At 38.0% G+C, this 72,089-nt stretch overlaps 2 protein-coding genes and 1 gene segment (V, D, J or C); 1 reads left to right on the top strand and 2 right to left on the bottom strand.

The window, feature by feature from the left end:
* The first annotated feature begins 1,544 nt into the window (after window positions 1-1,544).
* On the top strand, window positions 1,545-3,233 carry LOC311288585 (uncharacterized protein). Its single transcript, XM_084406083.1, has 4 exons — window positions 1,545-1,644; window positions 1,742-2,086; window positions 2,681-3,025; window positions 3,111-3,233. Exons 1-3 carry the CDS (start codon window positions 1,608-1,610, stop codon window positions 2,965-2,967), a joined length of 669 nt encoding a protein of 222 aa, XP_084262209.1. The 5' UTR covers window positions 1,545-1,607; the 3' UTR covers window positions 2,968-3,025; window positions 3,111-3,233.
* A 29,735-nt stretch (window positions 3,234-32,968) lies between these two features.
* Window positions 32,969-35,173, bottom strand: LOC311288569 (uncharacterized protein). Its single transcript, XM_084406058.1, has 6 exons — window positions 35,081-35,173; window positions 34,592-34,945; window positions 34,124-34,495; window positions 33,918-34,046; window positions 33,588-33,634; window positions 32,969-33,510 (listed from the first exon to the last, which is right to left on the bottom strand). Exons 1-6 carry the CDS (start codon window positions 35,148-35,150, stop codon window positions 33,382-33,384), a joined length of 1,101 nt encoding a protein of 366 aa, XP_084262184.1. The 5' UTR covers window positions 35,151-35,173; the 3' UTR covers window positions 32,969-33,381.
* A 6,014-nt stretch (window positions 35,174-41,187) lies between these two features.
* LOC311288578 (Ig kappa chain V-VI region NQ2-6.1-like) lies at window positions 41,188-43,775 on the bottom strand. The segment is given in 6 exons: window positions 43,600-43,775; window positions 43,090-43,440; window positions 42,896-43,012; window positions 42,583-42,611; window positions 42,408-42,442; window positions 41,188-41,806 (listed from the first exon to the last, which is right to left on the bottom strand).
* Window positions 43,776-72,089: the final 28,314 nt, after the last annotated feature.

The following is a 72,089-nucleotide window of genomic DNA, read 5'->3' as shown; positions in this document are numbered from 1 at the left end:
CATTTTTGGGTGAACTAACCCTTTAACTACTGTTTACTACAAGTAGCTTCATGTCTGTTCTGATGGCAAAAGGATTTTTCTTTTTCAGTTATTTTATATTTCAGCATTATGGTAATAATTTTCACAGCATATATATATATATATATACATATATATATATATATAAATTTTTTTTTTTTAATCAAACCATTGTATTATAAATGTAGATTCAAGTTAAAGCGTCTAATTAGCAAGTCTGAGTAGATTTGCCATCCCTCACTGTAGCCCCCTAGTGGTTTTCAAAATAATAGCCAGCACCCTCCTTTTGTCTACAAAAACTACAATTCTTTTTTTTTTTTTGAATATCACAGTATTTAAATGGTTTATCCATGCACATAAAAAATAAATAAAATAATGTGTAAATAAATAAAATAATGTGTCCTCATAATCTTTGATTAAAATAACTTGCCGCTTCACTTGCAGCAACATCTCTGATGATGTGTTTTTTGGTTCAAGGGCAGGACAACCTGTCACTCACATGAGATTGACCAATAGCAAACCACAACCATCCAATCAATTCCCCACGTACAAAATCAAGTATGTCTAAATGGGGAAGAAAAGATTACTGCAACTTCTGTTTCAAGCATTCTGACTTTAAAGATTGCAAAGATACAAAAAGTACAAAAGAAAACAGAAAAATCCTTTTGCCATCAGAACAGACATGAAGCTACTTGTAGTAAATGGTAGTTTAAAACAAGGAATTCAAACTTTTACAGGACATAACTTTCACAGTTATTGCTATGAATCTGTCAGACATCGGACCAGTGAGGTATCATGCAGAAATTTGAATTACTCAAGTTATGATGTTTCAGGCTATTCGAAAAGATAAAAGGAATTTTGGCAAGACAGTGTCTGTTTGATATTTACTGTAAAGTCAGTTCACTCAAAGAAACTGCACTGCACAGGTGTTTATGGCAGATGCCACACTCGTGGTCTTGTGATGCACGTGTGCGTGTGAAGCCACAAGGCTATCGGTCTCTAGTGCATGTGAGTGATTTTTGTTGTGGTCATTATAGATCTGAGCAGTGTAATTCAGTTCTTCATTGATGTTTTAATGTAGCTTCTTAAAAGGAGCTCGATTAATATCAGACCCACCTGACAATATTGCCGAGAGATGCTTGACATTCACACATTTACACGCTGTCAGATCGCAGTTTTGATGTTGGTGGGATCAAGAAATACTTACTTAGAACTTAAGAAGGTCAAGTTACCGCATGACCAGCTGTGGTAGTGAAAGTGTATTGTCTTTTACATTTTCTAGAAGTACTTTTACAGAAACAGATTTTTTTTCAAACCTATTTAAATTGCACATGTAAACAGTCTTTACTGACGGCGGCAACTGGTTTTACTCATAAGCAATTATGTCTCAGAAGTAAAACAAATATATAATATGCAAACAAGTCTGTAGGAAAAGGTCAGTAAAAAAAAAATAAAAAAAACCCCATCTGGTTCAGCACTTTTTTGACAAAAACAGCACATCCGCTCACATCGTTCATTGCTTTGATGTTCATTTAGTCATCACTCACCTGTTTTGTACTCGTTTAGAAATAAGATAAATCCATCCAGATATGATCAACTTTGGAGTTTTCCTTCTCTTTCTAATTGGTGAGTTGAACTGTCTTTAATGTCAAAACTTAAATGTTTTTACATTAGCTATTTAAGCTAAACAATTTTTGCTTGTTATTTTTCATGTTTCTTTTAGGTCTTACTGCAACACACCTGAATAACCCACCAGTGTTTGCTAAACCGGGAGAAACAATTAATTTACCTTGCGTTTACCAGAGCCAAATAGCCATGCACTTCTCATGGTACCAGCATGAACCTGGACAGAATCCCAGGCTCATCTCCACCAGTTACAAGTATGATCATAATGCCAGGTTTTACCATGATTTCGAGAATAATTCACGCTTCTCTGTGCTGAATGAAAAGGGTGTGCATCATTTGGTGATAAGAAACATACAGATCTCAGATTCTGCAACATACTACTGTGGAAGCGCTTATTCCAACGTAATGGAATTCGTCGAAGGCACAGAGTTGATAGTTGAAAGTAATTATAGTTTTGATTACCTTTAATTAAATTGTTTTTAATATGAGTATTTATAATAGTTTAGTTATTGAATATATTAACTGAATACCATGTGTGAATGCAATTTATACACGAGTAGTCCATGATGTCTTACATAAAACTTGCTCAAAAATGAAATATATTTTGTTTACTATGTGTGATAGATTTAATTAATAAAATAGTAAACTGTATATCAAACTTTTTGTAACTCTAACATCTAACATTCGAACAGAATGTATTGTTCAAAACCAAGGGAAAACTTGTGACTGAGAGTGTGTGTGTGTTTAAATAACAAATAGGGGAAATGAAACTGGACAGATCTCAAACCTTGTGATAAGTAATCACAAAAACAGAGTTTGCTTGTGCCAGTGACAGAGGGAAAAGGCTGGGGCTTTTGAACCAATTGGGTGTCGATTTGGAGACGCCCTAGATAAAGGTATTGGGTGTAGATTTGGAGACGCCCCCAGTTAATAAGATCAATTGGGTGTCGATTGGAGACGCCCCAGATAGTTAGGTTTAGGGAAAAATCTACCAGATATGCGTTCTTCATGAATATATAACCTTTTTTTCATACAGGATTGAAAAGCTACACTGTTGTAAAACAACACGCTTTCATTGAATCACAATCTGGAGATTCAGTGAACCTAATGTGCACAGTTTTAAATCAGAACTGTGTAGGAAACCACAGCGTGTACTGGCTCATACATCAATCAGAAGAATCTCATCCAAGAGTTATTTGGGCACATGGAATGACTATTGATCAGTGTGATTGGATCTCTGAAGCCGGTTTTACAGCACGTAGATGCGTCTACAGCGTCTCTAAGAAGGAGCTCAGTCTGTCTGATGCTGGGACTTACTACTGAGCTGTTGCTGCATGTGGGGAGATGCTGCTCGGGAATGGAACCAAACTGGACATTATAGGTGTGTTTTTCAAGAATAAATTAGGGGGGAAAAGTGGCACTTTTACTATGTGTTAATACTTTACCTACAATTTTTCCTATTTCAGGTGCCGATTCCACAGAACAGATGATGACTTTTGTTCTTCTTTCCATTGTTAGAACAGTCCTTCTTTTAATCACTGTTGCCACAGTTACTGTTTGGTACTGCATGAATTCAAAAAGAATGTCGAAAGAGGGCTGTTCTCCGTCTGCCATGGCTTTCCGAGTCAACGATCCCGACCAGAGGGAAGACCAGGGCCCAGTTGTTCAAAAGTAATCTGATCAGATTTCGGCTGTTGGATTGAATCAAATCTTGAAAATGGGTTGGTCAAAAAAAAAAAAAAGTCTTGATTTTGATCTGGATCAAATCGTCAGTTTGTAGTGAGACTTTTAGTAAGATTTTTGATCCAAAAAAAAAAAAAAAACCAAAACATTTTTTTTCTGGATTATCCTGATCCCAGCTGATTGGTGGAATTCAGGACCAAAAATGTATTAAAGCTTTAAACCTGGTAAAAAAAACACACAACATTTGTCCTGTAGTATATACACACACATTTATATTTTTAATTTTGCTCTTGACTAGTTTAACCGTTAAAGTAATAAGTAAACATTATACCTATTGAGCCTTTCAGTGTACAGTAAAGTATATCCATAAAATAATCTCCCAAACAGCTGTCAATATCAAACAGAAATAATATATTTAAGTGTTTTTTTTTTGTTTAGTTTTTTTTGTTACTAGTTACTAACATTTGCATCCCTTATTACATATTTGTTTTTGTTGTGGGTCACATGAGGAGCACCTGAATCCCTAAAGGGACATGGTTATGGGAAGTGATTTTAATGTTTTAGCTTTCTCTTGCAAATGTTTCGTGTTTCCTTAAGAAACTTTGCATTCACTCTTTCTTTGCAATTAAATGCAAAGTCTCTACCAAGAGAATGAAAAATATAAAAAAATAATAATTTTCCTCCTATTTCATAAATTGTTCCATCACCATGTCCCTTTAGTGCCTCCGTAGGGGTCTGACTGTTTGAAGGAAATTGAAAATGAAAAAATCTCTTCAAATAAAGCAAAGTGACCCCACATTGACTCTTCTACCTGTTGTTTTTTACATAGCTAGCAGCCTTTATTGTGAAATCTAACCGTAATTGGAGCACTGCTAATCCAGATTTGGGAATCTGAAAAAGTGTTTATCTGGATCAGGTGATTCAATCCTATTTTAGCCGGCACAAAAGTAAGATGCATTACCTGATCCTGGTGGATAGCAAACCATAAATCTACATAATTCTGATCCAGATAAAATTTTTTGAACAACTGGGCCCGGTCTGTTGATGAAATCAGCCTCTGATCATCCGTATTATTCAACATGCTGTATCACTGTAAATTCATGGTTTTAATCAATTTGACAAGCCATTTAATGCTTGGGTAGTCTGTCTTATTAATATCTGCTAACACTTTTTTGATGGTCCCATGCACTGTCATTCTACTGGCTATAAGTAACTGCAACTTATTCTACTAACCTGGGCCCTAATCTAACAGTCTACTGATACTTAACTCTTGACATGTAGGACCAGCATTACTTATTGTCAACAGAATGTCTAATAAGGAAACCATTAAAATAAAGTGTAACAAATGTTTGTAATGTCTCCTTGTTAGAAATAAACTGTCCAATATCAAACTATGTCTGTTTTTGGTTCATGGGAGCAAGACTACCCTTTCATCCTTTAATTTCATGCATGATCTCATGCCTTGCAAATTAAGTTGAAGTTCTTAATTATGCAAAAATGAGAAATGCATACACACTCCACAGAGATTAAAATGTTCGTAAATTTGTAATTTATTCCAATACAGAGTAGGGTTTGACACAAACATTTTAAAACATTGCAACCTAAAAGATTAAACAGGCTATATTTGACAACACAGTTCTAATAGACACGCTATGATAACATTAATAGAAAGCGTATTTCAGGCCCAGAACAGGTTGAACCTCTGTTTGTAGGCTATTGTACAGGAAACATTATTTACTTATTTACTGAACATGCAAGCAAAATTTATAAGAGGAATTACAAATAACCATGAGAACATATGCATTACTGTATTACAGTGCTTAGAAGATCCAACAGGCCTATTACAGCATTTCACATACTTTAAGTAATCTGTTTAATATTGTATACAAATATTAAAAACATGACTGAAAAAGATCAATACAGTGTCTTACCCAGAACAGCTATTTAGGATAATTGTGATTTATCAGCTACGTATGTATAGCAATAGCGAATATAGTTAAGCAACAAAATGGCACTTGATGTTCTAGGGAAATTACTGATATCAAATTGTTCAGTTTAAAAATGAACTGGACTCAACTAGACTTACTTGAGGATGGGGAGGATGCTGAGTAGCGGTAGGGGAGGATGTCTCAATTCAGTCAGCCTTCAGGATAGAAGTGAAAGAAACTGCTTGTGATCAGACAGCTGCTTAATTTAACCCATAATAAATACAGGTAAAAATGCACGTACCTACAGAGTTTTTTTTGTTTTTATGCTGTTTGACCATGGCTATCGTAATTATTACCGCAAAAAAATAAAAAAAGTTTGAAGACTCCAAAATGTAAGTTCCTGAATTCATAATGTTCTGATCTTTCTTTCTTTCTTTCTTTCTTTCTTTCTTTCTTTCTTTCTTTCTTTCTTTCTTTCTTTCTTTCTTTCTTTCTTTCTTTCTTTCTTTCTTTCTTTCTTTATTATTTGTCTCAAACAATCAACATAGTTATACAACATACAAAACAATAATTAAAACCATGAAATAAAACAACCATCACAAAAACAAAAACAAAATAAAAGTAATAAATACATAAATAAAAGATAATAGTAATAATAATAATAATAATATCAAAATAAAAGATTTGTTTGAGAAGGAGCAGGCAGAAGCAATTAGCTTATTTAAACCTGCCCCTATTTAACAACATAACATTACAAAGCAAATTAATACACAATTAATACATTCATTTTTCATAGATCTTACATAACTCACAACAATACCATAACCACAACACTTTCACATTGCAGATTTAGACCGGTGTTTCAATCTTTGCTTATCTATATTGGTCCAATAATGATTTCTTTAATCTATTTTTGAACCGAATGATATTAAAACTCTGTTTGATGTCATTATCCAGTCCATTCCATAAGGTTACCCCACAAACTGATATACACATGTTTTTAATAGCAGTTCGTACAAGAGGTTGTTTGAACATACAATATCCTCTTAGATGATATCCCCCATCTCTTTCATTAAACATTGCACTTATGTTACCTGGTAAATTATTTTCTTTGACTTTAAACATAAATTGAGCAGTTTTAAATGTAACAATGTCCATAAATTTTAACAAATGTGAATTTAAAAACAGAAGATTAGTGTGCTCGTAATACCCAGTATGATTTATTATCCTGATTGCTCTTTTTTGTAGTGTGCAAATATTTTGTAAATTGCTTTTATAGGTATTTCCCCAAATTTCCACACAGTATAACATATATGGCAAAATAAGTGCGCAGTACATAATATGTAATGTATTTTTGTTCAATATGTATCTGGTTTTACTCAATATACCAATACTCCTAGCCATCTTCATGCACAAATTTTTGATGTGGGGCTTCCAGCACAATTTATGGTCAAGTACTACACCCAAAAATTTACATTCATAAACTCTTTCAATTATTTGGTTATCAGTTATCAAACTGACATCTGTATTTATAATACGATTCCCAAATACCATAAATTTTGTTTTGTTCAGATTGAGAGATAACTTATTAGAATCAAACCAAAGTTTTAATTTATTCATTTCAATTGTTACCTTTTCCATCATCTGTTGCAGATTGTCCCCGCAACAAAAAACATTTGTATCATCAGCAAAAACAGTAAATTTAAGTAAATTTGATACTTTGAAAATATCATTTAGATAAAGAATAAAGAGTTTGGGGCCTAAAACTGACCCCTGTGGGACACCACAGGTAATACTGAGGCTTACTGACCGATGAATACCCATTTGTACAAACTGACTCCTATTTTCCAAATAATTTTTTATCCAATTATAGCCCACACCTCTGATGCCATACCTTTCCAATTTTTTTAACATAATTTCATGATCAACGGTATCAAAGGCTTTTTTTAAATCAATGAAAATCCCTACTGCATATTTTTTATTTTCAATACAATTTGTTAATCGGTCTACTAACTCAATTAGTGCCATAGACGTTGATCTACCAGATCTAAATCCATACTGACTGTCCATTAATAAGTTGTTTTTATCAATAAAATTATCTAGCCTTTTAACAAATAATTTTTCAAGTATTTTTGAGAACTGAGAAAGCAAAGATATCGGTCTATAATTATTAAAAACATGTGAGTCACCAGCTTTATATAATGGGATAACTTTTGCCAACTTCATCTTTTCAGGAAATACTCCTGTTTTAAATGATAAATTATATATGTATATTAATGGCTCTACAATTCCATCAATTACTTTTTTTACTAGTGACATATCAATGTCATCACAATCTTTTGACGTTTTATTCATATATTTACTTACAATCTCTATAATTTCTTTGCCTTCTATAGTTCCCAAAACAAATGAGTGTGGATTTCTATCTACTTGATCCATCACAGAGTATTTCATCCCTGTGTACTTTATATCTTTGGCCAGTTGAGGGCCCACATTTACAAAAAAATTATTGAATTTGTCAACCACCACATTCATATTTGTCAGCTGTATGTCATTGTCCTTGAAATATTCTGGATAATTAAATTTATTAAGTCCTTTTGTAATAATAGTATTTATTGTACTCCATATTCCTTTCACATTATGTTTATTTTTCTCTAGTAAATTATTGTAATAATCCTTCTTACATACCCTCATTATGTTAGTTAATTTGTTTTTATATTTCTTATATTTTAACTCTGATTCTTTCGTTCTATATTTTATAAAATTCTTATAAAGAGTATTCTTTTTTTTACAAGCATTTTGAATTGATTTAGACATCCAAGGTTTTTCTGAATATTTACTTTTACTGCAATATTGTTTTATTGGACAGTTTTTATTATATAAAGTTATGAATATGTCTAAAAATAATTCATATGCAGTATTAAGGTCAGCTTCTTTAATTACTTCATTCCAATTGTACTTAATTAATTCCTTTCTAAATGCAAATATAGTTTCTTCAGTTCTCAATCTCCTATATTTAATTTCATTACACTCTCTCATTCCACTATAGTTACAGTCATAAGTCACAAAGATTGGCAGGTGGTCACTTATATCATTAATTAATATTCCACTTGTTGATGTACTTTCAACATTGTTTGTGAAAATATTATCTATCAGAGTGGCACCATTACCTGTTATTCTAGTTGGTTTAGTGATTGTTGGAAAAAAACTCAAACTATACAATGTTTCAATAAACTCTTCCGTCAATTTATGATTGTTGGGGTTTAATAAATCAATATTAAAATCCCCACAGATATAAATATTTTTATGCTTTACTTTATTAAACATTTTTTCCATTTTTTCCATAAATATATTAATATTGGATCCTGGTTTCCTATATACACAACTAACTAGGACATTCTTCGTTTTTTCCATACATAATTCTATTGTAATACACTCCATTATATCATCAATGACTACTGCCATGTTTTCAACAACTTTGTAAATGAAACCTTTGTCAACAAAAAGCGCCACTCCCCCACCACAACTACTCTCTCTATTCACGTAATTAAATTCATAACCCTGCAACTCAAAATCCATGCCCCTATCGGCATTAATCCACGTTTCAGAAATGGCTATAATATTAAAGGGTTTCTTGAACTGTCCTAAATATTCCCTTATACTCTGAAAATTAGAATACAGACTTCTGCTATTAAAATGAATGATAGATATACCGTGCTCGTGTTTAATATTATTGTTAAACTGTTGCTCTGTATAATAGCCACTGTTGTTATACAAGTTATCATAAAAATTATTTTCAGAATCGATATTCATATCAAAGTCAGTTATACGTTGGTCAGTATCAGAACATCTATTATATTGAAAATCAATCATATTGTTAGACATGACAAAAGCTGCTGAATCAACAATAGTAGAAGCAAAATAATATGAAAGTTACATGATCAAACTCCTAGGAGTTTGCTCTACTGACCAACGTTACTTTCAAACTTTTCGAGCTGCTCAATGCTTCTGATACTCATAACTTTAGCCTGCTCTGGAGTGCCATTCATTTTAACAAACACCTTGCAGTTTGCAGTCCAAGTAGCTTGAATGATCCCTTTCTTCTTCAAGAACCTTGCCTTTCTTGCAATTTCTGCATTTGTTTTAGTTAGGTGCTCATTAATATAAACATTTGAGCCCTTCAATTTACGGCCCTGTCTGAGCAGGTCAATTTTATGCTTTCGGTTAGGAAAGCGGACAATGACGACATGATTACTTTTCTGGTTCCTTGCTGGAATAATGTGGCATGCCTCAATATTGTGTCTATTTATAGATATATTTTTATCATGGAGGAAGGCTGTTACCTGAGCCTCAGTTGAATCGTCACGGTCCGCGCTCTCGTCTCGCCTCTCTCCATTCACAGCATGAGCGTAAGACCGTGGCTTAATCTTCAATCCAGTTATCAAGACATCGTTCATTCGAGTATACTGCTCCAGGTCTGATACACGAGCTTCCAAGAAGTTAACCTTGTTCTGCTGTTCCTCATTTTGCTTCTTAAGATCTGTGATTTCATTCATGAGATTCAAAATAGTACGTTGTTGCTTGGCTATAGTCGCCAGTTCCTCACCCATCATATTCATGGCTGCTTTTAACTCCTCTATGTCTTTTTTGATTTCTTTTGTGGCCATCTTGTTTGTTGTTACCTAAAACACAATCTGAGCGGCAACGCAGGACCGGCAGTCGCTCCGCCACGAGTCAGTGAGCCACTCCACAGTGACTAGGCTACCACACCGTCCCCAGCGAAGTTCACGCGAACCAAAGCCTCACCCGGCGTCCACAGCAGCAACTCCTGGTCTACCCCGACCAGCCTCTGGGTCACCTTGCGCCCGGGAATGCTCGCCTTCCTCGGCGACCACACCGTCGGAAGCGGCCTCCTCTCTGGTTCCCGCTGCTCCACGCGCACTCCCGTCGAGCCAGTCCCGGTCCAAACTTTCTCAAGCCAACTTGATATCAGTAGTACAAAGGCTCCACAATTGTTTCCATCTTTTTGTGATGAAGAGCAGAGACCACCATTTCTCCAGAATCCTCCCAATTCTTTCGTCTTTGTGTACCTCACCAAAAGCACATAGGCCTATTGCAATGTTATTAAAGTGTCAGCATAACATTCGTGAACATTCAATAAAGTCAGTGCACTCAATATCACCTGTGCCAGTGATAGTCAGTTTAGTTCCTTGTCCAAAGATTATTTCTCCATCTACATTCATCGCACATTCGCAAGTAGCAGTATCAGGCCCCGTCCACACTACTGCATTTTCGTTTAAAAACGGAGACCTTTTGCTACGTTTGCACCTCCCGTCCACACCAAAACGGCAAAAACGGAGACCCAAAACGGAGAAGTTTAGAAACGCTGCCGACCCGTTTTTCGTTTTGAATCTCCGGAGGGCGTTTTAGTCTGGGCGGGTCAAAACGGAGGACTTTAGAAACGATTACGTAGTAGAGGCTCACGCTCGGATCTATGATTGGGTGTCATCAGTCATGGCGTAGGCTATATCTTTTCTAGCAGCTGTTGTGCAAGTAAATTCTGCATTTTACAATGCTAACTGCCTACATGCGCCGGAGGCAAGCTATTATTCGAGCGATCTGTGTCAATTCCCGGTAAAATAGTGACAATGTGACAATTCCCGTGTGCAACTGACAATTCCCGATAAAATAGTTTACTTTTGACAATTCCCGGTATCGACCGTGTACATGGAGCGTCGGTTTTGGGTTAACCCGGGAAGAACCAGCGCATGGTGGGATAATTTTATCAATGAAGTTGTGTTTACACCGGCTCGCGCATGCCCAGTGTTGGTGAATGGTCACGTGATCCGCGTTTTCAGTCGTTTTAATGTGGACGCAGATCAATTCTAATACGCAGCTAAAACGCTGGTGTGGATTTCGTTTTAAATTCGTTTTAATTCGTTTTAATTAGGTAATTAAATTAGTACTCCCAAGTGCTATTCCGCCATACATTATAGTTATCCTTTTTAACCGCTTAGAAAAGCGCCACGTTTTATTTTGTGTCACCATACTTGGTCGTGTAACTACTCGTGTAACTGTATTTAAATAGGGAAAACGTGGAGGTGTTTGGTCGCTTCTAACTTCATCTCTGTTTGGTCCCTAATGAATGAACTGGGCTAAGCTAAGTGCTATCAAAGTGTCGCTGCGCGCCAGAGCGTTTGAGTGCACGCACTGAGACGAGAGAGGTATGTATCAACTCGTCTTAGTTAAGGGAAATAACATAGTTTAATATGAAAAAACAGTGGAGTGTTCCTTTAATGTGTTCCTTCAAAATAAATCCAAAATATAACAATCAATTTTTTAGACCACTGACTGAATGAGTTTTGCAGCATTGTAATAATACTACTTACCTGTTATCATCAGAAGTGTTCCAGGACTGAAATACAGCACAGTCAGAGAATGTCTAATATGGCGATAACTTTCACTCTCAGTACACTTCCGGCTTCTGAACTGGTTGCAGTTCCTCTCTGATTCCATATGAGGGCACTCACAGGACGAGTGCAGAATGAATGGAGGTCTATGGCGCTATACCAATAAAAATCCACTTTTCTCAGGATATAATTTTTTGTCTAGTAATTTGAATGTTGAATTCGAAAGGAGATGCAAAGAAATTACACATTGCTGGGTGATGGATTTTTTTGAGTCACTTATTTGCTTTAAAAAGTCTTTTAAAGTGTCAATGACGTCATACACATGTACGACCAGAGATACTGCTTCACGGCAATCCTTCACTCACTCTGGTGCGTTCGCGCTCTGCACTTTCTTTTCACTCAAGGCATCGACAACACAGCTGACACAGGTAAACACACGTGCTAGAAGAGTTTTTGTTTTGTTTGTTTCTGGTCCCGCTGCGGATGACACGATGCCATCAAGCGGTATCTCTGGTCGTATTCAGTCCTTCACTGACCAATCAGCGTTCATTAGCAGAATGCTAGCGTGTTATGGGCAACAACAACTCAACCTGTAAGAAATCGAAAGGACATCAGTACTCGTTCATTCAACTTTCGACCTAAAACCCATGTTGAACTTGCAAAATCTACAATCAGATCTGAGATTTCTCAACGGCAATCGGGTGAAAGAGACAAATTTAGCTGTCTAGCCCCATTGACTCCCATTCATTTTGCACTCATGGCGATCGCCCCCAGTGGAACTCTGGTGGTACTACAACCAAAATTCGGTACAATAGAGCTTAATAGGGAGTGGGCAGGCTCTCCGTAGACGGGCTCTGGCACACAGTCTTAATCACTCCATGATAATAAGTAGCTACATCCTCTTGTGTCATTTGGAAAATGTACAGATGATGAGTTCCATTTCCAACAGTCACACTGAGGCGGCCTTCATCAAATCCTTTCCTAATAGCTGCTTGTTTTTTTTTTTTTTTTTTTTTTTTTTGAGAAAATAACTTTCCATTGTTGCACTGTCTCCAATTTTTGCTTTTTGCACTGGTTTTGGCTGGATAATAACATGGGCTGTGAAGTAACCTGAAATTAAAGAAAAAAGTGAACAAAAAGTGTTCAAATTAAAGTCCATGTATTACATATATATTTTAAAAGAAGTTTATTTTTGCCTACCACAAAAAGCAAGGATGATTTCACTGACAGCATGCAGATTTTCTCTCCATTGGCTCATTTTGAAGAATAAGAGGCACAGAGCACCAAAAAGAAAAGTTGTTTGAGCTGAATGGTAGACGTTGTCAGATCAGATGGCAGAATTGCCTTTCATTGGTTTACCAACAGCCCAACCCCTCCACCCCCTCAAAGATACACCCCTGACTCCTATTAAGACACGGTTAATGTTATCAGTATGTACATACATACTGGATGAGAGAAGCTACATCAAGTTTACATTAGCTAATGACATCAGCTGTGCCTTTTTATTCTATTGTGATAATGCATGCTAAACTAATTTACATCATTAACCTTATATTGTACAAAAGAAAAAAGGCAAATGCTAAGAATGTAAATTCAATAACCCATAAGAATAAAAGCTAAAAGGATGTTAACATTTTAGGTTTTAGAACACATTTTACTTTACACACCATACATTTTTTAAAGGTGTCAAATAGGCTCTGATCAATATTTAATAAAACTGATATGTTCTTTTGAGTCCAGTCTCCTGGTACTGCGCATCTATATATACAAGTTCATGCTTTCATTTTCAGTGCTATTTATACGCAGAAATGACCTTTTACGTGCATCTGATAAGCACATTTTAGCATACATATGATACACAATTTTTTTGTCTGCATATGATAAGCACTATACTTACCCAACCAATTCTACCCAACTGGTAAATTTTGCATACCAGATGCATGTAAAAGATTACTTTTGCGTATAAAGAGCACGCCAAATAAAAGCATGAACTTGTGTTGGTTAAATAATTACAATATCTCAATGCTGAAGGGTTCAGAAATAATAATGATGATGATTGAAAGGTAACCAGTATTTCTGATGCTATATTTTCCATGTTTGCTTTCTTCTTTGTCTTGCAATGGGGTCAGAAGCAAAAATGCATATATATCTAATGAGCTGTATAGACCCTTGTACTTGCCCACAAGAACCAAATACTAAGACAGACACATATATGTGGTTTCGGAGACAGGATGGACAACTAAGTGGCCTATTTTTTAAAGTTTGCTCAAGTTTGTAGCTTATCAATAAAGAACAAAAAACAGGCCACCACAACTTTAAAACTAAATGTAAAAATGAAGAAGGCATTTGTCATGCAAAGTGTTATTATTCAGTTATCCTGTTAAGAATGTCTGGACTTTATATAAACTTTTGTTTTCCTTTTTGAATGATGATCATACTCCATTCACTTTATTTATATTATCACAAAAATACAAACATTTGTTTCTAATGTTCCTGAATTACAATCTGAGCATAATCTTAAATACATGCGTGTTCACTTCCATTTTATTAAATATTGATCAGGGCCTAAGCTGGCCTAAAACAGAAATGCAATTTTAATAATAATGTTACAAAGTATATTTAAAGCATGAAAATGCATATTGCAGGGGTAAAGACATGTCTGTAATGTGTCTATAATGTATATAATAATGATAAGATCTGTTTTTAAACCCTATTTTTATTTCTTTAAATCTGTAGTTATTAAAAATAATGCTGTAACCCCAAAATGTCTTTATAGGTTTTTTAAACAACTGTACTGCATTTATCACTTGAAAACAAAATGAGAAGGATAAATAATGGCTCAGCTTTCTTCAGCGATGTTCGGCACATGACATTTAAGGCTAGAGTAGATTGCATTCCTTCTTGTCTTTCTTCGCTCAATCGCTGAGTTCTCTCTACTTGTGTCGTCTACAGGAAATTGCAGGGTTGTGTAGTTCAGGTCTAGACTAACTCGATTCTGTGAGGGAAGAAAAAGGGAAACCATTGTAGCACAGCAACTTCATCTGCTGCGTTCCTGTAGCTCAAAGAGTTCATAGCGTTAACAGCACTAAGTTTATGGGTTCAATTTCCAGAGGATGCAGGAACTGATAAAATGTATACCTTGAATGCAATGCATTAGATAAAGTGTCTTCCAAAAGTGTTAATGTAAATGCTACAGTCATAAAACTTCTGACTTACAAGAGAAGAACTGGCATCAGAGGGCGGTGTGTCTGGGGGAGATGGGTCAGAAACTCCTGAAACATATTGAAACTTGCTATATAGTTGTGCCGGGAAAGTAAAACAAGGAAAATAATTGGAATAAAACAAGAAATACTGACCACGACTGAGCCTTTTCAAAAAGACAACATTTAAACGTCATTACAATGTTGAAATTTACCTGCATGGAATTCACTCGTTCTTTTCAGTCTTTTACATAGAAATATGTTGACTATTCCACTCAAGAGCAAAATGAGAGTATTGAAGACAAACACCGCATGGTAAGACCAGTTTTGACCTTGATTTTCTAAAACATGCGGGAAACAGTTTGGTCCAATATTAAAACAATGTTGAATATTATTATTATTATTATTGTCAAAGCAAAGTCTGAAAATAAGCGATTTTTGAAAAATAACATCACTTTAAAAATATGTATCTTATGTGCAAAGTACTTTTTAATGTGTGTTGCATGGTGTATTCTTTGGACATTTTATCCTATCTAGTACAGTACATGAGGCTCTTTCTTTTCACTTAATACAAAACAGCTTTATATGCAATTTTAGTATTAATCACTGCAGTAGTTCTTACCTTTTAAAAGAAGTCTTAATCCACAATTGGTTTGGTTACTCCATGTGCATTGATAATGTAAGGGTTCTGTTGATCTTTCAATACTAAGAATGAAGTAATTATGTTCTTGTATATTATAAAAGCTTGAGTCACATTTTACTACAACCGTTTCACCTACAGAGAAAAACATGAGTGGGCTTGTCTAAATAAATATGCATGCACTACTCAATTGCTTAAAATGTGATACAAATTCAAAAGGAAATTAACTTACACATGTTGCGTATGAAGAGTGTCTACTAGATGGCGTCTCACTAGAGCATATGATCAGAGCTCTGAGGCTTTGAGCAGTGCCTTATATAGACCACCTTATCACCTTTCATCTGAAGAGCTGTCATTAGTGTGTGAAAGTACGTTTGGTTTAACATCGTGGTGAGGCTACAAAATCTTACACCTAATAAAATATATAGTCTATAGCCTAGAATGTCACTGGTGCAGTCCTCTCAAAATTATGAGTAAAATGGCATCAAACATGTCCTAAATCATAATTCTGTAATATGTATTCAAAGGAAATACATACATTAAATTGTTTAGGAGATTGTCAGATAAATCAACCCAAAAAGCATGAGAGGAGGTATATACCCAACCTTCCTCTATCCCACAGCAGTTTTCCATCATCCCTCCACCACCCCAACTCATCACTCTTAAAGTATTCCTAACCCAACAAGGGATGTGGGATTACTCTGGGGTTGGACCAAATTCCGAGCTTGTAGCCCTCCCCTCAGACAGCTCGCTAAATATGCATACTTTTCTATATCTGATTATATGTAAGGGTGAACTCATGAAGTGGTACTTAATAGGTCTGATGTTTTGCAATGCAACCTCAGTCTGAACAGTCATATCAAAATTCATGCCACAATTCTGCCCTGATGGACATCACACCATAGATTTTACAAAAGGGTAGTTCTTTGGTATGAAAGACGGCAGCAAAGTTAGTCAGTGGAGGGACGATGAACTGTTATACAATAGTAAGTATTAAAGGGATAGTTCACTCAAAAATAAAAATTAGCCCATATTTACTCACCCTCAAGCCATCCTAGGTGTATATGACTATCTTCTTTCAGACGAATACAACGTGAGATGTGTATCTATCTATCTATCTATCTATCTATCTATCTATCTATCTATCTATCTATCTATCTATCTATCTATCTATCTATCTATCTATCTATCTATCTATCTATATATAAACATTCCCAAACCTCTTCCTAGCTTTATAAGTGGCAGTGAATGGAGGATGAAATTTTTAGGGCCAAAAAAGTGCAACCATCCATCATAAATGTACTACTCATGCGTTTTGTAGTGAGTGAGTCGTACTAGTAAGATTGGATCTATAGTGCTCAACATATCCCACTAACATTTGGATGTAACCATTCTATCAGCCTCAGTCGTGGTGAGGGTAGTGTGTAAAAAAAAAAAAAAAAAAAAAAAACAAGAAAATCATATATTTTCTTGGTTTCTTCGGAAGTAAACTACAACCAAGTATAGCAAGGTTATGATGTCATTAGCCGCTTTCCGACCAAGTAGTTACAGGAACTTAGTTATAGGAACTGTCCACTTCTAAACAGTTCTATGACCTACTCTCCCCCAAACTCGGTTTTGCTGTTTGCGTTCGCACTGGCCAAGTGGCCATAGGAACTGGTAGGAGGGGTAAGGGAGTGACGCAAGCACGGCGACTTTTATTTTGATGGCGCGACGGACCTTTATTTTGGCGGCGCTGAGAACGCCAGAGCAAACAATGCTCGCATTCTCTGTGTTTATTAGTTAGCGATCTGTCTAACAGTACTGTTTAACATGTTATTAGATAGAACTGTTATAGAAAGTAGACAGTATATGAAAAAAAGGTTATTAGCCTATGCCGTGTGGTTGATGTCCAGTGTTGCTAGCTGGGCAGATAAACATAATCATGTTTGGCTTGGTCCCCTCAAAGTTGCGTTGGATTTTCTCTTCAGCATAAAGGTTTAGAGACCCATCTATCACTGTTTTCCATGTTTGTATAGTTAGTTTCTGGAGTAAATACAGTGAGGAAAATAAGTATTTGAACACCCTGCTATTTTGCAAGTTCTCCCACTTAGAAATCATGGAGGGGTCTAAAATTGTCATCGTAGGTGCATGTCCACTGTGAGAGACATAATCCAGAAATCACAATATATGATTTTTTAACTATTTATTTGTATGATACAGCTGCAAATAAGTATCTGAACACCTGTCTATCAGCTAGAATTCTGACCCTCAAAGACCTGTTAGTCTGCCTTTAAAATGTCCACCTCCACTCCATTTATTATCCTAAATTAGATTCACCTGTTTGAGGTCGTTAGCTGCATAAAGACCTGTCCACCTCATACAATCAGTAAGAATCCAACTACTAACATGGCCAAGACCAAAGAGCTGTCCAAAGACACTAGAGACAAAATTGTACACCTCCACAAGGCTGGAAAGGGCTATGGGGAAATTGCCAAGCAGCTTGGTGAAAAAAGGTCCACTGTTGGAGCAATCATTAGAAAATGGAAGAAGCTAAACATGACTGTCAATCTCCCTCGGACTGGGGCTCCATGCAAGATCTCACCTCGTGGGGTCTCAATGATCCTAAGAAAGGTGAGAAATCAGCCCAGAACTGGAGCTGGTCAATGACCTGAAAAGAGCTGGGACCACCGTTTCCAAGGTTACTGTTGGTAATACACTAAGACGTCATGGTTTGAAATCATGCATGGCAAGGAAGGTTCCCCTGCTTAACCCTCTGGGGACCAAGCTGTTTTTGGGGCCCTTGAGATGTTCTGACATGCTCTGACATTTGTGCTTTTTTCAGTTATTTATAAACATGTTAATGGCAAAGGTGTAAATTCACTCTATATAGCACAAACAGGCCTACCATAATATGCGAGCAACATGTATGTAGATGTTTGTATTTTTAAGAGAATAATGTTTATGCGTGGTTATTTAAAAAAATAAAAATGAAAGTTGCTGAAATAAGACCACAAAACTCATACAAAATATGTGCCCACAAGACTTTTGACTAATGAATGTTTTCTCTTCGAGTTCTAGCTTCAAAATTATGTGAAAATAGTCTTGCTTTATCGTTCACAAAAAAAAAATACATTGATTTAAATGGTGTAAAACAGGTTTTGCTTGGAAAGCCAATATGCGAGGGGGAGGAGTAGTTTACACCTTAGATTACCCAGTCCCACCCACTCTGCATAATGACTCTGCATAATTAGCCATTCATTCAGGTGTGACACTGACTGAGCCACAATGCAAGGACAAAATATATATTTTGAAGAAGACTTATATTGACCATTTAAGATTTTGCTTACATCTATCTTGTAAATATGTTTTGCTATTTTATTAAAAAGGTTACAATTACAACAATAATTACAATTTCAGCAATATTTCTGCAAAAAAAGTACTCTTTGTAAAAAAAAGAAAAAAGATTATAGGCCTACATTTTATCATATGTATTCATTAGTTTGAATATAGCCAACATTGGAACATCTTAGTCTATGACTTTATTTTTGACAAAATAGTATTTTATATATATGAGCAGAAAAGCTTATTTGATGTGACAGTATATTCTACAGTAAAAACTGTACCCAAATCTAGTCAACAAAATATTGTCTTTCATACTTCGCCTGACTGTAACGTTGTTTTTATGAAATATTAGGGCATAGCCTATAAATGTTAATTTGCAGTTTAATACGTTGCTTATACAAATACATTTTATTTCAACATATTTCAGTCGATTTTTACTCATCTCAGTAGGCTCTAGCAAAGCAGTTTATTCACACACAGACGCGCGATTCATATTTAGGCTAAACAGTCTTTACAAATATGTACCCTTCATTCATCTCACAGAAACGCGATTCATATTTAGGCTAAACAGTCTTTACAAATATGTACCCTTCATTCATCTCACAGAAACGCGATTCATATTTAGGCTAAACAGTCTTTACAAATATGTAGCTGATGGTAATGTCTCCTGGCCTCTCCCATGATTGACAGCGAGAGCCCGGTCACGTACCCAGAGTGCATCGCTCCCTACCCTTCATTCATCTCACAGAAACGCGATTCATATTTAGGGTAAACAGTCTTTACAAATATGTACCCTTCATTCATCTCACAGAAACGCGATTCATATTTAGGCTAAACAGTCTTTACAAATATGTACCCTTCATTCATCTCACAGAAACGCGATTCATATTATAGAAACGCGATTCATCTTTTTGTTTACATAGGCCTACACTAACGTTATTCCATAACGTTATTCCACATTAACACTTGAGAAAGGATAACTTAGCCTACCTCACTCCTCAGCGGGATCTGCTCCTCATATCAGCACGGAAAATTTTCTCCATAAGGTAGGCTATATTATGCCTCTTTGTTTACAGTTGATGTGGGCGTTTCACAGACTGAAATGGTTCTCAGAATTTGCGTTTGAATAGCACGCGCTCTCCGGGGCGTGGTCAAATTACTGTGAATCATCTCGTAATGAGCTCGACTGGAGTCGCTCTCTTTTTATACAGATTACAGAAGCTGATAATATTTGTTTTTTATATAAATTACTTCATTTAAAAGCTGCGATCTCAAGCTTTATGCCCGTGGGTCTGTTTCCCTGTTTGACTGAATTTTCGCGGAGTTATAGATCATTTTCGAACGCGTTTCAAATGGGAGTTTACTGACAGAGAGAAGGCAGAAATAGCATCATGTTAGTTTTTCTTTATTTGTCAAAAAGCAAAACACTTTATTTTTATTGTGAGTATACAGAAAAAAAATAGAAACTGAACAGGATCGATTGATGTATTACACGAAAATGAAAGATCAAAATTAACAGAGCATTTTGTGTTTATTTTTCATTGCTAAAAAAAAAAACGAGCAAAACGCGCGGGCGCGTTTTTGGTCCCCAGAGGGTTAAACCAGCACATGTCAAGGCCCATCTTAAGTTTGCCAATGACCATTTGGATGATCCAGAGGAGTCATGGGAGAAAGTCATGTGGTCAGATGAGACCAAAATAGAACTTTTTCGTCATAATTCCACTAAACGTGTTTGGAGGAAGAAGAATGATGAGTACCATCCCAAGAACACCATCCCTACTGTGAAGCATGGGGGTGGTAGCATCATGCTTTGGGGCTGTTTTTCTGCACATGGGACAGGGCGACTGCACTGTATTAAGGAGAGGATGACCGGGGCCATGTATTGCGAGATTTTGGGGAACAACCTCCTTCCCTCAGTTAGAGCATTGAAGATGGGTCGAGGCTGGGTCTTCCAACATGACAATGACCCGAAGCACACAGCCAGGATAACCAAGGAGTGGCTCTGTAAGAAGCATATCAAGGTTCTGGCATGGCCTAGCCAGTCTCCAGACCTAAACCCAATAGAGAATCTTTGGAGGGAGCTCAAACTCAGTGTTTCTCAGCGACAGCCCAGAAACCTGACTGATCTAGAGAAGGATCTGTGTGGAGGAGTGGGCCAAAATCCCTCCTGCAGTGTGTGCAAACCTGGTGAAAAACTACAGGAAACGTTTGACCTCTGTAATTGGAAACAAAGGCTACTGTACCAAATATTAACATTGTTTTTCTCAGGTGTTCAAATACTTATTTGCAGCTGTATCATATAAATAAATAGTTAAAAAAATCATACATTGTGATTTCTGGATTTTTTTTTTTTTAGATTATGTCTCTCACAGTGGATATGCACCTACGATGACAATTTCAGACCCCTCCATGCTCTAAGTGGGAGAACTTGCAAAATAGCAGGGTGTTCAAATACTTATTTTCCTCACTGTATATAGGCTATAATCTGTGTGTTTACATTATAGCTGTTTTAAAAATGGTGGGTGCTGGTGTTCCGCGTGCGTTCGGTCAATCAGCGTACACTAACGTCACGGGTAGTTCCTATAGTGCTGGTTTAGACCCTACTCTGAAGTAGGACCTAAATTAGTTCCACCAAATGGAGTTCCTAGAACTAAAATCGTTCCTAGTTCCTGCGGTGCGAACACGCCGACATCCGGGTATTTAGCCAATAGTTCTAGGAACTGTGAAAAGGTTCCTCCGGTCGGAAAGCAGCTATTGACAGGTGACAGTGTACGCAGTGCACGTCAACAAATAAACAAATATAACTATTCAAACCTACATATTTGTGCCTAAATATATCCAAGTATCAGCATCACACTTGTTGCATTAAACCATCCAGCTGTATTAATGACATGTGTTGCTGATTATGCGACTTCCGGGTCCCGAGGTTCCGGGTCCCGAGTGAACGCTGGCGCGTCTGGCTGCCGCTACTCTCCGGTGTTTTTGTTTGTTTGTTCCCAGTATATTTGTTTTACTTGTTTTATGTTTTGTTTTATGTTTCGTGCGCTACTTTAAACGTTACCGGATCTGTGATAGCATCACTACATCACTGTATAACATCACTGTATGTTTCGTGCGCCACTTCAAACGTTACCGGATCTGTGATAGCATCACAGCATAACATCATTGTAGCAGGCGCTGGACTGAGCCCTGTTTCCCTGGAGGCTTGCTTATTTCGTGCTGGATTGCTAGACCCGGCCAGGAGACCTACTATGCACCGGATCTGTGATAGCATCACAGCATAACATCACTGTAGCAGGCGCTGGACTGAGCCCTGTTTCCCTGGAGGCTTGCTTATTTCGTGCTGGATTGCTAGACCCCGCCAGGAGACCTAACATACTACGCATACTGACTGATACCTAAACGTGGAATTATTTCACTCATCTGCTTGGATTGTTTGGCTCGGTCAAGACTGCTAAGTGTTTACCAAACTGACGGGCAGCTGCCGTGCCAAATGATCTTATTGCATTGAATGAAGCTACTCCTCCTGGTTATGAGTTTGTTGTTAAGCCACGTTTAACTGGCAGAGGAGGTGGCCTTGCTGTGGTCTTCCACTCCAGCTACAGGGTTGTATCAGTGCCCGTGCAGGATTATGCATCATTTGAATGTCTAGCCTTGAAATTCACTGGTGGGTTACCGCTCCTGTTATTACTTGTTTATCGGCCTCCAAAAATGTCTTCTGTTTTTATTAAGGAATTTTCTGAATTACTTGCATCTATTAGTCCTATGTACTCATCCATCCTGGTGCTTGGCGATTTCAATATACATGTAGATTCTGGAAACTGTAATTTTGCTGTACAATTTCTGAATCTGTTAGACTGTTTTGACCTCACTCAGCATGTTGATTTCCCAACATTTTTTTTTTTTTGTGTCTGACCATAGAGCCATTATGTTCAATCTTGCTGTTCCTGAGCCTCTCCATCGCCAACGTGACTCTCGCTCCATCACATATAGGAACACTAAGAATATTACTACAGCTGCTCTGTTAGACACTCTAAATTCGAAATCCATCATGGAGCCATTGGATGTTTGTATTGATAACTTAGTCCTGTTGTACAACACACATCTTGCTGACTCTTTTAATCTTCTTGCACCCCTGAAGACACGCCTAGTCTCCTTCACTCACTCTGCCCCATGGTTCACACCTGAGCTTCGTAAAATGAAGGCGGCTGGACGTCAGCTAGAGCGAATTAGTCGGAAGACTGGCCTAATCGTTCATGCCCTGGCATATAGTGATCATGTCTCCACTTACAAAGAGTCTCTCAACCAGGCTAAGACTGTGTATTACACCACCATCATTGACAGAGGTTATAACAATCCGAGAGCCCTCTTCTCCACTATTAATAAGTTAACCCAACCTACTAAAATTTTCCCACTTACCCCATCCACTAAACTTTGTTGTGAATTCCTTGAATTCTTCCACAGTAAAATTAGCTTGATTTATAAACAGCTTCAGACAAACCAGACCACTCAAGATGATGCCCCCCCCCCCTCACCATGTGCAACACTAAACAGATCCTTTTCTGCCTTTTCACCTGTTGATGAACAGGATGTTTTTGACCTTGTCAGTAAGTCTAGGCCTACCACTTGCCTCCTTGACCCTATGCCCACCCCACTGGTTAAGGTCTGCCTATCTGCCCTCTGTCCCCTCTTGGTACAAATAATAAACTCTTCCCTCGCTCTGGGCTCTGTTCCTCTGTCTCTCAAAACAGCAGCTATCACTCCTGTTTTGAAAAAGCCTGGGGCAGCTGCAGAGGATTATAAGAACTATCGACCCATCTCTAACCTTCCGTTCATTGCAAAGCTCCTTGAACGTACAGTTGCCAAACAGCTCCAAGAGTATCTCAATTGTCATGGCTTATGGGAAAAGTCTGGTTTCAGGGCCATGCACAGTACTGAGACTGCCCTGGTTAAGGTAGTCAACGACCTCCTGTTGGCCGCTGACTCGGGCCATGCCAGTATTCTCATTCTCCTCGATCTCACAGCTGCCTTTGACACTGTTTGCCACAACCACTTACTTTTTCGGTTGGAGACTTTGCTTGGTATCACTGGTGTTCCACTGTCCTGGTTCAAATCATATCTCACTGATAGACAACAGTTTGTTTCAATTGGGAATTTCAGATCTCTAAATTCACCACTCTTACATGGTGTCCCCCAGGGTTCTGTCCTAGGTCCCCTGCTGTTCATAATTTACATCCTTCCCCTTGGCCAGATAATACAACATTATGGTCTCAATTACCATTGTTATGCAGACGACACTCAGATTTACATTCACACCAATCCCGCTCACACATTATCATTATCCAATCTGGTTAGTTGCTTAAATGCCATTAACAATTGGATGATTAAAAATGTTCTCAAACTTAATCAAGATAAGACAGAAGCTATTCTTATTTCCACCCCTAACATTCTAAAAAAACTTGCACATCTGCAGCTATCTATCCCTGGCTATTTCACTACAACTTCTGCTGAAGTTAGAAATCTGGGCGTAATCTTTGATCCTACTCTTTCTTTTGAGTCACATATTAAAAATATCACTAGAACATCTTTCTTCCATCTCAAAAGCATCTCCAAACTACGCCCCTCTCTCAACTCATCTGCAGCAGAAACACTTATACATGCATTTATCACATCAAGGCTTGACTACTGCAATGCTCTATTTCTCGGCATCCCGGAAAAAATCCTAAATAGGCTGCAGTATGTCCAAAATTCTGCTGCAAGGCTGCTCACCCGCACCAGGCCCTGGGATCGCTCACCCGCACCAGGCCCTGGGATCATATTACTCCTATCCTCCAGCAGTTGCATTGGCTTCCTGTCCACTACCGCATCCATTACAAAATCCTTCTCCTTGTTTATAAATCCCTACATAATTTGGCCCCATCCTACCTATCAGATCTCCTCACCCCATACCTGCAATCCCGCACTCTTCGCTCTAGTGATGCATGTCTCTTAGCAGTTCCTACATCTCGGCTTCGCTCCATGGGTGACAGGGCCTTTAGTGTGGCAGGTCCTAAAATGTGGAATTCCCTGCTGCTTGAGATGCGCCAAAGCACAAGTGTATTCATTTTTAAAACTAAGTTAAAAACACATCTTTTTAGTTTAGCTTTCTTATCAGCCCGCTGATTTTGCTTGCACTGTCTTCACCTCGTGCTCAGTGCACTCATGTATGCCATTTGAGGGTGTTTATATTTTCTCTGCATCTTGGCATTTTATGTACCGTGTATGTAATCTATGTCCTAAGCTGACTGAACTGTCTATACTGTCAGTGAATTACATTATGGATGTAGCTGCATCGTTTTTTAGTTTTTTTTTGTATGTTCTTTACTATACCAATTTGTACAGTGTCCTTGGGTACCTTGAAAGGCGCTTTTCTAAATAAAATGTATTATTATTATTATTATTATTATCTGTGAACCGTAAGTTTCCACCAGCATTACTTCAGTATTGTGGCTTATTTCCAATGAAAAATATAATTGAAAAGGAAATCTCTATCTCTCATCTCTAGCTCACAGTCTTCACTCAAAGAAACTGGAACTGGACTGCGGATATACAAGCAAGCAGCAGATTCATTTTGATATCTCAATTTTCACTTCATTTCAGGCGGCATGTCATTCATTGCAATATGCATGTTTAATGCTAATCTTTTCGGGTATTGACAGCATGCTTGTTGCTATGGCTTATGCGGGTATTGGCAACATACTCGTTTAGGTCATCTGGGTAAGGGCAACATGCTTGTTGCTTAAGGCTTTCCGGTATTGTTGGTAACATGCTGTTGCTCAAGCTTTTCAAAAAAAAAAAAAAAAAAAAGGATCCAGAATTGCGCTGTCAGTTTGGTTTTAGGGGATACTGGCATATGGTTTTGTTTTGGGGGGCTATTGCTGCTCTTCCCTGTTCTTATCCATGCTAGGCTGCATGGATGCGCAGGGAGTTCTTGCCCAGAACAGAACCATACGCCAATCCAAACTGTATGCTAATTGTCAATCGTATTCGACGATAGTGGTCCTGACAGAAATCAAGCGTAGCATCAGTTCTGGCAGGTCACGTTAGTCAAGCTCGCATCAGCTGACTCTCAGCTGCTCCACGTTTACTTATAGGAATACGACGCCTATCACTGTATACATTTATAAGCTCGTTCAGTATTATCAGCAGCTATCGCGTTTCTCAGGAGCTAATTACACTGTAACGGGTTTCTGTAATTTCAACAGTATTTTACTGTAATATGTACAGTAAGATACTGTAAGATATGTATACAGTATGTTACTGTAAACAGCAAAGGATTATGGGAAAATATATGGTCACTACTATAATTCTTCCCTACTGTAAATCAATTTACAGTAGTGAACTTGCCCGCGAAAAACTGACCAATGGCAAGAGATTTCTTTTCAAGGTTTTTTTTTTTTTTTTTTTTTTTTGACTGGTTGAAGTGGCAGTTAATGCACGGACAAAAGATCATGTAACTCACCAAAAAGGTTAGTATATTATTTCTATTTTATGTAAAACAAACATTTTCAAATGTTTTTACTTATGTTAACAGCAAACTAACATGATTTATCGTTTTGTTTTCGTCTGAATGGTTTTAGTGCCTTTTTTCCCTGACTGTCAGTCAGAATGGTTCTCTTTCATCATCTCGTTTCGAGATCCACCTATGGGAAGGGCATCCGCACCTGACCTCTGCAGAAGCATCCAATTGCACCAAGTCTGGCCTGACAGACAGAAGCGCCAATGCCCGGTAAGGGACCCGCCCCTTACCAAGTGTATAAACCACTAGCACGCGCTATCTTACCTCAGTTGTTATTCGCTTCTCGCGACCTCTTTGCTTCGCTGCTCTATGTGTTTCGCTGACTTCACTACAGTCAACAGGAGGATATATCATCTTCGATCAGCCTCCGCCTGGCATGTTTGTCAGTCGGTTACGTAACTTACGTTCAGTTGCGATTGGTTTCTGGTTGCAAGCCACCCACGCTCGCTACCTGGATTCGCTCAGGCTGCCCGCCTGCGTCTTAGCTTTCACCTCTCCCATGGATCACAAACAAGCTGTTAGTATGGCCTCCGGTCCTGCTAACCCGTCTGATTCGCAGTCGCGTGCATGTCCTGCCGCCTGCGGTTCACTCATCGCCGCGAGGGATACCCATCCCTTTTGCGTGGTTTGCACGGGATTAAAGCACGCGGAAGAAGCGCTTTCACTCCCGGAAAACTGCAGCCATTGTCTCGCCCTGCCTAGGAAGCTTCTCCGACGCCGACTTAAGGTTGCGTCCACCCAAAGCGCGGATGATCAGTACGACTCGGATGTGGGAGTAGGTGAAAACGTTGCAGCTCCAGGGGCCTCACAGAGCTTGTCTTCTCTCAGCTGGGCTGACCAGTCTGAGGGTTTACTCAAGGAATTTCTTCCCGGTGCTTCCTCGCTCGACTATGAGCCGCCCGGCTCAGGCGAGGACAAGGACCCCGCTATACTGGATGGCTCGGACGACGAGGAAACCATCCCGTCCGCCCAAGCTGCCCCGGTTAGCGGCTCGGCTACACTGCCGCACGCGGTCCTTCTCGAGGTGTGTGAGCGAGCGGCCGCTCGTCTCGGCATCGAATGGCCAGCCCTCCAGAATGCCGCCGACCAAGAGAGGGATGTGTATGACGGCAAGCTCCTGGGGCCCCCTCCCGGTCCTAGGAAGCAGCTTATGCCGGTCCTCCCCGCGTGCGCTAAGCACATGCGTCACTACTGGAGAGACCCGCTCGATATTACGCACGGCTTAGCGGGTCTGGAGGTGAAGGACATGGCAGCGTGTGGTATGGGCGACCCTCCCACCATCGAGCCCTCGATTGCCAGACACCTTAACCCCTCGCAGGGAGGATTACTGGCCCCCCCTAAGCCAGCTCTCCCCAATAAGATGGACCGCTTCTCAGCTTCTGTCTTCCAGGCCTTTTCGCCCCCTTATGCAACAGCGGTGCGATGACAAGAAGGAGGATGAGGCATTTAAACTGTGCCTGCGTAGAAAGGCCGCTCCGCATCAGCCCCCCGCACGGCCCCCTCAGGCCCCGGCCACGGTACGGCCGTACCACAACACGGCCAGACCCAAGGCTCGCAGCAGGCCACCCAGCCAGCAGCCCAGCCAGCAGCCCAACCATCCTCCTAAGCCCTGGGGTAAGCCCCAGGGGCTTCTCTGTCCGGGTTTTCGGGCGGCCAGCCCATTGGACACAGTTCCCCCCCCCCCCCTTTACCCAAAAAGAGGAAGTTCTCAACTCGAGGGCCCCTTTTCCCTCGTTCGGGTGCCCAACCTCAGTTCAACACGGACTTGTCACAAGTTCAGGTGTGGTCCATACAAAATTTCCCCTCCCAGCTTCTAGTTTCAGAACGAGGGGAAAATTCACTGCCAAAAAGTGCCCCAACACTGTTGAAAAGTGCTCAACCACAGTCTCTTCACAGTTTGCACAAGCAAGTTTGGTCTCATTTTAAAGAAGACCCGTGGCAGATTATTGCTGAAGTACAAGGCAAAAAAAAATAAGTAAAGAAATAAATAAAAAAGTTATATAGGTTTAAGTTTCTGAAAATTATGAACATTATTTTATATAAAATATATATTTTATGAAACAAGTTGAACTCTAAAACGTCTAGAAAATCAAAGCCATAAATTGAAATAAGTTGTGTTCCAAATTTGAGGATGAAATCTCAAAAAATGAGCTTTCGATTTTGTTTGGGTGCAGTAACAGATTTCCCCCATTTGATGCCAGGACAACTCCACTGGTCCACACAGTGATTGGATTTGTTATTTGCAGTTGAGTTTTTCTCTCTCAATATTATTTTTTTTTTATTTTATTTTTTTTTATAAGGCTCTCAATACACTGCATCTGAATGCAAGCAGATGAGTTATACAACCATTGTGGTCTTGAATTTTTTTTTTTTTTTTTTTTTACTTTTTTTTTTCTTTCTTTTTTTTTAGCACCATCAGCATGGGGTGTTGTGGCAGGCAATTAATACTCAATAATAATACAAGCAATTTGAAGGACTTTTTTGAAATGTTTTCTGATTTCATTTGACCTCTTAAATTCTTCACACATTTCAGGTGTAGTTTGTAATCTGAAAATGTCTGTAGCATTGCTTGCATTCCCTGCAGTATTTTAAACCACTACAAAATGAATATATACTATATTGAATTTAAAAAGATATTCAGGGGTGGGTGGTGGGGGGTAATTTGGGAAATATTAATTTCTGACAAAGATCAGCATCTTAATTTAAAAGTTTTTTGTATTTTCATTACTGTTTCATAATTTAATTCTCGAGTATATATATATATTATTCAAGTTATTGTCATGTGTTGACTTGTCACCTCACTTTTGTCTGTGGTTCTGGAAAGTAGTGTGAAAGGCCTGTAGTGTGAATGTGTGGTTTAGCTGCAGTGAGGGGTGTGAGAGATGAGCCGGGGGTCAGTTTGGTGAGTGGAGAACAGTCAGACTGTGATGCACAGGTGCACCCACTGACACAGACATTTAAGAAAACCTTTATATGATTTATTTTTAACAAATTTAATAATGAGTATGATAATATCAAAATGTTCAGCATGATCAGGCTATACAGCTGCTGCTCTCAACGTACTTCATTGTTTTGAAATGTGTGCACAGATATACAGTAATTATAACAATTTATTTTTTGATGTGTATATGGTCTGGTCTGCTGAAGTTCATCACAACCCCTGCCTCTTCTGTAAGGGCCTGGTTATATCTCCATGATACAGAATATACACAGATCTAAAATAATGTTCTTAGTAGAACTTCCACATGATTTCACAACTTTTATTGTTTCAAAAATATTAAACATTGCAGATCCCACATACACTTTAAATTTATAGCATTAGCAACAATTAACGTTGCATAATTTAACCAACTGGCTCTATGCCGAAGCAGAAAACAGGAATAAAGCGAGTATTTGCTTTATAGGCCAAACCTGAAAAAATGCCACCATCTGGTAAAAAATAGTAAAAGTTAAAAATGTGAAGCCTTGCCAACAGAATGAAAGCCTCTTAACAAAGATTGAATCATTTTATAGGTAAATGGCCCTGGGATTCAAAATTGCAGTTTTAATGGGTTTCAATGGGGACATTTTTGTCCAAAAGGCGCTGAGAGGAAATATTTTGTGTACCCAGTGCAAAATAGATTTTTTTTAGAGGAAATGGGGGTGAAATAGTAAAATTCCAATAAAAATACACACCTGTGCCAAAATGTATGCAGTTAGCATTAACACCGGCAAAGTGATACCCCCAAAATGTCCATAAGGATGCACAAGGGTTAAAAAAACGATCGACTCTAATGAATTTTGTTTGTAGTGAATCAAAATCATACAGTGCAAATTAGTGTTGTCGGGTTCACAAACAAAAGACTCATATCCGTTTATTCTGTTCAGTTAGTAGTATCAAATACTGTATAGCCTAACGTGACCAGTGCATATCCGAAAGAAGGACTCATATTTAATGGTTCTTTTTATTGAATCCAAAACACCAATAAATAATAAGTGAGAGGGATTAATTTGTAAATGTTGTCACCAAGAACTATGTTGTATGCAGTGGTATTTTATACAAAATGAATGAATGAAAATATGTTGCTAAATATTTGGTTTATTTAGTAGCTTATTAGGACCAGCTAATAGGTTGCATTTATGCCACTGCAATAAATTCTGTAAAAAATGTAAAGTTCATTTCTGATTTGATAAAATGATCATCATCTGTCAACGAATTGCTGGGGGCTGTAAAAGTAAATGCAATATTCCATTGATTACTTTATTCTAAACAATTCTTTCTTAAAATATTCAAATAATTTTTAATGGAACCATCAATAAACCAGAATCCATATGATACCCATCCCTAGAAAAGAAATAAATATCATTTTATTTTATTATTATAAAGATTCTTCTGTATATTTATGTAATCTCATGGATACTATCTGGTTGTTATACTCTTCATTTTGCTTGGATGGATCACGATTTCTTTTCCCTCAGCATATTTGCAATGATTTCTTTAAATATTTGTTACACAAATTCTTAAAGGGTGTGGCCTTCTGATTGGCCAATGCTCTGCAGCCTTATTTATTGGTCTATCATTTGTGATAACATTATAGCTGAGCACACACAAAGGCATTACAGTGTAGATCACCTGTATAGAAATGAAGGCTGCAGTCACAGTGTTCTTTCTTTTGAGGGGATACAGATTTCACATCTCGATTTAACTGGATTGGACTTTACATAAGCCCTAACAACCCAGGAGAATGGATCTGGTATGGAGGTGAAGTGGAAGCAATTGACAACTGAGATAGTGGACTACCGAATGGTGATACTGCAGAGTGTGGCGGGCTAAAACAATCTACTTCTAAACTGCACAATATTCTGTGTCGCAGACGCTGTCATTTTACTGTATAGAGCTCGTTGTCCCAATTTTGGTCTATAAGAATAAGACGTGGGATGAAGCCCTGGACTACTGCAGACAGAACTACACTGACCTGGCGAGTCTGAGATCTCAGATGATTATGGTAGAGGTGATAAAAAAACACCATAACATCCCAGACAGCTTATGTGTGGACTGGCCTGCGCTTTATGGCTGGTCATTGGTTTTGGGTCAGTAGTGATGATCTTCAATTGAAAGCCTGGTTCATGGAGGGGGAGCTCCAGTGTCCTGACAGAAATCATCCTATTTAAAGGGAATGATTGTGGTGGGGAGTTTGCTCAAACTATGGCAGCGAATAGTTGTTCTAAAAGACGGTGTCGTCTGCGGAGCGCTTTCAAAGACCAGTGAAAGCATACTGTCAGTTAAGTCCTATTCAGACGCTAATATTGTTTCTCATGGGCTCGTCCGGTATTTTAAACATTTACAGGGGTAAGTCAGTGATTTTATTGCCGTCCGAATCCAAAATGTCAGTGTTTTTTCTCACCCAACCCGCGTAAAAATCCCTGGCCAAATTATCTACTGTTTTTTGACAAACAGGTCGTGTGGTAGCCTAATTTAAATGCCGTCTGAAACCACCTAAGAAGAGATTAAAAATTCACTGTTTAAATCCTTTTTGATCACTGCAGAGCACCGTACGTAAGATGTACACTTTTATTACTTAAATGCTGGAAAGTATTTACAAGAACAAAATTTCATTGCAGCTCCACCTCAGTGAACAAAAATGGGAAAGAGAAGAAAGCACGTAAAAATTTGAAATGGTTATTATGGCAGCAATATATGATACAATTTTAAAATATGTAGGCTAGGCTATTATAGTTTGGATTATTTTTTATTATATCCAATGAGTCCTAATAAATGCAATTTCAACTACTTCTGAAGTGCTTCTTTTATAAAGAATACCGCTTTATCACATAATGCAGTGAAGCAGCCCCTGCATGAGAGAATAATTTATTCTCAATAAGCCATCGATATTAACCAATTCAGCGCCATCGCCACGGACAGCACCTGGTAACGTCGTACATAAGAAGGTATCTCAAGCAGCTTCCTAAGGTATGGTTCGGGGAACACGCCTAGAAATGGTATAGGCCTACCTTTAGTTAAGTTATACCTTAAGAGTCTTCGTAGCGCGCTAAGAGACCTTATCGGGAAACGAAGCCCAGTGCATTCGATTGTACTTAACAACAATCCGATTGTTCAGCTGACAAAACGTCTTTCCGGAAAAAAAAACTTTCAGTAGACAAAAACTCCATAAAACGATTGTAAAAAGTTGTGAAAATTACGTGATCTAGGACCTGTATGTGTGCGTGCTATTGACTGTGTCTATCCATCCATCCATATGCCATCTAACCGTAGGTCTATGCATGACGCTGAATTGAAAACATTTTAGTTCTTGAACTGCATTTTAATACAAACTGCTTCACCTTTGCAATTTCGATTCTCAACAGCAGGGGGAGCTAAATAGACAAGTGTTATCATCAGTAAACCAGTGAAATTCTACTTCATCTGGTTCAGATAAGCTCATTTGTGTGTTATAGTCTTTTTAAAAAAAACGCCTTACACTGCTTAAAAGTGAAACTTATGTTTATTGTTTTGTTTTTTGTGTCACCTGAACCTAAATACATATGCATGTAACAAATAAAAAATAAAAAACCCTGCTAGTCTAACTGAGTGGCCATGAACAAAGAGAGCAGATTTCTTTTTATTGAGGGCCACACATTGAAGATGTTTGTATTTTGCCCCTCTTAGTCATAAACATAGTATTATAAATTGCAATATTTCAATTTTGATTCTCTGATCATAAGTTCACTAATATAACACATTTCTTTGTGAAAGAAGAAGGCTCTCAGCAACTAGAAATACCTTTTTATGAAATGTTTTTCCACCAATGAATTTAAAACTTTGTTTCTTGAGGAATCATTCAGTGTTTGTACTGTAACTGGTATAGGCTTGTTGTGAATGATAATAGAATCAAGTTTTTGTAAGACAATGCCGTTTGTTTTATTAGAGCTCACAACAGCATTCAGATACATCAAATACAACTAATGAACACATAGGGCAATATTACTTTAATTTAAATGTTATATCACAGAATTATTATTTACTACTGTAACCTCTTGCAGCTGAGTACACTACATGTGTGCTTGAGCTTCTTTCAGTCTCGTGTCTGTTTGCGTTTCTTCCAGGGAAATGTACCGCTGCGTAGCTTATCTCCTCTGGTACACCCTAAAACCAACACCAAAGTACTCAATACACATAGCTAAACCAATAAAACAAAGCAATGTAGTATATTTAAACGTTACCTCATTAGCAGGAGACGAAGAAAGAGTTGTTTGTAATGGCTGGGTTTCTGCAAAGAATATGCTTTCTTTTTAGTTATGACATGATATTTACACATTTTGGTATGTTATAGGTACATGTGTATTTTGCAGGATGTAATCAAACCTCTCAATGATAAAATCAACATTTTGTTGTATTTTACAATTGAACATTACATTCAGGTTGATTTAATTTCATCTTTTGGACAGTTATACTTTTTATTTTTATGTAATATAATTAGTGTCAGTAATGCCCTAATAATCAACATTATCATACAATATTGTTTCAATATTCTTAAAATACAAATGGCTTACCAGAAAATGTTTCTTGTCGTTTTTGTGCTCTCTTACATAGAAGGATAGCGATGATCACCAAGCACAATATATTTGTTACTACCAAAACTGGGACCTTTAAGTCAGTCCAGGCCATCTCAGGAATTGGTTCTAAGATTTAAAAAAGTCAAAATATTCAAACTGCAATTAAAATGATTTAATGTATCGTATATAAATAATTTTCTCACCTCCAATATTAATCCTACTTCCATTTCCAAACAGTATCTCTCCACACATGGCCACAGCGCAGTAGTAAGTCCCAGCGTCAGTTAAACTGAGATTGGGGAGATTGAAGATACAAGACTGTGTATGGAAATCTTTCTCAGAGCTCTTATTGCATTGATCGTTTCTGTTTCCATGCTTGTAAAGGATTCCTGGATGTGTATCTCCTGATTCTTGTCTAAACCAGTAGACGCTGTGATTTCCTTCACATCTTTCAGTGAGAACAGTACAGTGAAGATTCACAGAGTCTCCTGGGTTAAACTCATGCTCATTTACTCCAGTACTCAAGTCCACTCCTGACAAAAACTGCTTAATGTGGTGATGTCTTGTATTTACCCCTAAAATTAGAATAGGATTATACATTATATCATTATATATATATATATATATATATATGTATATGTATGTATGTATGTTTTTCTAGGTTTACTTACCTTTATAGTTTAAAAACAGCCCATTACCGAAAGTTATAAGATCATAGTCACGAGCACCACAGTAATAGATTCCAGTGTCTGATGGCTTTAAGTCTTTTATGATTAAAGTAAAATTATTATTTTTCTTTACAGCTGTCAATCTTGTGTCGTTCTTGAAGTCTCCGTAAAACGTTGGCGTTAAAGCATCAGTATAGAGACTGAGGATGCATGTTGGAGCTTCTCCCAGAGATTGCTTGAACCAGGAGAAGTAGTTCTCGTGGTCTTTAGATATCAAGCACTCTAAAGTTATAGTTTCACCTGCAGCGAAGGTCTCCAGGACTTTCTTTTGAACTACAGCAGCAGATGTGATGAAGCCTGAGAAGAAAAAGCACAAGCAGGACCATCAGAGCAGATCAGAAAAACACCCTTTCATAAATATAACTATTTATAACTAATATTATAACTAATATTAACTTTGCAGAACAAATCTCTCTTCCAGAGCAAACACACCTGTCCTAGAGAGTAGAAAAAATATCAGAAGTTTTAACATAGTTGAGGTCCTCTGTGCATTAGGCAACATCTTATGGAGCGTTTGTAAGACGTGTGGGTGTGAAACGCCTGGGTTTGGTGGAGTCAAGCCTTGTTTTTCTGATTTAGATGATGTCTGGTTCTGATTGGCTGTTGTCATTTTTCCATTCAGCCTGTCTGACCCAAGACATATAGCATGTGATGTGGCTTATCTTTTGCTCTTATGCTTATTTTTGGAGTCTCTGTGAATCTTGTGTAATGATCAACTGGTAATATTTAATCTTTGTGAACTCTCATTTTCAGTAGTTTTTGACCTTTTATTTTCTTTCTTTCTTTCTTACACAGCAAGCTCAGACTAACATACATTTATTTGATCAAATATATTGATAACCAGTAGTGATGCAACGGATCACTAAACTCACGGTTCGGATCTTATTACGGTATTACGGTCAGCAAAAAAAAATTAAGTAATAAAAATTGTATTACTTAAAGCCCACTTTTAAGTACATTGATAACACAGCAAAAATGCAGCTTTTAATAATTAAACATTATTAAAGACAAGTGAACAGTCAGTAATAAAATAAGATCAAATACACAAATTACAAGCTGATGAATACAATATAACAAAGTTACAAATAAAGTAAGGTCTAACAGTAGTATTCAGGTACAGAAATGTAACAATTAAATGCAAAATAACACTATAGTGTTCACTGTATAATTTAAATATAGATTAAACTTTGTTAAAGATATGTTTTGTTGTTTGATTAACATTAATGACACAGACAGCAGCAGATTTTTATAGGCTGTTGTCACTTTAAGACTTAATGAACGGATCCACATCCGATTTCTCTCTCAAATGTTTATGTTCACTTCAGACATAACCGACTGTGTTTACAAGAATACTTGGCGACACAGGTATTTTAACATGCAAAGATTAAGTTGCAAAAGAGGTGTTCGCGCGCTATCTGAAACGTGCCTCTCTTTGTGTGCGCGTTCTCTTTCACCTCTTCTTGTGCTTGAATTGTTTAAAATCACTTCAATGTGTAAATTGTCAAAAAAAAAACAAAAAAAAAAACACGTGCAAATGATAAACTTTCACTGTATGTTGAATAAACGTAGCAATTAATCCGCGAATCACATTCTGCCGACCCATGGGGCCTGATCAGTATGGATCACGGATCAACGGCTAATAACAGTCATTGTTTCAATAACATCATACTCACAAAATGATGTTTACTGACTGTATATAGTTTATAGTCTAGAAGTACAATGTATTTATAGGAAACATTTGAATTTTGTCATAGTTCTTCTTATAGCTCATCCAGTCATTTACCATTTCAGATAATTCAGGATGTTTGACACACTTTACATGCTTTTTATGCCTAATCGATAATGTAACCGCAAAACACGTCCACAAACATGACCTCTAACAATAGTATCCTGTAAAACATTTCAAATAATGAAATAGTGCCCCCTATGTGCAGTCAATAGAAAAACACAGACTCACAACACATCCCTTTTGTCAAACTATTACAGCACATTTATATTCTCATCAGTTCCCCTAAATGTCACAATACTTCAATTTTATTTTATGCTAATGAAAATAACAGCATATTTATTCTTGCAATCGTTGTGCTCATATACTGTAGTAGTTTACTCAGTCTAGGCAGTTCTGTGTGTTAAGTCATGGGGTTGACTGGGGTTAAAAACAGCATTAGTTGAATGCAAACATATATTTACATTTGATATTAGAAATGGGCCTTTGTAAGAATTTTGCATTGAGAAATATAGACTGAACTTCTATCGGCTGCACCTTCAGATCCAGAACTTCTGGGTTAAATGATCTGTTAGCATGTTAAAGTACAATACCCTTTTTGTATGTGGCACATTCTGAACCACTGCATGACATTTCAGAATAATATAAAGGTTCTGGAATTGTGGTGTGTTGGTAGGTAATGCTGGTGGACAAACTCTAAACACAGTTGTCTGCGCCTGGCTTTGACTCTTTGAGTTTCACTGCAATAAGATGATGTATGGAAACTTTTACCCACAGAGACCTAAGCGCGCTTCAGGTTGTTTGTTTGTTCTATGTTACTTTCAGAAACAAAGGGTGACCGCAACCTAAGCTCTGTGGATTGAATTCATTGTCTTATATATATATATTTAGTGGCATAAGTCGGTTTCCGAAACCATTACTCAACATATGAAAGGAACTAACGTGTGGTATGCGTGCAGTTGCAGATCTTAACAGTGCATTGTGTAAAAAGTTAGCCTTTAACACATAATGATAAAAATAAGACATAGTACTATATTAAAGCACAATATAACAGTTAAATAATGGTGCTTGCACAGAAGCAAAGGAATCAAGTTTCAGTTCTGCACAGTGGTGAAAAATGTATTATGCATTAAGAGAAATATTGTTGAAAAGTCTGTAAAAATGGTCCCAATGTACTTTGTAAATTTGAAGCGTTCATTGTACGTATTGATTTTTCGCAGTTGTTTACCTGTTTTTTAATCTTTTTATTACGTATAGCATTTTAGGGTTAATGAGCTTGGCCTGGAAAATGATAAAATTGGAGAACAGTGACATTCCCTGAAAGCCAACAGAAATCAATTAAAAAAGTTTTTTTTTTTTTTATAAATAAGGCTGTCAATACACTGCATCTGAATGCAAGCAGATGAGTTATATACAACCATTGTGGTCTTGAATTTAGTGTCGTAATAATTATTTTTTCACTTCTCTTTTATTGGTTTTAGCACCATCAGCATGAGAAGTAATTACTGTAATACACAATAATAATAATACAAGCAATTTGAAGGACTTTTTTTGAAATGTCACTGATGTCATTTGACCTCTTAAGTTCTTCACACATTTCAGCTTTAGTTTGCATCCAGAATCTGTCTGGAGCATTGCATGCATTCTGCAGTATCTTAAACCACTACAAAAAGGAAATATACTAATTTTTCATTTCTGACAAAGAAATGGACTGCATCTTAATTTAAAAGTTTTCGTACTTTCATTACTGTTTCATAATCAAATTCTCAAGTATATATATTTTTTTATTCATGTGTTGACTTGTCACCTCACTTATAAACAAGGGGCATTTTGTCTGTGGTTCTGGAAAGTAGTGTGAAAGGCCTGTAGTGTGAATGTGTGGTTTAGCTGCAGTGAGGGGTGTGAGAGATGAGCCGGGGGTCAGTCTTGTGAGTGGAAAACAGTCAAACTGTGATACACCCACTAGCACACAGACATTTAAGAAAACCTTTACAAGATTTTATTTTTATTTTTAACATGGTCACATCACAATTTTCTGTTTTAAAAGCATGTTCTGCTAATAAATTGTCATGAGTAATATCAAAATGTTTTTCATGATCAGTCTGTACAGCTGCAGCTCACAACGTACTACATTATGTGTGCATAGATATACAGTAATTATAACAATTTATTTTTTGATGTGTATATTTTTTAGCTCTGTAATCTGGTCCGCTGAAGTTCCCCTCAACACGTCTCATTCTGCACTGAACAGCTTCTTCCTGTCTGGGTCTGTATAGGAAATGATCTCATCACAACCCCTGCCTCTTCTGTAAGGGCCTGGTTATATCTCCATGATACAGTATATACACAGATCTAAAATAATGTTCTTAGTAGAACTTCCACATGATTTCACAACTTTTATTGTCTCAAAAAAATTAAACATTGCAGATCCCACATACACTTTAAATTTATGGCATTAGCAATAGCATAAATATTAGGCAACAGTATTGGACCATGTGTCATTGCTGGACTATCTAGTAGCAGAATACACAACATCTGCATCCTCAGCATGTCTGGCTGCTCTTCTGGTTTTCTGTTTTGAGAACTGTAGAGCAGCATACAGTGTTGAATGAGGCTCCTGCAACCGAACCAAAGATGCATTTATCAACAGAGCTACTGTAATCTTTCACTTATTCAATTCAAATAATTTTCACTTATTAAATCAAATTCAAATGCACTTAGAAGAAAATCTGTGTGTGTTTAGCAAAACGAAGGCAAACGGTTATTATACATACGTGTATAAAATAGACTTAGTAACATCAAATTACATTCACTGCTGTTACGTAGATTTATTAATTCTAAGATTATAAGATTTACTAATTCTGATGTTGTGGGTATTCGGGAAATAGTCAGGGAAAGAAAAAGTGGAATTTAACTGAAAGTGTTCCTGATTTGTTCTCTCACAACGCATGATAATTTTACCCATGCAAAATACTTTATATTTTATACCCACTTTATTCAAGAATAAATCATATTTAATTTTGTTATAATGTTCTGTTCTGTAGATCTGGATTCTTACAAAAATATTTCAAACATGCAGTCTTTTTAAAGAACATGGCTAGTACTAAACGGAAAAAAGAAGAAGGCCTGCATCAAGTAAGAAACTTTATATCGCCTGAAGAATGTTAGACATTTAAGAAATATTTAAAAACATCGATATTAGAAAAGTCAGTTTATAGTTTTCTGATTTTTTAAACTCCTTTAAACAGCAGAGACGCACATATTCAAATCTTTTTGTACACGGGTCAATCTGATCTTTAATTGCAACTCTACAAGAATATGTATATGCTTATATATATATATATATATATATATATATATATACTGTATATATATATATATATATATATATATATACTGTATATATATATATATATACTGCAGACCTCAGAAGACTTCTGTGTGAAATATGCTTTGCATTTCATTTTTGTGTAATCAAATAATTGTATATTAAGAATGTTTACCTCATGATGTTGTGTTACATGCCGATCAGCATCTGTGACAACAAAGAGAAAGAGACATTTAGCTGTTTTTTTCCAGATTTTGTTTTCCAATATAATTTGTTAAATACACTTGCTGATTTGTTTTTATCATTACTTAGTATATCACAGAATCCTATCAAACTGCACACAGTTATTAACCATTTACACAATACGTGAAAGCATTCACACTGGAATTAGATATCTTGAACTGAATAGATGTACTGTTACCTTTTTTCTGTGTTTTTCTGATCTTAACAATGAACAGTGTGAGAGGAATGATGATCAGAATAACAACAAAACCACCAAAAATAAAGGTCAGTGTATAAAAGATGTTTCCAGGACAGTATTTTTCAGAAATCGAACTCCTCTTAAGATCTGTTAAAAGTAAATCACATTTTACTCAAACAAAACACAGTCTAGATAAAGCATCATTGTTTATGAAATTATGAATGTTATGTGTGGTAAAGAAAGGCAGATGATAAACACCTTTATTTTTAACTTTGTAAGTTTCATTTTTCAGTGGCGTAACGCTCCTCTCTGTGCAATAAATGAAGAATTAAAATATATGAGTCCTCTGGAAATTATAAGGTTTTATGTCTGTACTTTGCAAAAGATTTCTGTATTTTTTGTATTTTTTACCATACATAATGTGGGCAAGCAGTTCCTCTACAATATGCTGTTGATAAAGACAGATTACCTTTAATGTCCAGGTTTTTTCCATCACCAAATGTGATCACCCGATTGTGCCAACCACAGAAGTACAGACCAGAATCAGAAATATCCACATTTAAAATTCTTAGGGAGCTGTTTTTGCTGTTCAGAGACATCACATGACGGTCTGGTTGAAAACCATTTAAAAATGTTGGCACTACTTCAATATCATAAGGTAACATCATGTATACAATAGTAAGAGGTACAGCACTGTTTGTTTGCTTGAACCAGTGCATGTTGTTTCCAATATTTAAGGTGTGTTGAAACCAGATAGTGACATTATCTCCTGGTTGAGCTGACATACTGGTTGTCTGAGATGCTGTAACTGTGAGCAAACCTAAACCCACAGAGGGATAACAAATAACTTCATATTAATATTTAGAGCACAGAAATTGATGACACAAAAAATGCTGCGTATCTCACACCTAATGTTTGCTATTTAATCCAGAATTATTCATTCCTATCTTGCATGACTGAAGCAATTATAGTGCAGTAATGCTTACCCATGCCACAGATCAGCAGCGCTGAAATGATTATATGAAACATTGCTGTACTGAATCAGACTAGAACCAACCAGGAAATTAAGATGAGGAAATCAGTGTGCTTTATTTATATATGAGGGGGTGTGGCTTATGCAACACCAAACTATGACAAACCTGTCAATCAACAGGCAACTTCACAGCACATATTGCCAATTCAAAACAAGAAGTTTCATTATTGATCAGATATATTGATTTTATGTTTTGTTCACTGCTTTAGCTCCCCATAGTTTCCCTATAGCACTTTTGAGAATACATTTTTTCCAAATCAAATTTACAAAGAACTAAAAAGCATCTTGACACTTATGTATGAACATGTCTTTAATTGATCATTTCTGAATTATATTATACATTTTACATGATACATTTTACCTGACCCACAAATTGTTAAACTTATCTTATCCTGACTTTAATTCTCTGAAGGCCCAGGGTTTGATGGAGCATGTTGGAATATAAGCTTTCTGCCTAACCATTTGACCTCCGATAATTAATAAATTAAAAAATAAACTGTGACATTGTTAATTTTCAAATAATAAGTTTGAGGTTGTTTTATATTTCAAGTAGTGTCAGTGTACACAGTTGAGTCCTCAGTATGTCTTCCTGCCATTTTGGACCTCTTGTTTGAGAAATACACCGCAGCATATTCTACTGAATCATTTTCCTGCAAAGAAGCAGAAATATTTTTCAAGATTCTAATCAGAAATTCTAAAAAGAAAACTCATCATATGACGTCTTAGATTTTATTCTCAAGCCTGTTTTCCTTATTTTTAGCCCAAAATAAGTTATACAGCCCCCCCCCCCAAAAAAGAGCAACAGTTCACGTCCAATAGCCAACAGAATTAGAAATAATATTGTTTGATCAGAATCAAAACAATTGTTAATACCAACAACACAGAAATATTTTTTTTCTTTAATGCGCAACATGTTGATTTGTTGACACAACTAAATTGACTAAATGGCAGAACACATGCAAATGTATTGTCGGCAAAATCAAAAGCATTTCTACCCAACATGGAGAAGCATAGCAGTAATTAATTTCATGTCATTCATGACATTTAATGTCATCTTGTTCTTTATAAAAGGGTCAAAGAAACCAGTCTGATCTGGAAGAAAAGCACTTTTTTTTTCTCACTAAGAGTACAATGAAAGTGATTTTAGAAAGAAACAGAACAAAGACAGAGATTTGCTTGTTCTCATTTCTACTTTGAGATATTTTGAATGTCTTATTTAGCCTGTAACATAATCAAAGTCGGTGAGTTTACCTTGTCATCGTGCTGTTGTGTTTGACATTCAGCGGCTGTCACAAAGCACAGAAAAAGTCAATCAGTTGCTGTTGAGAATACATTTTTTGAAGAATGAATTCCACATTGGTGATTAACATTTATATTTGTGATTTCATTTGTGATTGATCTGTTTAACCAAGTGTAAATATTTTACCTTTTTTATGCTTCTGCCTTTTATGTTGCCTGATAATCGCCAAAAGGAGAGGAATAATACATGTAAAAAAAATGATGCCACCAAATAGGAGAGTCAGAACGAAAAAAATGTCTCTAGAACACTCCTCAGACACAGACAATTTCTCATCATCTGTAAAAAAGTGGACATTTCAATTTTACAGTATTTATTACACCACTTAGTGATTCCACAAAGAACACATCTTGTATAATATTTTTTTCCCCATGAATTTACTAGAAAGATATTAATCACCTGCAGTTTCAACTTAATATGGAAAGTAAAATAATAAACATACCCTTTTTTGAGGTTCCTTTGCCATTTTTCTCTGAATTGAAAACAGTTGGCCAGTGTGAGTCACTTACCATTGTGGCATTTACAATGGTATCTAAACTGTGGTGTTTTTCAACATGTGCTATTTATGACAAAATGAGAAAAAGAGCTATAAACATTATATAAACATGAGAGAATATTGAGATTCAAAAAGATTACCTTTCACTTCAAGCCTGGTTCCATTGCCAAATTTCATGTAATATCCCGTTGCTCCACAAAAATAGAAGCCAGAATCAGAAATACTTGCATGCTTAATTGTTAGGGTTGTGCTTTTGCTGAACAGATTCATGGCAATTTGGTCTTTTGTGAAAGTGTTGAAATAATTTGGCTCTACCGTCTGAAGACTCTCGGTGTATAGCATGTGCACAATAGTAATCGGCACATCACCGTCTGTTTGTTTGAACCAGTACAGGTTTCCAGAAACATGGATAGCATGTGCACACCACATAGTGACACTTTGTCCTGGCTGAGCATTCATACTTGCTATAGAAAACATTACTTGGAGAAAACCTGAAAAACGTAAAAAGAAAAAGAAAAAAGAAAAGAAGTAAAGCCATAGTACACCACAAAACATAATTTTTACATTAAAATCTCTCCCCATTTTAGTAACTCTCCAAAGATTTTATATCTCCCATTATAAAAATGTAGTTTAGAGTAGATAAATCTTACCAGCCCCAAAGAGCAATAACGCTGCAGTTGAAATATGTAACATTTGTGCACTGAGTCAAACCAGAGCTGAAGAGGAAATTAAGTGGGCGATATCAATGTGTTTTATACATAAGAAGGAGGTGTGGCTTTTACCCCTGAAACAATATGCTCTCTACAGAGAACATAATCAAATACAAAATATGTACTGATGAAGGCACCATGTTAAGTCTTCTTTTATTCAGTGCTCTGAAAATGTTTGGGATTTCCTGAATGAATTAAATCTGCAAATAGTCAATAAATAATATATAGACCTAATTTTTTCTGCTATTGCATCTATACACAGATTAGTGATATCACTATTTGCCTAAAGGAACCCACTGTGTACCTTAGGCCTTGTCCACACTACGTTTTCTTTTGAAAATGCATCTTTTTCTCTCAGTTTTGGCCTTCCGTCCGCACTGAGACAGCGTTTTTATGAATGAAAACTGAGCTTTTTGAAAATGCTCTCCAAAGTGGATACATTTGAAAACGGTGTTTTCACATTGTAGTGTGGACTGTGAAAACAGAGGTATTTGAAACCGATGACATTTAGTCATGAGACGCATATTGTACTGATAGATACAATAAATACTGACCAGGATGCATCTGTCACACAAGGTTGAAGGAAGAGCAAGAAGGTGATGATCAAGTTTCAAAAGTCTTTAATAATCCACTTTAAAAGCAATCCAAACAGGCGGGCAAACAAAACACAACCTAACAGACATGACCAGACAAATGAACACTGAAAAGGCTGCGACGCAAATGAGGGAAATAATGACAAATACCTGATAATTGAAACTCCATGACAACTAAAGAGTGGCGGGAAACTGAACAAAGGAACACATGTGACTGAAAATAAACGAACTAAACAGAACCGTGACAGCGTCAGTGAATGGTGAGTTTTTTTGTTTTTTTGCTAAATAAAATGATGGAGATGATGTTGAAGTCATCATGAACTCAAAAACGACAATTCTTGTTTTTGTTTTGTTTTGTTTTATGGAATATCACAGTATTTAAATGGTTTATCCATGCACATAAAAAAAAATAATAATAATAATTTTCCCTCATAATCTTTGATTAAAATAACTTCCTGCTTCACTTGCAGCAACATCTCTGATGATGTGTTTTTTGGTTCAAGGGCGGGACAACCTGTCACTCACATGAGATCGACCAATAGCAAACCACAACCATCCAATCAATTCCCCACGGACAAAATCAAGTTCCGCCCTACTTTTTTATTTTTTATTTTTTTCTTATTTGAGAAGCCTTTTCACTCAGATATACGTCTAAATACTAGGGAAGAAAAGATTACTGCAACTTCTGTTTCAAGCATTCTGACTTTAAAGGTTGCAAAGATACAATAAGAAAACCATTGGTCATAATTATGCATATTATCACTAAAAGGTTAATTTTATTCTTAAAAGGGGAATTTTTCCATTGGCATTTATTCATTCTTTGCACAATTTTTTTTTTTAATATATTTATTTAAAACCTCAAAAAAAACCCCTCAAAAAAATAAAACAATGCTGATGAAACCATCATTAAGTATGCCATACTGGATTTTACTTCAGACATAAAAATTCTTAAATATTTTACAAGATGAGATGAGTACAAAAGAAAATCATTTTGCCATCAGAACAGATGAAGCTACTTGTAAATGAAAAAAAAAAAATGAAGTTGAAATAATACAAATTGCTGACTTTAAGAAACACATATACTATGAGAAAATGAAATACTATAAAAACCCTTTCAGTTATGACTTTTTTTCCCATTAAATCGTAACCCTTGAAACATGAAACATGAAACATTAAACATTTAAAAAAAAACAAAAAAACAGATGAGAGACATGAAGCTACTTGTAGTAAACGGTAGTTTAAACAAGGAATTCAAACTTTTACAGGACATAACTTTCACAGTTATTGCTATGAATCTGTCAGACATCGGACCAGTGAGGTATCATGCAGAAATTTGAATTACTCAAGTTATGATGTTTCAGGCTATTCGAAAAGATAAAAGGAATTTTGGCAAGACAGTGTCTGTTTGAGATTTACCGTAAAGTCAGTTCACTCAAAGAAACTGCACTGCACAGGTGTTTATGGCAGATGCCACACTCGTGGTCTTGTGATGCACGTGTGCGTGTGAAGCCACAAGGCTATCGGACTAGTGCATGTGAGTGATTTTTGTTGTGGTCATTAGGGTAGAGTGGGGGAAAACGCCCCCCTTAAGGAAAATGTGACATTACAGTGAAACAAAACATAAATGTGACGAATTGCCATCCCGGTTTTGAGTGACTATGGCAGGAGTTATTCACCAAATATTAAAATTGCTCAGCCTTCATAATTAATTAGCATTTTGACTGAAAATATTTTTGTACAAAGGGGCGTTTTGCCCCAGCGGTGGGGTAAAACGCCCCCCAAGGTGGGGTAAAATGCCCCCTTTCTTACAAACCAGTTTGCTTCATAGATCAACAGCAAAATTAACAGAAAATAGTTTTTAATCTCTAAAAGTAAAAGGCAAGTAATGTATAAACATATATATATATTAATATTTATTTCAGCAATGTCCAAAATAGCCAAATTTAACTACCTTCCAACAGTGAGCTAACTGTGCTAGCAAGCTAGCTAGTTAATGCTCACTTGAGGTAATTTTTTTATGTTTTGTTCAAATATTTAGATTTCACCACCTAGTTATACTGCATTAAGTGTAAAACAAAGGATTTGATAGACAGAAATATTTTATTATAGTAATTATGATAGAGAGAAACTATGCTCCCAGGGGGGGCGTTTTACCCCTCAGCGTAGGGGGCGTTTTACCCCACAAGCTATGACTTTTTAAAAAAATGTTAAATTTTTTTAATATAATTATATTCCTTATAAATACCATATGATCTCAAACTACAGACTTCACTATTCATCTATCATACATCACTGTGATATCCTGCAGAACAATATTCTCTTAAACACTTGTTTACTAATATCTGAAAATTATAGCATTTACCATGTAATCCTCTTCTCTTCAAATATGTCGCTGGTGTCAGCTTCTCCATAGAGATTTGTATATCCCCGTTATCAACGTAGTGCATAGCAACAGTAAAAATGTTGACTGCTTTTAGTGGTTATTTTGGGAAAAACAGGTGGGGGGCGTTTTCCCCCACTCTACTCTATCTGAGCAGTGTAATTCAGTTCTTCATTAATGTTTTAATGTAGCTTCTTAAAAGGAGCTCGATTAATATTCCATAAATCCATTTGATAAATCCATCCAGATATGATCAACTTTGGAGTTTTCCTTCTCTTTCTAATTGGTGAGTTGAACTGTCTTTAATGTCAAAACTTAAATGTTTTTACTTTAGCTATTTAAGCTAAACAATTTTTGCTTGTTATTTTTCATGTTTCTTTTAGGTCTTACTGCAACACACCTGAATAACCCACCAGTGTTTGCTAAACCGGGAGAAACAATTAATTTACCTTGCGTTTACCAGAGCCAAATAGCCATGCACTTCTCATGGTACAAGCATGAACCTGGACAGAATCCCAGGCTCATCTCCACCAGTTACAAGTATGATAATAATGTCAGGTTATATAATTTCGAGAATAATTCACGCTTCTCTGTGCTGAATGAAAAGGGTGTGCATCATTTGGTGATAAGAAACATACAGATCTCAGATTCTGCAACATACTACTGTGGAAGCGCTTATTCCAACGTAATGGAATTCGTCGAAGGCACAGAGTTGATAGTTGAAAGTAATTATAGTTTTGATTACCTATAATTTAACTGTTTTTAATTTAATGAGTATTTATAATAGTTAAGTTATTGAATATATTAACTGAATGCCATGTGTGAATGCAATTTATACACGAGTAGTCCATGATGTCTTACATAAAACTTCCTCAATAATGAAATATATTTTGATTTGGTTAATATGTGTGATAGATTTTTTAATTTAATAAAATAGTAAACTGTATATCAAACTTTTTGTAACTCTAACATCTAACATTCGAACAGAATGTACTGTTCAAAACCAAGGGAAAACTTGTGACTTTGAGTGTGTGTGTGTGTGTGTGTGTGTTTGTGTTTAAATAAAAAATAGGGTAAATTAAACAGATCTCAAACCTTGTGATAAGTAATCACAAAAACAGAGTTTGCTTGTGCCAGTGACAGAGGGAAAAGGCTGGGGCTTTTGAACCAATCATATTGAGGGTGACATGTTAGTCACGATAATCTTTTTTGTGGTCTCGATTCTATAAAAAAAAAAGTTGCATCCGTGTTTACTGGTGGGATTCTCAATGGAATTTGTCTGAGATCCTCCGACCTTGCTTCTTCTTGGGAGAGATTCCCTGAGAACTGCTCGGGAACTCCTCCGGCCGTGATTAAAGCATTTAAAGGACATTTGCTGAAGTCTGTTTGTCGATTATTCCTGCACAGGAAGTAAGCTAGTTTAGGGAAATAAGTTAGAGTAAGAAAACTCGGCCAGTGGTCGACTGAAGACGCAAGAGCTAGAGTATAAAGGTATTGGGTGTCGATTTGGAGACGCCCTAGATAAAGGTATTGGGTGCCGCTTTGGAGACGCCCCCAGTTAATAAGATCAATTGGGTGTCGATTGGAGACGCCCCAGATAGTTAGGTTTAGAGAGAAATCGACCACATATGCGTTCTTCATGAATATATAACCTTTTTTCATACAGGATTGAAAAGCTACACTGTTGTAAAACAACACTCTTTCATTGAATCACAATCTGGAGATTCAGTGAATCTAATGTGCACAGTTTTAAATCAGAACTGTGTAGGAAACCACAGCGTGTACTGGCTCATACATGAATCAGAAGAATCTCATCCAAGAGTTATTTGGGCACATAGAACGAGTATTGATCAGTGTGATTGGATCTCTGAAGCCGGTTTTACAGCACGTAGATGCGTCTACAGCGTCTCTAAGAAGGAGCTCAGTCTGTCTGATGCTGGGACTTACTACTGCGCTGTTGCTGCATGTGGGGAGATGCTGCTCGGGAACGGAACCAAACTGGACATTATAGGTGTGTTTTTCAAGAATTAATTGGGGGGGGGGGGGGGGGAGTGGAACTTTTACTATATGTTAATACTTTACCTACAATTTTTCCTATTTCAGGTGCCGATTCCACAGAACAGATGATGACTTTTGTTCTTCTTTCCATTGTTAGAACAGTCCTTCTTTTAATCACTATTGCCACAGTTACTGTTTGGTACTGCATGAATTCAAAAAGAATGTCGAAAGAGGGCTGTTCTCCGTCTGCCATGGCTTTCCGAGATCGACGATCCCAACCAGAGGGAAGACCAGGGTCCAGTTGTTCAAAAGTAATCTGATCGGATTTCGGCTGTTGGATTGAATAAAATCTTGAAAATGGGTTGGTCAAAAAAAAAAAAAAAAAAAAAATTCTTGATTTTGATCTGGATCAAATCGTCAGTTTGTAGTGAGACTTTTAGTAAGATTTTTAATCTCCCAAACAGCTGTCAATATCAAACAGAAATAATATATTTAATTGTAAGAGTTTTTTTTATCACTGTATACACAACTACATTGGCACAATCCTCAGGGTTGAACCAGTAGAAAGTAGTTAACATTTGCATCCCTTGTTGCATATTTGTTTTTGTTGTGGGTCACATGAGGAGCAACTGAATCCCTAAAGGGACATGGTTATGGGAAGTGATTTTAATGTTTTAGCTTTCTCTTGCAAATGTTTTGTGTTTCCTTAAGAAACTTTGCATTGCAAAGTTTCTACCAAAAGAACGCAAAAGCATTAAAAAATATAATTTTCCTCCTATTTCATAAATTGTTCCATCACCGTGTCCCTTTAGTGCCTCCGTAGGGGTCTGACTGTTTGAAGGAAATTGAAAATGAAAAAATCTCTTCAAATAAAGCAAAGTGACCCCACATTGACCCTTCTACCTGTTGTTCTTTACACAGCTAGCAGCCTTTATTGTGAAATCTAACCGTAATTTGAGCACTGCTAATCCAGATTTGGGAATCTGAAAAAGTGTTTATCTGGATCAGGTGATTCAATCCTATTTTAGCCGGCACAAAAGTAAGATGGATTACCTGATCCTTGTGGATAGCAAACCATAAATCTACATAATTCCGATCCAGATTACATTTTTTGAACAACTGGGCCCAGTCTGTTGATGAAATCAGCCTCTGATCATCCGTATTATTCAACATGCTGTATCACTGTAAATTCATGGGATTAATCAATTTGACAAGCCATTTAATGCTTGGGTAGACTGTCTTATTAATATCTGCTAACACTTTTTTGATGGTCCCATGCTTTTTTTGATGGTCATTCTACTGGCTATAAGTAACTGCAACTTATTCTACTAACCTGGGCCCTAATCTAACAGTCTACTGATACTTAACTCTTGACATGTAGATCCAGCATTACTTATTGTCAACAGAATGTCTAATAAGGAAACCATTAAAATAAAGTGTAACCAATGTTTGTAATGCCTCCTTGTTAGAAATAAACTGTCCAATATCAAACTATGTCTGTTTTTGGTTCATGGGAGCAAGACTACCCTTTCATCCTTTAATTTCATGCATGATCTCGTGCCCTGCAAATTAAGTTGAAGTTCTGAATTATGCAAAAATGAGAAATGCATACACACTCCACAGAGATTAAAATGTTCTTAAATTTGTAATTTATTCCAATACAGAGTAGGGTTTGACACAAACATTTTAAACAATTTGCAACCTAAAAGATTAAACAGGCTATATTTGACAACACAGTTCTAATAGACACGCTATGATAACATAAATAGAAAGTGTATTTCAGGCCCAGAACAGGTTGAACCTCTGTTTGTAGGCTATTGTACAGGAAACATTATTTACTTATTTACTGAACATGCAAGCAAAATCTATAAGAGGAATTAGAAATAACCATGAGAACACATGCATTACCGTATTACAGTGCTTAGAAGATGCAACAGGCCTATTATTTCACATACTATAAGTAATCTGTTTAATATTGTATACAAATGAAACTGAAAAAGATCAATACAGTGTCTTACCCAGAACAGCTATTTAGGATAATTGTGATTTATCAACTACGTATGTATAGCGATAATGAATATAGTTAAGCAACAAAATGGCACTTGATGTTCTAGGGAAATTACTGATATCAAATTGTTCAGTTTAAAAATGACCTGGACTCAACTAGACTTAGTTGAGGATGGGGAGGATGCTGAGTAGCGGTAGGGGAGGATGTCTCAATTCAGTCAGCCTTCAGGATAGAAGTGAAAGAAACTGCTTGTGATCAGACAGCTGCTTAATTTAACCCATAATAAATACAGGTAAAAATGCACGTACCTACAGAGTTTTTTTTTATTTATTTTTTTATGCTGTTTGACCATGGCTATCGTAATTATTACCGCAAAAAATAAAAATAAAAATAAAAATGTTTGAAGACTCCAAAATGAAAGTTCCTGGATTCATAATGTTCTGATCTGTAAAAGCACATATTGCAATGTTATTAAAGTGTCAGCATAACATTCGTGAACATTCAATAAAGTCAGTGCACTCAATATCACCTGTGCCAGTGATAGTCAGTTTAGTTCCTTGTCCAAAGATTATTTCTCCATCTACATTCAGAGTGTGTGGATCCTTACTGTCAAGTTGTGGACACATGTCTGTGCAGAAGCCATTATAAAATGAGCATCCATAATTCTAGAAAGGGATTCTCCTGAGCTTTTCTTGTGCACAGTCCTCCATGAATTGAAATGTACATTGCAGAGTGATGTTATCACCAAGATGAACAGGTTTTAAATCGGGTTGCTGTAAAATTCTTCTTGTACTTTAATGTGTTCCTTAAAAATAAATCCAAAATATATCAATCAAATTTTTAGACCACTGACTGAATGAGTTTTGCAGCATTGTAATAATACTACTTACCTGTTATCATCAGAAGTGTTCCAGGACTGAAATACAGCACAGTCTTAATCACTCCACGATAATAAGTAGCTACATCCTCTTGTGTCATTTGGAAAATGTACAGATGATGAGTTCTATTTCCAACAGTCACACTGAGGCGGCCTTCATCAAATCCTTTCCTAATAGCTGCTTGTTTTTTAGTTTTTTTGAGAAAATAACTTTCCATTGTTACACTGTCTCCAATTTTTGCTTTTTGCACTGGTTTTGGCTGGATAATAACATGGGCTGTGAAGTAACCTGAAATTAAAGAAAAAAGTGAACAAAAAGTGTTAAAATTAAAGTCCATGTATTACATATATATTTTAAAAGAAGTTTATTTTTGCCTACCACAAAAAGCAAGGATGATTTCACTGACAGCATGCAGATTTTCTCTGCATTGGCTCATTTTGAAGAATAAGAGGCACAGAGCACCAAAAAGAAAAGTTGTTTGAGCTGAATGGCGTTGTCAGATGGCAGAGTTGCCTTTCATTGGTTTACCAACAGCCCAACCCCTCCACCCCCTCAAAGATACACCCCTGACTCCTATTAAGACACGGTTAATGTTATCAGTATGTACATACATACTGGATGAGAGAAGCTACATCAAGTTTACATTTGCTAATGACATTAGCTGTGCCTTTTTATTATATTGTGATAATGCATGCTAAACTAATTTACATCATTAACCTTATATTGTACAAAAGAAAAAAGGCAAATGCTAAGAATGTAAATTCAATAACCCGATAAGGATAATATAATAAGGATAAAAGTGAAAAGGAAGTTAACATTTTAGGTTTTAGAACACATTTTACTTTACACACCATACATTTTTAAGAGGTGTCAAATAGGCTCTGATCAATATTTAATAAAACTGATATGTTCTTTTGAGTCCAATCTCCTGGTACTGCGCATCTATATATACAAGTTCATGCTTTCATTTTCAGTGCTATTTATACGCAGAAATGACCTTTTACGTGCATCCGATAAGCACATTTTAGTGTACATATGAATATGATACGCAATTTTTTTGCGTGCATATGATAAGCACTATACTTACCCAACCAATTCTACCCAACTGGTAAATTTTGCATACCAAATGCATGTAAAAGATTACTTTTGCGTATAAAGAGCACGCCAAATAAAATCATGAACTCGTGCTATATAGCCTATGCAGTACCAGGAGATCGAGTTGGTTCTTTTAAACAAGGCACAACATTTCATACTATAAAAATTATTACAGTATCTCAAAGCTGAAGGGTTCAGAAATAATAATGATGATGATTGAAAGGTTTGCTTTCTTCTGTGTCTTGCACTGGGGTCAGAAGCAAAAATGCAAATATATCTAATGAGCTGTAGAGACCCTTGTACTTGCCCACAAGAACCAAATACTAAGACAGACACATATATGTGGTTTCAGAGACAGGATGGACAACTAAGTGGCCTATTTTTTAAAAGTTTGCTCAAGGTTGTAGCTTATCAATAAAGAACAAAAAGCAGGCCACCACAACTTCAAAACTAAATGTAAAAATAAAGAAGGTTTGTAATGCAAAGCATTATTATTCAGCTATCCTGTTAAGAATATCTGGCCTTTATATAAACTCTCGTTTTCCTGTTTGAATGATGATCATACTCCATTCACTTTATTTATATTATCACAAAAACAATGAATTACAATCTGAGCATAATCTTAAGTACATGCGTGTTAACTTCCATTTGATTAAATATTGATCAGGGCCTAAGCTGGCCTAAAACAGAAATGCAATTTTAATAATAATGTTACAAAGTATATTTAAAGCATGAAAATACATATTGCAGGGGTAAAGACATGTCTGTAATGTGTCTATAATGTATATAATAATGATAATATCTGTTTTTAAACCATATTTTTATTTCTTTAAATCTGTAGTTATTAAAAATAATGCAGTAACCCCAAAATGTCTTTATAGGTTTTTTAAACAACTGTACTGCATTTATCACTTGAAAACAAAATGAGAAGGATAAATAATGGCTCAGCTTTCTTCAGCGATGTTCGGCACATGACATTTAAGGCTAGAGTAGATTGCATTCCTTCTTGTCTTTCTTCGCTCAATCGCTGAGTTCTCTCTACTTGTGTCGTCTACAGGAAATTGCAGGGTTGTGTAGTTCAGGTCTAGACTAACTCGATTCTGTGAGGGAAGAAAAAGGGAAACCATTGTAGCACAGCAACTTCATCTGCTGCGTTCCTGTAGCTCAAAGAGTTCATAGCGTTAACAGCACTAAGTTTATGGGTTCAATTTCCAGAGGATGCAGGAACTGATAAAATGTATACCTTGAATGCAATGCATTAGATAAAGTGTCTTCCAAAAGTGTTAATGTAAATGCTACAGTCATAAAACTTCTGACTTACAAGAGAAGAACTGGCATCAGAGGGCGGTGTGTCTGGGGGAGATGGGTCAGAAACTCCTGAAACATATTGAAACTTGCTATATAGTTGTGCCGGGAAAGTAAAACAAGGAAAATAATTGGAATAAAACAAGAAATACTGACCACAACTGAGCCCTTTCAAAAAGACAACATTTAAACGTCATTACAATGTTGAAATTTACCTGCATGGAATTCACTCGTTCTTTTCAGTCTTTTACATAGAAATATGTTGACTATTCCACTCAAGAGCAAAATGAGAGTATTGAAGACAAACACCGCATGGTAAGACCAGTTTTGACCTTGATTTTCTAAAACATGCGGGAAACAGTTTGGTCCAATATTAAAACAATGTTGAATATTATTATTATTATTATTGTCAAAGCAAAGTCTGAAAATAAGCGATTTTTGAAAAATAACATCACTTTAAAAATATGTATCTTATGTGCAAAGTACTTTTTAATGTGTGTTGCATGGTGTATTCTTTGGACATTTTATCCTATCTAGTACAGTACATGAGGCTCTTTCTTTTCACTTAATACAAAACAGCTTTATATGCAATTTTAGTATTAATCACTGCAGTAGTTCTTATCTTTTAAAAGAAGTCTTAATCCACAATTGGTTTGGTTACTCCATGTGCATTGATAATGTAAGGGTTCTGTTGATCTTTCAATACTAAGAATGAAGTAATTATGTTCTTGTATATTATAAAAGCTTGAGTCACATTTTACTACAACCGTTTCACCTACAGAGAAAAACATGAGTGGGCTTGTCTAAATAAATATGCATGCACTACTCAATTGCTTAAAATGTGATACAAATTCAAAAGGAAATTAACTTACACATGTTGCGTATGAAGAGTGTCTACTAGATAGCGTCTCACTAGAGCATATGATCAGAGCTCTGAGGCTTTGAGCAGTGCCTTATATAGACCACCTTATCACCTTTCATCTGAAGAGCTGTCATTAGTGTGTGAAAGTACGTTTGGTTTAACATCGCGGTGAGGCTACAAAATCTTACACCTAATAAAATATATAGTCTATAGCCTAGAATGTCACTGGTGCAGTCCTCTCAAAATTATGAGTAAAATGCCATCAAACATGTCCTAAATCATAATTCTGTAATATGTATTCAAAGGAAATACATACATTAAATTGTTTAGGAGATTGTCAGATAAATCAACCCAAAAAGCATGAGAGGAGGTATATACCCAACCTTCCTCTATCCCACAGCAGTTTTCCATTATCCCTCCACCACCCCAACTCATCACTCTTAAAGTATTCCTAATCCAACAAGGGATGGGGGATTACTCTGGGTTTGGACCAAATTCCGAGCTTGTAGCCCTCCCCTCAGACAGCTCGCTAAATATGCATACTTTTCTATATCTGATTATATGTAAGGGTGAACTCATGAAGTGGTACTTAATCAGATATAGGTCTGATGTTTTGCAATGCAACCTCAGTCTGAACAGTCATATCAAAATTCATGCCACAATTCTGCCCTGATGGACATCACACCATAGATTTTACATAAGGGTAGTTCTTTGGTATGAAAGACGGCAGCAAAGTTAGTCAGTGGAGGGACGATGAACTGTTATACAATAGTAAGTATTAAAGGGATAGTTCACTCAAAAATTTAAATTAGCCCATATTTACTCACCCTCAAGCCATCCTAGGTGTATATGACTTTCTTCTTTCAGACGAATACAACGTGAGATGTGTATCTATCTATCTATCTATCTATCTATCTATCTATCTATCTATATATATATATATATATATATATAAACATTTCCTGGCTCTTCCTAGCTTTATAAGTGGCAGTGAATGGAGGACGAAATTTTTAGGGCCAAAAAAGTGCAACCATCCATCATAAATGTACTACACATGCGTTTTGTAGTGAGTGAGTCGTACTAGTAAGATTGGATCTATAGTGCTCAACATATCCCACTAACATTTGGATGTAACCATTCTATCAGCCTCAGTCGTGGTGAGGGTAGTGTGTAAAAAGAAAAAAGAAAAAAGAAAAAAAAAGACAAGAAAATCATATATTTTCTTGGTTTCTTCAGAAGTAAACTAGTAAACTAAACTTAGTTATAGGAACTGTCCACTTCTAAACAGTTCTATGAACTACTCTCCCCCAAACTCGGTTTTGCTGTTTGCGTTCGCACTGGCCAAGTGGCCATAGGAACTGGTAGGAGGGGTAAGGGAGTGACGCAAGCACGGCGACTTTTATTTTGATGGCGCGACGGACCTTTATTTTGGCGGCGCTGAGAACGCCAGAGCAAACAATGCTCGCATTCTCTGTGTTTATTAGTTAGCGATCTGTCTAACAGTACTGTTTAACATGTTATTAGATAGAACTGTTATAGAAAGTAGACAGTATATGAAAAAAAGGTTATTAGCCTATGCCGTGTGGTTGATGTCCAGTGTTGCTAGCTGGGCAGATAAACATAATCATGTTTGGCTTGGTCCCCTCAAAGTTGCGTTGGATTTTCTCTTCAGCATAAAGGTTTAGAGACCCATCTATCACTGTTTTCCATGTTTGTATAGTTAGTTTCTGGAGTAAATACAGTGAGGAAAATAAGTATTTGAACACCCTGCTATTTTGCAAGTTCTCCCACTTAGAAATCATGGAGGGGTCTAAAATTGTCATCGTAGGTGCATGTCCACTGTGAGAGACATAATCCAGAAATCACAATATATGATTTTTTAACTATTTATTTGTATGATACAGCTGCAAATAAGTATTTGAACACCTGTCTATCAGCTAGAATTCTGACCCTCAAAGACCTGTTAGTCTGCCATTAAAATGTCCACCTCCACTCCATTTATTATCCTAAATTAGATGCACCTGTTTGAGGTCGTTAGCTGCATAAAGACACCTGTCCACCTCATACAATCAGTAAGAATCCAACTACTAACATGGCCAAGACCAAAGAGCTGTCCAAAGACACTAGAGACAAAATTGTACACCTCCACAAGGCTGGAAAGGGCTATGGGGAAATTGCCAAGCAGCTTGGTGAAAAAAGGTCCACTGTTGGAGCAATCATTAGAAAATGGAAGAAGCTAAACATGACTGTCAGTCTCCCTCGGACTGGGGCTCCATGCAAGATCTCACCTCGTGGGGTCTCAATGATCCTAAGAAAGGTGAGAAATCAGCCCAGAACTACACGGGAGGAGCTGGTCAATGACCTGAAAAGAGCTGGGACCACCGTTTCCAAGGTTACTGTTGGTAATACACTAAGACGTCATGGTTTGAAATCATGCATGGCAAGGAAGGTTCCCCTGCTTAAACCAGCACATGTCAAGGCCCATCTTAAGTTTGCCAATGACCATTTGGATGATCCAGAGGAGTCATGGGAGAAAGTCATGTGGTCAGATGAGACCAAAATAGAACTTTTTGGTCATAATTCCACTAAACGTGTTTGGAGGAAGAAGAATGATGAGTACCATCCCAAGAACACCATCCCTACTGTGAAGCATGGGGGTGGTAGCATCATGCTTTGGGGCTGTTTTTCTGCACATGGGACAGGGCGACTGCACTGTATTAACCCTCTGGGGACTAAGCCCTTTTTGGTCCGTTTTCTCTATTTTTACATTTGGGCTTATAAACCATATGTAATGGAGATGGAACACCATGTGTTTGGTATCTATGGATTCAGAAGACCCTAAGCTAACATAAGAATGCATGTAATGTGTTTATAAAGGAAGTATGAGTAAAAAATGTACAATAAACTAGAGAATTTCAAAAACGAAAATTTTATTTTAGTCATTTATTACTGAAAATCACACCTCACACAACAATAGTGAAGAGTTTTTGAACACAAAATATATTTTTCAAACCCTTTGCTTGACAGACATTTGTAATTGTTCAATCAAAAATGTAAAGAACAATGAAATAATTAACTATTTACAAACAGTCCCAGGCGTTTTTTTCTCAGGCATGCCAGTGAGCAAAGCAAGGCCTCTCCAGGAAGTTGCAGAGGGCCACCTGGCATGCCCCACACTGCCAGGGGGTCTTGTTGTACACTCTGCTTGCCTTGCAGTGCTCACAGTACTTTCTGGTATCTGCAGGCTTGTGTGCAGGGTTTGCTGGGTCCAAGGGGGCAATGGGCAGGGGTGTGTGATGAGTTGTCCTGTCTGCAGCCACTGTTGTCTGAACCTTAGATGTCACCCCAGCAAGTTGAGCACAGAGCTCCTCCGTAAAGGCTCTGTGTGTCAGCGGTGTACTCTTTTGCTCTTCACACAGTTCTTTGTGGAGGATGTAGCTGTTGCATGTGGCAATGTCCACAAAGTGTAAGAACATAGTCTTATACCATCTATGCGCTTTGTGGTGAGCAGAAGTGTACTGGATGAGCTGATCAGACAAGTCCACACCCCCCATGTATTTGTTGTATTCCACAACTGGAGTGGGAACTGGAATGCTCACTTTCTCCCAGGTTCCATCTCTCTTTTTTTGCCTTCTCGCGACCTTCTCAGATGTGTAGGCTTGATGGATGGTCGAGCAGATGGACACCTCTCTTGTGTCCATCCACTTGACAAAGAGCAAGTCACCATCTCGGATCCATCTGATTGTGCCTCTTTGGGATTTTTTGGAGAGGGCATTCACGGTGGATTTAGGGGTTTCCTTCCTCCCCTCTCTATATGTACCACAGGCTCTAAAGTGCAGAGACGACAGGTGTCTGAATAGCTGAGGGCTTGTATAAAAGTTATCACAATAAATGTGATAACCACTTCCCAAATACGGTTTGTCCAGGACGCCCACAACTGCGTCATAGGAAAGTCCAAAGCCAGTGGGGAACTTTGCCTTCCCCGTGTACACGGTAAAGCTAGAAGTGTATCCATTTGAAGAGTCGGCCAAGATGAACAGTTTGAATCCCCACTTAGTTGGTTTGTCCTTTATGTACTGTGTCATCCCTGTTTTGGCTTTTGTTGCCACCATCCTCTCATCTATTGCCAGATTTTTGTTTGGCTGGTAAAAGGACTTGCATGCTGCCTTGATTTCTGTCATCAGAGGCTTGAGGCGAAACAGTGGGTCATGGTCTGATGTGCCCTTTTTGCTGTCATTCACAACGTCCTCAGCCGGATCGCTCATGTGCACATTCGAGGAAATGCAGAGCCACCTGTCCCTTGGCATCACTTTCTTTGGAAATGGCACTGAAAATATGTTTTTTTGCCTCCAGTAAGCTTTCACTGATCCAAGTTTTAGCAGTCCCATGAAAATGACAAGTGCAAGATATTTTAGGAAGTCTGTGGGGGTGACATCAGTCCATTTGAATTGCAGTCCTTCTGCTATCCTCTTTGTAGCTTGCTTATTTGTGTTACTGCACAATTTTCTGATGACATTATTACTGAAAAAATGCTGGAACAAATCAAGTGGACTGTACACTTTGGATTTATCCAGTTGCACTCCTGGGGGCCTGGCAGGGGCAAACCTGGGAAGAATGGGTGCCACATCTAGATCGCTTTCGGTTTTCCAGTGTTGTTCAGGTGTTGTACGGTGTGGGGAGCGATCACGGCTCAGTGTGGGCCTCTGAACACTCTGTGTAGATTGTCTGCGTCTCCTCCTCGGTGAAAGCTGAGGTGCTGGTGCCGTTGTTACTGATGTGCTTGGCTGGCTCAATCTCCTCCTCGGTGGAAGCTGAGGTGCTGGTGCTGGTGTTGCTGATGTGCTTGGCTGGCTCAATCTCCTCCTCGGTGGAAGCTGAGGTGCTGGTGCTGGTGTTGCTGATGTGCTTGGCTGGCTCAATCTCCTCCTCGGTGGAAGCTGAGGTGCTGGTGCCGGTGTAGATGACGTGCTTGGGTCATTATCATTACTGAAATAAATGTAAAAGGAGAGAGCAATTACACAATGAAACTGGAAGCTTCTTTTTGTGTCAAAATTCAATGTAGAAAAAATAAAAACTCCACTATAAACTCATGTAACCCTATGAAACTCCACTGTACACTAAAAACACATTTCACCTCTCTTGACCTGAGCTTACAGTGAAGGGTGAGATGGTAAGTCAGTTTATTGAAACAAATTTCACACCACTCTTGAACTGAGCTGACAGGGAAGGGAGACGGGGGTACACTAAAACAAACATTTCATGTCTCAATCTCTCTCTCTGACTAAAAATCCAATACATACAAATACTCAAGATGCATGAGACAATAAATAATGATAAAGAGGTTATTTGAAGTTACATACCAGTCCTCAAATGGATCTTCCCCATCCTGGTAAAATATTTCGTCATCTGTCAAAAAGCTGTCAGCTTCGGATTTCTCCCCGTCACTTTCCAGTAATTGTTCCAGAACTTGTTCTGAGGTAAATCTTTTACTGCTTGCCATCATAAAAGTGCTAAAACAATAAAATAATAATGCTATAACTGCTAATATGCTATATATATATATGTGTATGTATAAATATTATAATCGTTCTGTCTCTCTCTCATATAAATCTCTGTTCAAAAACTCCGCTCCGTTCGCTCTCTGTCTCCTTCTCCACTCAACGCTGTTTGCGTCATATCATTTACTATAGTACCACCCCTTGCAAGGCTACAGAGTCCTCTGATTAGCTAGAATAAGTCATGGTAACCTTCCTCTGATTGGGTAAGAAAAATATTCCTCCCAGCGGCAATTTTTCCATTGGTCTTTGCGCGTGGAATATTCCTAACAACATCGATTTCATTGGCCTTATACGCAGTGGTATTGCGCAACAAGGAAGTGTGTATGCCATATACCTTTGTTTTCAGCGGAATCTGAGGAAGACGGCAAAAAAGACCGCATCTCTCTATCATTAATAGTTTTTAAGATAATTACACATTTGTAAAAGTATGCCATTTTGGGCGGTACCGCCCAATCCGTCCCCAGAGGGTTAAGGAGAGGATGACCGGGGCCATGTATTGCGAGATTTTGGGGAACAACCTCCTTCCCTCAGTTAGAGCATTGAAGATGGGTCGAGGCTGGGTCTTCCAACATGACAATGACCCGAAGCACACAGCCAGGATAACCAAGGAGTGGCTCTGTAAGAAGCATATCAAGGTTCTGGCATGGCCTAGCCAGTCTCCAGACCTAAACCCAATAGAGAATCTTTGGAGGGAGCTCAAACTCAGTGTTTCTCAGCGACAGCCCAGAAACCTGACTGATCTAGAGAAGGATCTGTGTGGAGGAGTGGGCCAAAATCCCTCCTGCAGTGTGTGCAAACCTGGTGAAAAACTACAGGAAACGTTTGACCTCTGTAATTGGAAACAAAGGCTACTCTACCAAATATTAACATTGATTTTCTCAGGTGTTCAAATACTTATTTGCAGCTGTATCATATAAATAAATAGTTAAAAAATCATACATTGTGATTTCTGGATTTTTTTTTTTTTTAGATTATGTCTCTCACAGTGGACATGCACCTACTATGACAATTTCAGACCCCTCCATGATTTCTAAGTGGGAGAACTTGCAAAATAGCAGGGTGTTCAAATACTTATTTTCCTCACTGTATATAGGCTATAATCTGTGTGTTTACATTATAGCTGTTTTAAAAATGGTGGGTGCTGGTGTTCCGCGTGCGTTCGGTCAATCAGCGTACACTAACGTCACGGGTAGTTCCTATAGTGCTGGTTTAGATCCTACTCTGAAGTAGGACCTAAATTAGTTCCACCAAATGGAGTTCCTAGAACTAAAATCGTTCCTAGTTCCTGCGGTGCGAACACGCCGACATCCGGGTATTTAGCCAATAGTTCTAGGAACTGTGAAAAGGTTCCTCCGGTCGGAAAGCAGCTATTGACAGGTGACAGTGTACGCAGTGCACGTCAACAAATAAACAAATATAACTATTCAAACCTACATATTTGTGCCTAAATATATCCAGGTATCAGCATCACACTTGTTGCATTAAACCATCCAGCTGTATTAATGACATGTGTTGCTGATTATGCGACTTCCGGGTCCCGAGGTTCCGGGTCCCGAGTGAACGCTGGCGCGTCTGGCTGCCGCTACTCTCCGGTGTTTTTGTTTGTTTGTTCCCAGTTTATTTGTTTTACTTGTTTTATGTTTTGTTTTATGTTTCGTGCGCTACTTTAAACGTTACCGGATCTGTGATAGCATCACTACATCACTGTATAACATCACTGTATGTTTCGTGCGCCACTTCAAACGTTACCGGATCTGTGATAGCATCACAGCATAACATCATTGTAGCAGGCGCTGGACTGAGCCCTGTTTCCCTGGAGGCTTGCTTATTTCGTGCTGGATTGCTAGACCCGGCCAGGAGACCTACTATGCACCGGATCTGTGATAGCATCACAGCATAACATCACTGTAGCAGGCGCTGGACTGAGCCCTGTTTCCCTGGAGGCTTGCTTGTTTCGTGCTGGATTGCTAGACCCGGCCAGGAGACCTACTATGCACCGGATCTGTGATAGCATCACAGCATAACATCACTGTAGCAGGCGCTGGACTGAGCCCTGTTTCCCTGGAGGCTTGCTTATTTCGTGCTGGATTGCTAGACCCCGCCAGGAGACCTAACATACTACGCATACTGACTGATACCTAAACGTGGAATTATTTCACTCATCTGCTTGGATTGTTTGGCTCGGTCAAGACTGCTAAGTGTTTACCAAACTGACGGGCAGCTGCCGTGCCAAATGATCTTATTGCATTGAATGAAGCTACTCCTCCTGGTTATGAGTTTGTTGTTAAGCCACGTTTAACTGGCAGAGGAGGTGGCCTTGCTGTGGTCTTCCACTCCAGCTACAGGGTTGTATCAGTGCCCGTGCAGGATTATGCATCATTTGAATGTCTAGCCTTGAAATTCACTGGTGGGTTACCGCTCCTGTTATTACTTGTTTATCGGCCTCCAAAAATTTCTTCTGTTTTTATTAAGGAATTTTCTGAATTACTTGCATCTATTAGTCCTATGTACTCATCCATCCTGGTGCTTGGCGATTTCAATATACATGTAGATTCTGGAAACTGTAATTTTGCTGTACAATTTCTGAATCTGTTAGACTGTTTTGACCTCACTCAGCATGTTGATTTCCCAACCCACTCAAAAAGCCATATATTAGACCTTGTCTGCACCGCCGGCATCATGCCAACTAAGGTGTGTCCTAAAGATCTTTCTGTGTCTGACCATAGAGCCATTATGTTCAATCTTGCTGTTCCTGAGCCTCTCCATCGCCAACGTGACTCTCGCTCCATCACATATAGGAACACTAAGAATATTACTACAGCTGCTCTGTTAGACACTCTAAATTCGAAATCCATCATGGAGCCATTGGATGTTTGTATTGATAACTTAGTCCTGTTGTACAACACACATCTTGCTGACTCTTTTAATCTTCTTGCACCCCTGAAGACACGCCTAGTCTCCTTCACTCACTCTGCCCCATGGTTCACACCTGAGCTTCGTAAAATGAAGGCGGCTGGACGTCAGCTAGAGCGAATTAGTCGGAAGACTGGCCTAATCGTTCATGCCCTGGCATATAGTGATCATGTCTCCACTTACAAAGAGTCTCTCAACCAGGCTAAGACTGTGTATTACACCACCATCATTGACAGAGGTTATAACAATCCGAGAGCCCTCTTCTCCACTATTAATAAGTTAACCCAACCTACTAAAATTTTCCCACTTACCCCGTCCACTAAACTTTGTTGTGAATTCCTTGAATTCTTCCACAGTAAAATTAGCTTGATTTATAAACAGCTTCAGACAAACCAGACCACTCAAGATGATGCCCCCCCCTCACCATGTGCAACACTAAACAGATCCTTTTCTGCCTTTTCACCTGTTGATGAACAGGATGTTTTTGACCTTGTCAGTAAGTCTAGGCCTACCACTTGCCTCCTTGACCCTATGCCCACCCCACTGGTTAAGGTCTGCCTATCTGCCCTCTGTCCCCTCTTGGTACAAATAATAAACTCTTCCCTCGCTCTGGGCTCTGTTCCTCTGTCTCTCAAAACAGCAGCTATCACTCCTGTTTTGAAAAAGCCTGGGGCAGCTGCAGAGGATCATAAGAACTATCGACCCATCTCTAACCTTCCGTTCATTGCAAAGCTCCTTGAACGTACAGTTGCCAAACAGCTCCAAGAGTATCTCAATTGTCATGGCTTATGGGAAAAGTTTCAGTCTGGTTTCAGGGCCATGCACAGTACTGAGACTGCCCTGGTTAAGGTAGTCAACGACCTCCTGTTGGCCGCTGACTCGGGCCATGCCAGTATTCTCATTCTCCTCGATCTCACAGCTGCCTTTGACACTGTTTGCCACAACCACTTACTTTTTCGGTTGGAGACTTTGCTTGGTATCACTGGTGTTCCACTGTCCTGGTTCAAATCATATCTCACTGATAGACAACAGTTTGTTTCAATTGGGAATTTCAGATCTCTAAATTCACCACTCTTACATGGTGTCCCCCAGGGTTCTGTCCTAGGTCCCCTGCTGTTCATAATTTACATCCTTCCCCTTGGCCAGATAATACAACATTATGGTCTCAATTACCATTGTTATGCAGACGACACTCAGATTTACATTCACACCAATCCCGCTCACACATTATCATTATCCAATCTGGTTAGTTGCTTAAATGCCATTAACAATTGGATGATTAAAAATGTTCTCAAACTTAATCAAGATAAGACAGAAGCTATTCTTATTTCCACCCCTAACATTCTAAAAAAACGTGCACATCTGCAGCTATCTATCCCTGGCTATTTCACTACAACTTCTGCTGAAGTTAGAAATCTGGGCGTAATCTTTGATCCTACTCTTTCTTTTGAGTCACATATTAAAAATATCACTAGAACATCTTTCTTCCATCTCAAAAGCATCTCCAAACTACGCCCCTCTCTCAACTCATCTGCAGCAGAAACACTTATACATGCATTTATCACATCAAGGCTTGACTACTGCAATGCTCTATTTCTCGGCATCCCGGAAAAAATCCTAAATAGGCTGCAGTATGTCCAAAATTCTGCTGCAAGGCTGCTCACCCGCACCAGGCCCTGGGATCGCTCACCCGCACCAGGCCCTGGGATCATATTACTCCTATCCTCCAGCAGTTGCATTGGCTTCCTGTCCACTACCGCATCCATTACAAAATCCTTCTCCTTGTTTATAAATCCCTACATAATTTGGCCCCATCCTACCTATCAGATCTCCTCACCCCATACCTGCAATCCCGCACTCTTCGCTCTAGTGATGCATGTCTCTTAGCAGTTCCTACATCTCGGCTTCGCTCCATGGGTGACAGGGCCTTTAGTGTGGCAGGTCCTAAAATGTGGAATTCCCTGCTGCTTGAGATGCGCCAAAGCACAAGTGTATTCATTTTTAAAACTAAGTTAAAAACACATCTTTTTAGTTTAGCTTTCTTATCAGCCCGCTGATTTTGCTTGCACTGTCTTCACCTCGTGCTCAGTGCACTCATGTATGCCATTTGAGGGTGTTTATATTTTCTCTGCATCTTGGCATTTTATGTACCGTGTATGTAATCTATGTCCTAAGCTGACTGAACTGTCTATACTGTCAGTGAATTGCATTATGGATGTAGCTGCATCGTTTTTTAGTTTTTTTTGTATGTTCTTTACTATACCAATTTGTACAGTGTCCTTGGGTACCTTGAAAGGCGCTTTTCTAAATAAAATGTATTATTATTATTATTATTATTATTATCTGTGAACCGTAAGTTTCCACCAGCATTACTTCAGTATTGTGGCTTATTTCCAATGAAAAATATAATTGAAAAGGAAATCTCTATCTCTCATCTCTAGCTCACAGTCTTCACTCAAAGAAACTGGAACTGGACTGCGGATATACAAGCAAGCAGCAGATTCATTTTGATATCTCAATTTTCACTTCATTTCAGGCGGCAATTTACAGTAGTGAACTAATCAATTTACAGTAGTGAACTTGCCCGCGAAAAACTGACCAATGGCAAGAGATTTCTTTTCAAGGTTTTTTTTTTTTTTTTTTTTTTTTGACTGGTTGAAGTGGCAGTTAATGCACGGACAAAAGATCATGTAACTCACCAAAAAGGTTAGTATATTATTTCTATTTTATGTAAAACAAACATTTTCAAATGTTTTTACTTATGTTAACAGCAAACTAACATGATTTATCGTTTTGTTTTCGTCTGAATGGTTTTAGTGCCTTTTTTCCCTGACTGTCAGTCAGAATGGTTCTCTTTCATCATCTCGTTTCGAGATCCACCTATGGGAAGGGCATCCGCACCTGACCTCTGCAGAAGCATCCAATTGCACCAAGTCTGGCCTGACAGACAGAAGCGCCAATGCCCGGTAAGGGACCCGCCCCTTACCAAGTGTATAAACCACTAGCACGCGCTATCTTACCTCAGTTGTTATTCGCTTCTCGCGACCTCTTTGCTTCGCTGCTCTATGTGTTTCGCTGACTTCACTACAGTCAACAGGAGGATATATCATCTTCGATCAGCCTCCGCCTGGCATGTTTGTCAGTAGGTTACGTAACTTACAGTTGCGATTGGTTTCTGGTTGCAAGCCACCCACGCTCGCTACCTGGATTCGCTCAGGCTGCCCGCCTCCGTCTTTCACCTCTCCCATGGATCACAAACAAGCTGTTAGTATGGCCTCCGGTCCTGCTTACCCGTCTGATTCGCAGTCGCGTGCATGTCCTGCCGCCTGCGGTTCACTCATCGCCGCGAGGGATACCCATCCCTTTTGCGTGGTTTGCACGGGATTAAAGCACGCGGAAGAAGCGCTTTCACTCCCGGAAAACTGCAGCCATTGTCTCGCCCCCTGCCTAGGAAGCTTCTCCGACGCCGACTTAAGGTTGCGTCCACCCAAAGCGCGGATGATCAGTACGACTCGGATGTGGGAGTAGGTGAAAACGTTGCAGCTCCGGGGGCCTCACAGAGCTTGCCTTCTCTCAGCTGGGCTGACCAGTCTGAGGGTTTACTCAAGGAATTTCTTCCCGGTGCTTCCTCGCTCGACTATGAGCCGCCCGGCTCAGGCGAGGACAAGGACCCCGCTATACTGGATGGCTCGGACGACGAGGAAACCATCCCGTCCGCCCAAGCTGCCCCGGTTAGCGGCTCGGCTACACTGCCGCACGCGGTCCTTCTCGAGGTGTGTGAGCGAGCGGCCGCTCGTCTCGGCATCGAATGGCCAGCCCTCCAGAATGCCGCCGACCAAGAGAGGGATGTGTATGACGGCAAGCTCCTGGGGCCCCCTCCCGGTCCTAGGAAGCAGCTTATGCCGGTCCTCCCCGCGTGTGCTAAGCACATGCGTCACTACTGGAGAGACCCGCTCGATATTACGCACGGCTTAGCGGGTCTGGAGGTGAAGGACATGGCAGCGTGTGGTATGGGCGACCCTCCCACCATCGAGCCCTCGATTGCCAGACACCTTAACCCCTCGCAGGGAGGATTACTGGCCCCCCCCTAAGCCAGCTCTCCCCAATAAGATGGACCGCTTCTCAGCTTCTGTCTTCCAGGCCTCGTACAAGGCCTCGGCCCTCGCGGTTCAGGCTCTTAATGTTTCCTCCCTCCTCTCGGCCTACCAGGCGGAGCTGCTGCAGGATATGAGCTTGCATCTGGAGAAAGGCGTACAATCTCCGACGCTGTGGAAGGAGATCGTCACCGTCAACGATCTGGTCCTTCGCAACGGCCGTCAGGCCGTCCAAGCCCGCGGACGTTCTATGGCCTTATCCGCCGTGGGGGAACGCGCCCTCTGGCTCAATCTCTTTGGTCTGCCCGACAGCGAGAAACGCTGCATAGCAGGAGCGCCGGTGGAACCAGGCAGGCTCTTTTCAAAATATAAAATATATATTTTATGAAACAAGTTGAACTCTAAAACGTCTAGAAAATCAAAGCCATAAATCGAAATAAGTTGTGTTCCAAATTTGAGGATGAAATCTCAAAAAATGAGCTTTCGATTTTGTTTGGGTGCAGTAACAGATTTCCCCCATTTGATACCAGGACAACTCCACTGGTCCACACAGTGATTGGATTTGTTATTTGCAGTTGAGTTTTTCTCTCTCAATATTATTATTATTATTATTATTTTTTTTTTATAAGGCTGTCAATACACTACATCTGAATGCAAGCAGATGAGTTATATACAACCATTGTGGTCTTGAATTTGTTTTTTTGTTTTTTTAACTACTTTTTTTTTTTTTTTTTTTTGCACCATCAGCATGGGGTGTTGTGGCAGGCAATTAATACTCAATAATAATACAAGCAATTTGAAGGACTTTTTTGAAATGTTTTCTGATTTCATTTGACCTCTTAAATTCTTCACACATTTCAGATGTAGTTTGCAATCTGAAAATGTCTGTAGCATTGCTTGCATTCCCTGCAGTATTTTAAACCACTACAAAATGAATATATACTATATATATTGAATTAAAAAAGATATTCAGGGGTGGGTGGTGGGGGGTAATTTGGGAAATATTCATTTCTGACAAAGATCAGCATCTTAATTTAAAAGTTTTTTGTATTTTCATTACTGTTTCATAATTTAATTCTCGAGTATATATATATTTTATTCAAGTTATTGTCATGTGTTGACTTGTCACCTCACTTTTGTCTGTGGTTCTGGAAAGTAGTGTGAAAGGCCTGTAGTGTGAATGTGTGGTTTAGCTGCAGTGAGGGGTGTGAGAGATGAGCCGGGGGTCAGTCTGGTGAGTGGAAAACAGTCAGACTGTGATGCACAGGTGCACCCACTGACACACAGACATTTAAGAAAACCTTTATATTATTTATTTTTAACAAATTTAATAATGAGTATGATAATATCAAAATGTTCAGCATGATCAGGCTATACAGCTGCTGCTCTCAACGTACTTCATTGTTTTTAAATGTGTGCACAGATATACAGTAATTATAACAATTTATTTTTTTATGTGTATATGGTCTGGTCTGCTGAAGTTCATCACAACCCCTGCCTCTTCTGTAAGGGCCTGGTTATATCTCCATGATACAGAATATACACAGATCTAAAATAATGTTCTTAGTAGAACTTCCACATGATTTCACAACTTTTATTGTTTCAAAAATATTAAACATTGCAGATCCCACATACACTTTAAATTTATAGCATTAGCAACAATTAACGTTGCATAATTTAACCAACTGGCTCTATGCCGAAGCAGAAAACAGGAATAAAGCGAGTATTTGCTTTATAGGCCAAACCTGAAAAAATGCCACCATCTGGTAAAAAATAGTAAAAGTTAAAAATGTGAAGCCTTGCCAACAGAATGAAAGCCTCTTAACAAAGATTGAATCATTTTATAGGTAAATGGCCCTGGGATTCAAAATTGCAGTTTTAATGGGTTTCAATGGGGACATTTTTGTCCAAAAGGCGCTGAGAGGAAATATTTTGTGTACCTAGTGCAAAATAGATTTTTTTTAGAGGAAATGGGGGTGAAATAGTAAAATTCCAATAAAAATACACACCTGTGCCAAAATGTATGCAGTTAGCATTAACACCGGCAAAGTGATACCCCCAAAATGTCCATAAGGATGCACAAGGGTTAAAAAAACGATCGACTCTAATGAATCTGTTGTTTGTAGTGAATCAAAATCATACAGTGCAAATTAGTGTTGTCGGGTTCACAAACAAAAGACTCATATCCGTTTATTCTGTTCAGTTAGTAGTATCAAATACTGTATAGCCTAACGTGACCAGTGCATATCCGAAAGAAGGACTCATATTTAATGGTTCTTTTTATTGAATCCAAAACACCAATAAATAATAAGTGAGAGGGATTAATTTGTAAATGTTGTCACCAAGAACTATGTTGTATGCAGTGGTATTTTATACAAAATGAATGAATGAAAATATGTTGCTAAATATTTGGTTTATTTAGTAGCTTATTAGGACCAGCTAATAGGTTGCATTTATGCCACTGCAATAAATTCTGTAAAAAATGTAAAGTTCATTTCTGATTTGATAAAATGATCATCATCTGGCAACGAATTGCTGGGGGCTGTAAAAGTAAATGCAATATTCCATTGATTACTTTATTCTAAACATTTCTTTCTTAAAATATTCAAATAATTTTTAATGGAACCATCAATAAACCAGAATCCATATGATACCCATCCCTAGAAAAGAAATAAATATCATTTTATTTTATTATTATAAAGATTCTTCTGTATATTTATGTAATCTCATGGATACTATCTGGTTGTTATACTCTTAATTTTGCTTGGATGGATCACGATTTCTTTTCCCTCAGCATATTTGCAATGATTTCTTTAAATATTTGTTACACAAATTCTTAAAGGGTGTGGCCTTCTGATTGGCCAATGCTCTGCAGCCTTATTTATTGGTCTATCATTTGTGATAACATTATAGCTGAGCACACACAAAGGCATTACAGTGTAGATCACCTGTATAGAAATGAAGGCTGCAGTCACAGTGTTCTTTCTTTTGAGGGGATACAGATTTCACATCTCGATTTAACTGGATTGGACTATACATAAGCCCTAACAACCCAGGAGAATGGATCTGGTCTGGAGGTGAAGTGGAAGCAATTGACAACTGAGATAGTGGACTACCGAATGGTGATACTGCAGAGTGTGGCGGGCTAAAACAATCTACTTCTAAACTGCACAATATTCCGTGTCGCAGACGCTGTCATTTTACTGTATGGAGCTCGTTGTCCCAATTTTGGTCTATAAGAATAAGACGTGGGATGAAGCCCTGGACTACTGCAGACAGAACTACACTGACCTGGCGAGTCTGAGATCTCAGATGATTATGGTAGAGGTGATAAATAACACCATAACATCCCAGACAGCTTATGTGTGGACTGGCCTGCGCTTTATGGCTGGTCATTGGTTTTGGGTCAGTAGTGATGATCTTCAATTGAAAGCCTGGTTCACGGAGGGGGAGCTCCAGTGTCCTGACAGAAATCATTCTATTTAAAGGGAATGATTGTGGTGGGGAGTTTGCTCAAACTATGGCAGCGAATAGTTGTTCTAAAAGACGGCGTCGTCTGCGGAGCGCTTTCAAAGACCAGTGAAAGCATACTGTCAGTTAAGTCCTATTCAGATGCTAATATTGTTTCTCATGGGCTCGTCCGGTATTTAAAACATTTACAGGGGTAAGTCTGTGATTTTATTGCCGTCCGAATCCATAATGTCAATGTTTTTTCTCACCCAACCCGCGTAAAAATCCCTGGCCAAATTATCTACTGTTTTTTGACAAACAGGTCGTGTGGTAGCCTAATTTAAATGCCGTCTGAAACCACCTAAGAAGAGATTAAAAATTCACTGTTTAAATCCTTTTTGATCACTGCCGAGCACCGTACGTAAGATGTACACTTTTATTACTTAAATCAAATGCTGGAAAGTATTTACAAGAACAAAATTTCATTGCAGCTCCACCTCAGTGAACAAAAATGGGAAAGAGAAGAAAGCACGTAAAAATTTGAATGGTTATTATGGCAGCAATATATGATACAATGTTAAAATATGTAGGCTAGGCTATTATAGTTTGGATTATTTTTTATTATATCCAATGAGTCCTAATAAATGCAATTTCAACTATTTCTGAAGTGCTTCTTTTATAAAGAACACTGCTTTATCACATAATGCAGTGAAGCAGCCCCTGCACGAGAGAATAATTTATTCTCAAGCCATCGATATTAACCAATTCAGCGCCATCGCCACGGACAGCAGCAGGTAACGTCGTACATAAGAAGGTATCTCAAGCAGCTTCCTAAGGTATGGTTCGGGGAACACGCCTAGAAATGGTATACCTTTAGTTAAGTTATACCTTAAGAGTCTTCGTAGCGCTAAGAGACCTTATCGGGAAACGAAGCCCAGTGCATTCAATTGTACTTAACAACAATCCGATTGTTCAGCTGACAAAATGTCTTTCCGGAAAAAAAAACTTTCAGTAGACAAAAACTCCATAAAACGATTGTAAAAAGTTGTGAAAATTACGTGATCTAGGACCTGTAGGTGTGCGTGCTATTGACTGTGTCTATCCATCCATGTTTTCAGCCGTGTTCATTTCCATATGCCATCTAACCGTAGGTCTATGCATGACGCTGAATTGAAAACATTTTAGTTCTTGAACTGCTAATACAAACTGCTTCACCTTTGCAATTTCGATTCTCAACAGCAGGGGGAGCTAAATAGACAAGTGTTATCATCAGTAAACCAGTGAAATTCTACTTCA

Source organism: Rutilus rutilus, assembly GCF_951802725.1.
Source record: "Rutilus rutilus genome assembly, chromosome: 3".
NCBI classification, from domain to species: Eukaryota; Metazoa; Chordata; class Actinopteri; order Cypriniformes; family Leuciscidae; genus Rutilus; species Rutilus rutilus.
Note: the sequence above shows the minus strand (reverse complement) of the source record. Positions and strands in the feature narration are given on the sequence as shown.

Coding starts and splice junctions, on each gene's coding strand:
- LOC311288585 (XM_084406083.1), top strand. CDS start 1,608: ATGATCAACTTTGGAGTTTTCCTTCTCTTTCTAATTG. Junction 1,645..1,741: donor TTTCCTTCTCTTTCTAATTG/GTGAGTTGAACT, acceptor TGTTTCTTTTAG/GTCTTACTGCAACACACCTG. Junction 2,087..2,680: donor CACAGAGTTGATAGTTGAAA/GTAATTATAGTT, acceptor TTTTTCATACAG/GATTGAAAAGCTACACTGTT.
- LOC311288569 (XM_084406058.1), bottom strand. CDS start 35,150: ATGTTGCCTAATGCACAGAGGACCTCAACTATGTTAAAACTTCTGATA. Junction 34,496..34,591: donor GCTGTTTTTAAACTATAAAG/GTAAGTAAACCT, acceptor TTCTAATTTTAG/GGGTAAATACAAGACATCAC. Junction 34,047..34,123: donor AAGTAGGATTAATATTGGAG/GTGAGAAAATTA, acceptor TTTAAATCTTAG/AACCAATTCCTGAGATGGCC.